The 72,089-nt window shown below is 35.9% G+C and overlaps 1 long non-coding RNA gene across 2 annotated transcripts; it reads left to right on the top strand.

Annotated features, from left to right (window-relative positions):
* Positions 1-34,758: 34,758 nt before the first annotated feature.
* Positions 34,759-54,794, top strand: LOC119865738. Of its 2 annotated transcripts, none has more exons than XR_005369187.1 (3): positions 34,759-34,868; positions 45,235-45,331; positions 54,738-54,794. It is a non-coding gene; the product is annotated as an uncharacterized LOC119865738 (long non-coding RNA). The 2 variants fall into 2 exon arrangements; XR_005369188.1 differs by lacking the exon at positions 54,738-54,794 and adding an exon at positions 46,640-46,701.
* The last annotated feature ends 17,295 nt before the right edge of the window (positions 54,795-72,089 follow it).

Below are 72,089 nucleotides of genomic sequence, written 5' to 3'. Positions count from 1 at the left end.
AGTGACTTATTTGATAAATCATCTATAATCCTTTTCAATGGTGAGTTAAAGCTGGCTTTCAATGATCAACAGCAGTCAAGACTGGTTAATAATAGGCTTCTACCGAGGCCTTTCCAAGTCTAACAGAAGACCCACTGCTGTGGTCAGGAAAATTCAGTATGGCATAAGGTCTAAGTGAATCACATTTTAGGGATGACACGGGAAAAAAAAAAAAGTACATTTTGAACAAGTGAAAGTTAAAACAAGAAAGAGATGAAACAACAAGCTGGAATATTTCAGGAGTCTGGCAAAGGAGAAACAGTGATTTTAAAATAATTTTTGATAAGCAGTTTAGACACATTAAAAAATAACTATAAAAGCTTTTTCTTTCAGTGAAAGGTCACATACCATTTCACAACACACACATACATGGGTAAAATGATAAAGATCATCAGAAACGAAAAATGAGCTGAAAGATCTATGGAGAATGTGAATGTACTATTAATTTACCCAAAATGTGCATTTTTAAAAGTTTGCATGTTATTTACTTATGAGAGATAAATAGAGAAGAGTAATGAGAGTAGTCAGCTAACCTGGCACTTGGTCAGCAAGTAATACATCAGAGTTTTGAGAGAAATCAGTATTTAATATGCCAGTATGTGGACACAGACTCTGAGTTTACTCAACTGTCCTTCCTAGAATAGGGAGAAGCAAAGAAGAGTGGCCAGAGTTGTCATGGCATGCACTCCCAAGCATCCCCTTTCACTCTCCTTTGGTGCATGAAAAATGAAAGGAGAAGAGTAAGGAAGTCTGTATCTTAAGCCTCCTGGGTTCTCCCATTCAAGGCAGAGGCAGAGGAAAGATGTGATACAGTTTTGTTACTCAATAGTTACAACTGTTCAACAGTTCACAGAACTGAAAGCCTGCTTGCATTCCTGACATCCAGAAGCTTCATGCAAATTACAAAGCTTAGTCTTATAGTCAGTGAAGACCAAAGGGACACTCTGGTAACACTTCTAACAAGAAAAACACAGCTACTTGTAATCATCAAGGCAGTATGGTACTAGCACAAAAACAGACACATAGATCAATGGAACAGAATAGAGAACCCAGAAATGGACCCTCAATTCTATGATCAACTACTCTTCAACAAAGCAGGAAAGAATATCCAATGGTAAAAAGTCTCTTCAACAAATGGTGTTGGGAAAACTGGGCAGCCACATACAGAGGATGAAACTGGACAATTTCCTTTTACCATACACAAAAATAAACTCAAAATGGATGAAAGACCTACATGTGAGACAGGAATCCATCAAAATCCTAGAGAACACAGGCAGCCAAGTCTGTGACCTCAACCTCAGCAACTTCTTGCTAGACATATCTTCAAAGACGAGGGAAACGAAGGCAAAAAAATGAACTACTGGGACTTCTTCAAGGTAAAAAGCTTTTACACAGCAAAGGAAATAGTTGACAAAACCAAAGGACAATCGACAGAAGCTATTTGCAAAAACTTATCAGATAAAGGGCTAGTATCCAAAATCTATAAAGAACTCATCAAACTCAACACCCACAGAACAAATAAGTCAATCAAGAAATGAGCAGAAGACATGAGCAGACATTTCTCCAAAGAAGATATAGACAGGGCCAACAGATACACGAAAAAATGCTCAACATCACTTGGCATCAGGGAAATACAAATCCAAACCACAATGAGATACCACCTCATACCAGTCAGAATGGCTAAAATGAACAAGTCAGAAAATGACAGATACTGGCAAGGACATGGAGAAAGAGGAAGCCTCTTACACTGTTAGTGAGAATGCAAGCTGGTGCAGCCATTCTGGAAAACAGTATGAAGGTTCCTCAAAAAGTTGAAAATAGAGCTACTCTATGATTCAGCAATTGCACTGCTGGGCGTTTACCCCAAAGATACAAATGTAGTGATTCAAAGGGGCACTTGCACCCCAATGTTTATAGCAGCAATGTTCACAATGGCCATATATACATATATATACTGGACTACTACTCAGCCATCAAAAAAATGAAATCCTGCCATTTGTAATGACATGGATGGAACTAGAGGGTATTATGCTTAGCAAAATAAGGCAATCAGAGAAAACAATCGTTGTATGATCTCATTCATATGTGGAATTTAAGTAAGAAAACAGATGAGCATATGGGAAGAGAGAAAAAATTAAAACAAGAGGAAATCAGAGAGGGAGACAAAGCACAAGAGACTCCAAACTATAGGAAACAAACTGAGGGTCACTAGAGAGGAGAGGAGGTGGGGATGGGGTAACTCGGTGATGGGCATTAAGGAGGCACATGATGTAATGAGCACTGGGTATTATATAAGACTGATAAATCATTGAAACTAATAATATATGTTAATTAACTGAATTTAAAAAAAATTTTTAAAAAGAGTTATTACCTGGAAACCATAGCCCAGAAGCAAGGCATTGCAGCTAGGTATCAAGGGAACTCAGCCAGCCTACAAGGGAAAAAAAATCATCTCATTTTATTTTTACCAAACTTAAAAGATCATCCCATCATAGCTGCAGGGTTTCTTCACTTAAATATCACCTAGGACAAACTAGTGAAGATTTGGCAAATCAGGTTAATGAGTCTCACCAAATGCTTCAATCTAGCATTCCTGGATTCGCAAATGAATAAGAGTTTCATCTAATATTTAATAAATATCTCAAACTTTTCTTACCTAGAAGCAAAACAAAATTACAAAACAAACAAACGTTTTTGTATGAACATAATTTGGAAGCATATCAAATTCTTAATTTTAGAATTTAGTTTTTTTAAGAGATCAGCTTTCTTGTTATGTTTAATTTTATTGTGTCTGAGAATGCATTTGTGTATAGTTATAAAGTCAAGTACAGAGAGAGAGAGAGAGGGGGGTGGGGGAAGGCTGTCTCCTATGCTGTGTTTCCCAGAGGTTAGTGTAGGTCTGCAGCTTAAAGATCAAAATCATTTTTAAGATTATATGAGAAAATAAGAGGATAGAAAGGGAATAACTATTTATTGACCACATTGGTGCACTTAGCCTCTGACACTGGATTTTGGGGTTTCAAACACTTTTTTATATTTGTTTAATTTTTTGGTGTAAATGAAAATATCATTATGCTTTATGAACATAAGTGGCAATTAATATACATTGTATCTTAATAAACAAAGTAATATGCATTTTAAAAATGCAGCTCTTGGGATCCCTGGGTGGCGCAGCGGTTTGGCGCCTGCCTTTGGCCCAGGGCGCGATCCTGGAGACCGGGGATCGAATCCCACATCGGGCTCCCGGTGCATGGAGCCTGCTTCTCCCTCTGCCTGTGTCTCTGCCTCTCTCTCTCTCTCTCTGTGACTATCATGAATAAATAAATAAAAATCTTTAAAAAAAAAAATAAAAAAAAATAAAAAATAAAAATGCAGCTCTTGTTTCTTACTCAAATTGAAGAAAATATTAGGGATGATGTTTAGAAGGATAATTATTTCTGTTTTGCATTTAAATACATTTGAACCAATAATTACTCCAAACGCTCTCTCTTATTATATATCTAGTATGAGGAACTGGGTACTTTATATTTTTTTCAAGATTTTATCTCTTTATTTTGGACAGAGAAATCATGAGCAGGGGGGAAGGGAGGAGGGAGAAGCAAACTCCCCGCTGATCAGGGAGCCTGATGTGGACTTGATCCCAGGAGCCTGGGATCATGACCTGAGCCAAAAGCAGATACTTAACCAACTGAGCCACTCAGGCACCCACGACCGAGTACTTTAACTATCAAGTAGCATTTTTATAGTGTAGTGCTTTCTTAGACTACATGACTTCATCATTGATACTCAGAAGCTGGGCAGAAAGCACTGCTGCCAAGAATGCCACATATCTACGGCTCAGGGTAAGAGCAGGTACGTGGCCCCCAGCATGGGGTTGCAAAGTACAGCCACAACTTAGATCCAGTCTCAGAAGAGTGCTTTATCTATTAGTGGAATTCACCTCAAAATTCCTATTTCTGGCTTCTCTTGAAAAAATTCTGAAGACCCCACACCACTAAGCCTGCACCCATCCTTGAAGACAATGGACTAGGGCTGCTCAGAGGCTGCCTCTTTAGTGAGGGCTTGTTCACCCATCCTCACCATCCAGCACGACCTCGCCTTTCAGTGCTTCAATCCATCTGGCCTCACAAGAATTTTAATTTGCAAAATGAAACCTTGACAGAAATAATGTAATATCCATCACACTAGATGACATCACAGGTTCTACCTCAGTGGAATCTGTCTCTGAGTGGATATCAAGTCATTCATTCATCAACAAGTATGTGTTGAATGAACATGCCACACTGACTTTTACTTACATGTGTAAACATTCAGGGGTGCTTCCTCTATGACCAAGAAGGTGAAACAATGACACGGTGAACTTGTAAAAGACAGAAAACGAAAACCTTGCCTGAGCTGTCACAGTGATTATAGTACAAGCCACATTAGTTATTTAGCTCTTCATCATAAACTATCTCATAGCTTCTTTTCCTTTTTCATGTATATTTACCTTGTCTCTTCAATGAAACTGCAGCTTATCAAAGGTTAAGTTGTTTGTCTTTTACATCTTTATGATCGCCCATGGTGTTTTGTACACAGTAATAATGCCATAAATGTATACCATTCATATAAAATGTTATCTGAGGCAGAAATTTCCCAGTATCCTTCAACAGTAATGATATTGCAATGTCCAAGACCATTTTCCTCTCCCTTCTCTTCCTTTATAGGAATAACGCAAGGCTGAATCACACAAAGCAATGCCAACTAATTTTTCTAGATGTGTTTTCTATTGGCTTCTTTCCCTCAAATCACAAGCAAGGCTCCTTTGAAGCAGACCCTGCCATAGCTGTGATAATGATCAGGCTGTCATTACAATAAGCATGTAGCCCTGGAACCCAGCACTGGTTACTGGCACTTACATGTTCACACCAGGCCCTGCCAAACCACATGGACTCCAGTCCAAGGAGCTTCCTCTCAATATGGAGCAGGCTGGCAGGCTACTCACATGAGGGGATGAATCAAGAACCCCGAAGGCAAGTAACAAACTGCCTCTTCTTGGCATAGACTGTAGACCAAGATGGGTGCAAGTTGATTCCACAACAACCGGTAATTATCTAAAGTGAATGTACCAGAATCTTCTCATGTAAAAGGAGCCATTACATCAAGGTATATTGTTATACATATGTGGCATATTCTCAGATGCCCAATAACTGTTGTTGGATGAACAATTATATCATTACAGTTAACAAGACTTAAAGGGAGTCCAAAATCCTCATACTAGGAAAAAAAAAAAAAAGAATTATCAGCTTTAGAAAAGGCAAATGGTTGCCGGTGAATAAAATTATAACTGAACTCATGCATAATTTAGAACAAGATGATTATACTTGACATTCTCCTTTACTGCATAAATTTATTGTGTTATTAAGTTTCTCATGGGATGTTAGCAACGATGTTTTAGTATGAGTTAATCACATCAGATTATCACATGAAGTGATAATCAGTTCAGGGGGTTAGAAATTAATAGACTAAAGGAGGAAATGTCTATGTGGGCCTGGTTCTCATCATTCTTTTTTGCCTGCATGACCCACCAGTAGAAATTCTTTTTTCATTCCATAAGGTGTCTCGTGGATAGAAAAATAATAGGAAGAGAGGGCCACACCTCACATACAATTGCATTCACTGAGTGTTAAAGATTGCAGATCAGCATTAATGAATAGTACAAATACTATTTTTTAATCTCTTACAAAACTGATACTTGATCTCAGCCCAAATTCTTCCTCTTTATAAGGAGCCCGGCTCCACAATCTGTTCTAACTCCTCCTCCTCTGCTCAATCCAGTTTTGCTCTTGGTTTACCCTATTTTATTATCTCCATATCACTTAGATTTTGAAGTAACTTTCTGTATTTTTTTTTGTCTACTTGCTTGTTGTCTGTCATTCCAAGTCAGCAAGAACATTTTCTGTTATATTCACCACATAAAAGGTGCTCAATAAATATTTGCTAAAAAATTAATGAACAAATGAACATTCAATGTTCATTTAATTGTCAAATTGTCAAGGCTAACACATTACAATTTAAAAATATGTTTGTGTATGTGTGGTTTTTATAAATTCCCAGCACGTATGCCTGAAATATCTTTGAACATCAGCCCGTTTCTGATTCCATCCATGAACAAACACTGCCCCATTTCTTAGCTTTATTCCATCCCAAGCTATTGATGATGTGGGAGATGGGAACATGAAAGGTTTAGAGATGGGGTAAGTGTCAAGAAAGGGATACAAAGTTGTCTTACACAATTATTATGTTTTTCTTTTTGGTAACAAAAAAGCAGAAGTTTGATGTTTTGTTTTGTAGACCACAGAAAACTAATGACTTCAGCTAAAATAATGGATTTCCCTTGGGAGAAGCAGAAGTCTTTGTGTATTTCTCAGGAATGCCTTTGCAGTAGGTTGATTCAGCTGGGAGAGGAGCACTAAGCTGTTTACCTTCCCCCTCTCTTTTTCAAGAAAATACAGATGCAATGGCTCTAACTTTCATAGATAATGTTAAGGACTAAAGCCATGTAAAGATAACAAAGACGAGATACAGGAGTCTGGCCTACCCATGGCCTTATGGGGCCATCAGACCAGCCCTACATTGCTACTTCTGAAATGTTTTTGAGAGAGAAAAAGAAATAATTTATGCCATTATTATTTAGAGTTATTTTTTTCCAATCTGAATCAGCTAAATCTACCCTTATCAATACACCATTAAAAGGACTACAGCTAAATAATCAAAATTCTCAGTTGAGTCCAAATTGCCATGTTAACATTGCTCTTTCCAAAAACTATACACTTTTTTACAAAGCTTTTAACATGCTTTCCTCATTTGTCATTTTAATCCTTAAAATATATTTCTTAAATTACTTGAAGTAGGTATAAGATGAGAAAATAAGACTACAAAGCTTAAGTCACTCATCCAAGGTTTCCAGCTGGTAAATTAGAGCACAAGTCATCTGAATTTTAGCCAAGTGCTTGAGTATGCTGCCAATTGCTGAAATTTATGTCAAAGTTTCAAGAATATCTACATATTTTTAAATGAGATTCCTGATCTGGTTATAGATTTCCTCTTTGAGAATGAAGTATATAAAGCTTAAAATTGTGTAAGGGGGATGACATCAAAGTAGCTATTACTATCAAATTTTTAAAATATTTTCATAAAATCTGAAAAATCCTCCACAGTGAAAATATATACAAAATAGTACAAAGAACTATTATTTTTTATTTTAGTGATAGGTAGTAGATTAAAGTATTTGATACAACAATATGAGTCCAATAACTCAAATGGTAGATATGGGAAAATATATTTAGACAAGGTCAGGGTTCTAACCAGACTCTGCCACTACTTGGTTCTACAATCAAATTGTGATACTCTATCACCAGCAATAGAGGTATGTGAAGATTTTTTTTTAAGATTTTATTTATTTATTCGCGAGAGACACAGAGAGAGGGAGAGAGGCAGAGACACAGGCAGAGGGAACAGGCTCCATGCAGGGAGCCCGACATGGGACTCGACCCGGGGTCTCCAGGATCACACCCTGGACTGACGGTGGCGCTAAACCGCTGAGCCACCCAAGCTGCCCGTTATGTGAGGATTTATTGAAAAACTATCAAATTGATTGCCTCACAATTGACCCAATAGGGTTATCAGATTATATAATATTTTCAATGTGAATCACCTACTAAATCAAGTTTCATTAATACATATTAATATTACATGTTTATTAGAGAATTTTTTTATATAAAAAGAAGTTTGCCATGGAAAGCTACAGCTATTATATGAAAAGAACCTTTCCTTATGGTATCGTGTTAACATGTTCACTATTGCACAGATCATATATTAAGGGGAGATTTTCTAAAACCTTGGCTAGAGCTAGTTTTTGAAGATACATCCCTAAAGCTTTATATCTCTCACAGAAAAGAAATTCTTCTTTTCTGACTAACTCATAGAGATTTTTTAACATCTTGGCCAGTAACTTCATTTTATGACCATAAACTTGGAGAGGGTCATTATCGTTTTCTGGAGGTAAGATAAGTAGTAGACAGATATGATAGTCAATATTGCACCAATACCAATACTTTTCATCAAAGACAACTTTCATGTTCAGAAATAAGAAAGCCTTCTTTTATAACCTTTTAGATTACCATTATATTAAAATTTCATCCCAGTTTAGGAACATTAACCTACTTAAGAAAAAGAGCATTCTTTAGAGTCCACCTAGTCTGATCAGTAGTGAGACTATAAATTTAAAATGATTTTGTGGATACAGGTCTTTCAGGTTATTTCCAGACTGAAGCATACTGACTGAGTTTAGATAAACTTGGATATACTCTGGGAAAATTAAATTCCTAACTGTTGTGAGATCTGGCCTCTTCTAATCTATAGTCCCTGTGCCTAAGATCTATATTTTTTTTTTATTAAAATGACACACTGAATACTTCTGGCCTATTGGATTCTGTCCTACATCAATGTGCTAATCCCTCTTTGTGTGATTTTGATATTATTTCATTTGGCTTTTTGGGGAATCATATAATAGCACATAACTAAAAACCTAACTTCTTTTGACTATAATATATACTTTGATAACCTAGACATTCAAGTAATATTTACCCAGTGGCTTTTAAGATATAAGGTTGGGGTACCTCATGGCTCAGTTGGTTAAATGTCTGCTTCAGCTCAGGTCACAATCCCAGAGTCCTGGGATAGAGCCTTGTGTGCTCACAGGGAGCCTGCTCTGCACTCCCTTTCCTCCCTGCTTGTGCTCTCTCTCTTGCTCGCTCTCTCCCTCTCTCTAAAATGAATAAATAAAATCTTTAAAAATAAGAGGGAAAAAATAGAAGATTTGTTCTTATGTTTTGAAAGAACTACCAAAGAATGTCAGCTAAACCTCAAGTTATTCTAGTCTCATTCCCACATACTACTCACTCATTGTTCAGATTTAGTATTTTTACATGTTTGTATCACATTCTCAAAGATGGTTAATGTTTAAAATAGAAGGTAGAATTGCATTTAAATGATTAAATTTGCTTCCAGTGGAAAAAGGAAACTGGAGTTTTCGTAGAAAAATATTCATCATTTACCATCGTCATCCTTAAGGTGTATTTTTTTACACAACCGGTTTGGCAGAAACTACTTATATCAGTTAAGCCATTTAGGCTGCAAGCAAGAGAAAATTCAATTTGCGATAGCACCAACAATAAAGTAATTTAGTAGCTCACAAGATGGGAAGTCCAGAAGTGAGTACCTCCACAGTCAGTCTACTGAGCAAATCAGTCCCTTCATTATGGACAAATGTGCTTTAGATCATGTTAGTCTGCCATGGTCAGCTGTTGTTGGCCTTTGTTGTTAGAATAGCAGCTACATAAAATAGTCTGAAAGGAGAAAGCTCTTTCCTTTTTTTTTTTTTCTCAAGAAAATCTCCCAAGCATTCCAGCAGACTACCTGTCATCACCTCACACATTCATTCCTAAAAAAATCACTAAGAAGATGACAGAATTATCATGTTTTACTTAGAAGAATCAAGACTCATGGCTCATGCCTTGATGCTTCCAATAAGCCTTGCCTTCCTTAAAACACAAGATCACCTAATACCTGAAATGCTCAGTTATCTAGAAAAATCAGGGATGATGACCTTTGGCTAGGTGACCAGCAGTCTCCAGACATCATAGGTTCAGATTGGAATGATTTATCATTCCATAGCCTCATTTCTTTCAGTTATTCTTTAATTTATGTTTCTTTAATAAACATGCTAGGGCTCAGCTTGAAATTTGCTATTTACAAAACATCTGACTTTATAATTATAATAACTTAAATATAAGACTTAAGATATTCATTAGATGTATTATCTGGAAATGTTTGGAATTTCTTATGTTAAATCATAAACTGAGGCATATGAAACATTTTAAGAGTTTATGTGAGCAAAACCTATTTGAATCAGAAGCACTCCAAACCCAAAGCACTCCAAAGATAGGACCTCAGGGAAAGACTTTTATACAGAAGAGGTGGAAACAAAGTCAGGAAACTACTTGATTGGTACAGCTTAAGCAGCTGTATTATTTGGGAAAGCATAATAGGTGGTTTTTAATTAGTTGTCCTCAGCGTTTAATTTATTATCCTTGAGGATAAGACATACAGACTTAGGTTTCCATTTGCTTATGTAGGCTCTAAGGCATGAAAGCCACCTCAGTCTAATGGTCTTCTTGTTTAATTAATTTTACACTTATATGTTGGTTATTCAGTAAAGAATACAGTTAAAATGCAATAAAGAATTCGAGCAAACTTTAAACAGATAAGCCCAAATGGATAAAATCCACACCAAGACATATAGTCAAATTTCTGAAAACTAAAGACAAAGGAAAAAAAACAAACTTGAAGGCACCTAGAGAGAAAGTATACTTACCTACAGGGGAAGAACAATTTGTTTTTTTTTTTTAATTTTTTTTTTTTAATTTTTATTTATTTATGATAGTCACAGAGAGAGAGAGAGAGGTGCAGAGACTCAGGCAGAGGGAGAAGCAGGCTCCATGCACCGGGAGCCCGATGTGGGATTCGATCCCGGGTCTCCAGGATCGCGCCCTGGGCCAAAGGCAGGCGCCAAACCGCTGCGCCACCCAGGGATCCCTGGGAAGAACAATTTGAATGGTAAGTTCTCATCAACAACTATGGAGGCCAGCAGGAAGTGGCACAATATTTTTCAAGTCTAAACAAACAAAAAAACCCAAACTGTCAACCAAGAATTCTATATCCAGCAAAAATATTTTTCAGGAATGGAGGGGAAATCAAGACATCCTTAGATGAAAGAAAACTAAATGTTTGTCTTCTACCCAAAATAATGGCTAAGGAAGTTTTCTAAGCAGAAAGCAACTGATAAAAGAAGAAATCTTGGAACATCAAGGTGGAAGAAAAAATATGAATAAATTTAATGCATTCTCCCCTCTTGAATTTTCTAAATTATTTGGAGTAAAAATTACAACATTGTCTAATAGGATTCTAAATATATGTAGAAAAATATTTAAGACCCTTTATATAAATGAGGAAGAAATTAAAAAGTGCTAAGGTTTTTATATTAATAAACACTCTCCCAAAAATAGGAAACAAAAGGAACTTCCTCAACCTGATGAGCATCTAGGAAAAAACTGCTATAGCTAAGATTATATTCAGCAGTGAAAGATTGAATGCTTTTTCCTTTCCAAGAATGTCCTCTCACTACTTTTATTTAGCATACTTCTTGTAGTTCTAATCAGTGCAATAAAGAAAAGGAAATTGAATGCATATAGACATGAAAAGAATAAAACTGGGGATCCCTGGGTGGCGCAGCGGTTTGGCGCCTGCCTTTGGCCCAGGGCGCGATCCTGGAGACCCGGGATCGAATCCCACATCGGGCTCCCGGTGCATGGAGCCTGCTTCTCCCTCTGCCTGTGTCTCTGCCTCTGTCTCTCTCTCTGTAACTATCATAAATAAATAAAAATTAAAAAAAAAAAAAAAAAAAGAATAAAACTGTTCCTACTTGTAGAGGACATGATGGTCTATGTAGAAAATACTAAAAAGTCCTGGAAGAAGTGAATTTAATTTCATAGCAATGGGTTATAATATAAATATAAAAAATTAAACTATTTCTATATAATAGCAACGAATATGTGAACACAAGAAAGCCATTTAAAATTGCTCCAAAAGGTAAAAAGCCATTAGCCTAACAAGCCCTGCATAGGACTTGTATGCTGAAAAATAAAAACAACTCAAAAACACTGTTGAAAAAAAAAAATCAGAAGATCTGAATAAATGGAGAGAGATACTATGTTCATGGATTGGAAGTAAGGATATCAATATTAAAACAGAAAGGAAAAAAAAAAAAGAATTCAAGTATGATTCCTTAATTGAGATAAATGAAATATTTCTCCTTATAAAGGCTTTAAACCTTAAAATAGCACATTGCTCTGAAATATATTGTGTTACCATTAGATACAAGAAATTCAATTCAAAGAAAAACTATGACACAAATAATCATACAAATATTGGGAGAGCCCAAGAAAGGTGTTCTAGTATTATTAGTAACTTCCTCTTAAAGACATAATGACATGCCATATGCAGAACACTTCATGCAAAGACACAGTCAGATTTCTGTCCTTAATAAGTCTTTGAAAACTGTCTTGTTATTAGGAAAATAAAGGGTAAAATTTACTCAACAAAGTTATTATGAAGTGAATAAAATTATATTTCTCTTGATAGGTTTGTGGGTGGATATGTGTGTGTGTGTATACACACACATTTATATACAATATATATAAATATACATGTGTGTAAACATTTACATATACACACATGTTCACACATATACACGTGTATGTATAAATATAGACATATAGAAAGATATACATTCATATACACACATACCTATACTCTGTTTATTCGCAAATATACTATTCATTGCAACTTATAAAATGAAATTGTAAGTTTAATTAAATTTTACACTAAAAAATTATAATTTTTTTTTGTTTAAGTAGGCTCCCCATCCAGCATGGAATCCAGTGTGGAGCCCAACACAGAGCCCAGTGCAGGGCTTGAACTCATGACACTTAAATCAAGACCTCAGCTGAGATCGAGTGGGCTACTTAACTGACTAAGTCACCCAGTTGCTCAAAGATTATACCTTTATATACTATATTGATGGTATAGATGATGATTATTTTGTGAGGATTTTTGCAAAACATGCATAATGTCCTCTATGCTAACCACATTTAAAAAATATCCCTTGAGGGGTGTCTGGGTGGCTCAGTTGGTTAAGCTTCTGCCTTTGGCTCAAGTCATTAACCCCGGGGTCCTGGGATGGAGCTCCACATCAGAGTTTCCCCCTCTCCCTCTGCTGCCCCCTCTGCTTGTGCTCTATTGCTTTCTCTGTCAAATAAATAAATTAAATCTTTTTACAAAATTTGAAAATAAAAATATCCCCTGATTTGAGACTTTGAGGAGTTTGCTTAGTGTTCTTTGCTGCACCTGATTTGGCCTGGGTTGGGGGGAGGGGAGTTATCCCTTAGTTAACTCCTATCTATAAAATTTATCATTTGAATCCTACAATCTAAGGAGGAAAACATTCAGTTGGCTGAGACAGGCTATTTACCTCAGAGCAAAAGTAGAAACAGATCTCTGAGGCCCTTAAAAACAGAAAAGAGTTCTGTTTGTTTTAGAGTTTAAAACTGTTTAAGGGACTCCTGGGTGGCTCAGTGGTTGAGCATCCACCTTCAGCTAAGGTCGTGATCGCGGGGTCCTGGGATCAAGTCCCTCATGAGGCTTCCTGCAGGGAGCCTGCTTCTCCCTCTGCCTATGTCTCTGTCTCTCTTTCTGTGTCTCTCATGAATCAATAAATAAAATCTTTAAAAAAACTGTTTAGAAAGTTATTTTTACCTTATTTGCCATGCAGAATTTCTTCTAACATCACAAATTAAGCAACATTTTCAGTAGTCCTTATGCTTTAAGAATTACCAAAGGAAGAAATGCCATAGATCAAAAAATTATCCCATGTAATTTTTAATGTGTGTTTCTGATGTTTTAATTCAAGTTTAGCTTCTCTTTCAAATTTTAGAGACAGAAAGGCAGGTTATAGGATAATGAAAAGTACTTGAACTCTGGAGAGTTTGGGGGGAAAACAAACAAACCAATTTCTGCTTGTATATTGAATCCCTAAAAAACAAATACATGTGTTTATAAGTGTTTTTTTCTCAAGTTGTTTTAGAAACCAGATATCATTTTTCCAAAAAAAGTTGCTATAAATTATTGTAAATTCATAATTTAGCCCGATAGACCATAGAAATAATACCATTGTGAAAGCTGACCATCAATTTGTTCAATTTTTGGTATGGGAAAATTTATACTGTGCTTTAACACTTGGGAATTCACTCAGCATGGTGGACTAAACTTTGATCTATTCTGGCAGCAGATAAAAGAGCAGAAATTGGTCTGCTTTTTAAAGTTAGCTGCTCCTTGGGCAGTGGCAGACACTACAGTATCTGTTCCTGCAGTGCATGGGAAGGGTAATAAATACAGTTGCTAGACATATGAGCAGAGTACCATCTGACATAGGTGCACAATTGCAGTGTGGGCCACTCCAACATTGGAGATCCATTAATTTGCAATCAGCCATTGATTAAGTCATTCAAAATTTCCTGAATGTCAACCAAAGAGTAAACACAATGCCAGGCTCTGGGAAAACAGTGGTGACCAAAAGCAGAAAGGTCTTTTCTGTCCTGGAGGGATAACCAAACAATCAAATGATCACATATAAATATAAAATTGCAGCTGGGATAAATACCAGGAGAGATACACGTTCATTTGAATAACAGAAGAGGGGAATTCTAATCTGGTAAACTACAGATTTCCCTGATATGTGACTTATCTTACAAGATATATTACAGGTAATCAGTCCGAGTGGAGTGGACTAACCCAGAAGAAAGGGCTGGAAGAAGGCCAGTGGGGCAAGTGATAAGTGAAAGAGCAATAGATGTGAGATGATGTTGGCGAAATAGGCAGCAGACTTAACAGAGCCTTTACAGCATACGTTTACAAAAGGACCTACTGTGATCTTTAGCCTGAGAGCATTTGTGTGCATATGCGTAGTTTAAATATAAATCTGAGCACAGAGTATAGAAAGGAATGGAAGGAGGCAAATTTGGAAGTTTTTGTGATAACAAAGATGAAAGGAGATCTTAGTTTGTTCCAGAGAAGTGCCCCAAATTTTCAGGTCTCAGTAGAAAGTCATTCATCATACCAAGAACCGGGAAGATCTCAAACTGATTGAAAAGCGATCATCAATAGATAGGAGCACTGAAATGACAGCAATATAAGTATCTGACAAAAATTATAAAGATGCTATCATCAAAATTATTCAACAGGCAATTACAAACACATTTGAAACATAAAAAAAAATAGAAAGTGTCAAAAGAAATAGAAAATCTCAGTCAAGAAATAGAAAGTAAAAGAAAAGCCAAATGGAAATTTAAGAGTAAAAAAATACAATAATTAAATATTTTAAAACTCAATGAATGGATTCAACAGCAGAATGAAAGTGATAGGAGAAAGAATTGATGAACAAGAAAATGGAACAATAAAAATTACCTGGCTGGAAACAGCAGAGAAAACATAGACTTATGAAAAAATTAATAAAGGCCCAGAGACCTGTTGGCCTATAACAAAATATTTAACATTCATTCCAGTGGAATCCTTGAAATTAGGAGGAAAAAAAGAGAGAACTGAAAAATAATTGAGGAATACCAAATCAAATAAAGCTGAAAACTTCCCTAATTCGGCAAAAGGCATAAACATACAGAATGAAGCTGAGTGAACTGAAAACAGGGTAAATCCATAAAAATTCATGATGAAACATACCATAGTCAAAATTTGAAAGACTAAAGAACAAACAAACAAACAAAAACTTTAAGGGGGCAAGAGAAAAGTAACACATCACACACAGAGGCAAAATATTTGATAATAACAAATTTCTCATCAGAAACCATGGAGGCCAGAAGAAAGTAGCACTATAGTTTTCAAGTACTGAAAGAAAACATGAAGCTAGATTCCAATATCCAATTAAAAAAATAATGTTTCAGAAATAGAAAGGAAATCAAGATATTCTGAGACAAAGGAATGCTAAAACACTTTGTTCCTGGCAATGGCTATCAGAAATCTTCTAAAGAGAGAGAGAGAGAAAGAGAGAGAGAGAAAACATAAGAAAGAATCCTGGAACATCAGGGACATGGAACATGGTGTACAAAAAAGATAGACAAAATACTAAATTATATTTGATAAACGAAGCAAAATATATCGCCTTCATGTGGCTCTACAGATATGTAGAGGAAATGTTTAAGACAATTATATTATAAACGGAGAATAGTAAAGAAATGTAAAGAAAGTAAGGTTTCAAACTTCAAACTAGTAAAATAACAACACCATTAGCAGGTAATAAGTGTTCTATATATAATGTAATATTAGAGCAATCTTTTTTTTAAAGATTTTGTTTATTTATTCATGAGACACACACACACACACACACACAGAGGCAGAGACACAGGCAGAGGGAGAAGCAGGCTCCATGCAGGCAGCCCCACATAGGACTTGATCCCAGGTCTCCAGGATCAGGCCCCAGACTGAAGGCAGCACTAAACTGCTGAGCCACAGGAGCTGCCCTAGAGCAATCATTTTTAAAGAAACTTACAATGAGGTTACCTTAAAAATATGATGATAAATCAAAATGTAGATATAGAAAATGTTTCAATAACCCACAGGAAAATGGAAACAAAAAAATGAGAACAAATAAAACAAAGAGAAAACCAAAATAACATGACTGACTCAAGCCCTAGCATTTTGAAACTACATTAAACTAAAGTAGTCTAAATACATGCATCAGAAGATAAACCCTAGCAAAATAGATTTACAATCATGACCCAATATGCTTTCTACAAGAAACTTTTCAAATACAATTATATAGGCAGATTGAATGAAAACGTTGGATAAGATATATTAATCAAAAGAAAGTTGCGTGGGTACCTGGTTGGCTCAGTCAGCTAAGCAGCCGACTTGATTTCAGTTTTTGTCATGATATTAGGGTGATGGGATTGAACTTCATGTTGGTCTCTGTGCTCAGTGGGAGTCTGCTAGGGATCCTCTCCGTCTGCCCCTCTCTCCATTTGCATCTCTTTCTAAATAAATAAATAAATAAATAAATAAATCTTAAAAAATAAGAGACTTCAGTAGTTATATTAATATCAGATAAAGTAAATATATATATATATATATATATATATATATATATCAGATAAAGTAGGGTTCAGAGCAAATGACCACAAAGAAAACAAAAAAAATCCTTAATACTTAGTAACTGAACAATATATTTTAAATAAATCATTGGTCGAAGGGAGAAAAGAATAATGTATTTACCTGAATGAAAATGAAAATATATCATATCAAAATTTGGGGGACTAGGTCAGAGGAAAATTATATCACTAAATTTATAGTACTTAGATAAGAAAAGAGGAAATGTTTCAAATTAATAATTCAACTCCCATTTCAAGAACCTAGAAAAAAGAAAAACAAAGATAACCCAAAACAAGTATAAGGAAGAAACTAATAAAGATAAGAGCAGAAAACATTGCAATTGAAAATGGAAAACAATGAAAAAAAATCAATGAAACAAAGAATCACTTCTTTAACAGATCAATAAAATTGATTAACCTTCAGAAAGACTGTAAAGAAAGAAACAGGCAATTCAAATGTCCAGTATCAGGAATGAGATTGACCTTGTGGACATCAAAAGGACAAATTAATATGACAAGCAAGATTGCATAAATCTTGCATAAGCAAGATTGCTTAAATTTGACAACATAGCTAAATTTGACAACTCATGTTTCCTCAAAAACATAAAACTATAATAATTTATCCAATATTAAATAATGTGAACAGACCTATAGTAGTTAAGTAAACTGAATTCATAATTAAAAGCTCTCCAAAAAAAGTAACCTTTGGATCAGTTTCTCTGTAGAATTCTACCAAACTTTCAAAGAAAAATTAACACTAATTTTATACAATCCTTACAGAAAACAGAAAAAGAAAAAACACTTCAGAATTCATTTTATGAAGCTAGTATTATTCTAATACTAAGGACAAAGACAGTACCAAACAACAAAACAAAACCCTCAGACCATGAATATAGATGCAAAACCTTTAATGAATATTAGCAAAGAGAATTCAACAATGTATAAAACAAATTATATACCATGACTAATTGAATTTTAAGCTTGGTTCAATATTTGAAAACCAATGGTTATGATCTACTATACTAACAACCTAAAAAAGAAAAATTACATGATCATATGAATCTATGAAGAAAAAGAATTTGAATAAATTCAACATCCACTCATGATAATATAACTTCTCAAAAAAATAAGAATTACGGGAAACTTCCTCAACTTGATAAGTAGCACATAAAAAAAATGGCAGCTAAAATTATACTTAAGGGTGAAAGACTGAATCAGATTGGGAACACAACAAGAACATCTGCTCTCACCACTCTTATTTAACATAGCGCTAAAAGTTCGAGCAGTACGATAAAGCAAGAAAAGGAAGTAAAATCATAGAGACTGGAAAGAAAGGATTAAAACTGTACCACATGCAAATGATATAATTATTTATACAGACAACCCCAAGGAATATGCAAAAAACAAAAATAAGCAGACAAACAAGAAGCTCCTAGAACTAAAAAGTGAGTTCAGGAAGGTCACAAGATCACCAAATATAAAGTAAACAGAAAAAAACCAATTGCATTTCTAGACACTTGCAATGAACACAGAGAAACAGAAATATACAATATAACATCATTTATAATCAGTTGAGAAAATAAAATAGTTCAGGGTTATTTTATCAAAATATGTACACAACTTCCATGTTGTAAATTACTACCAACTGCTAATGAAAGAAATCAAAGAAACTTACTCAGATAGACCCAATGACTTACCCAACTCAATAGTACCTAAGAACTTACTCTAATGCACTAAACCTTATGACAAAGGTGCAAAAGCAATTGAATGACAGGATAACTTTTCCAAAAAATAGCATTGGAGCTAGCTGGCATACATGAGACTGGCAAATAAATGAACTTTGAACTAAAACCTTAAACTTTATGTAGAAATTAATTTAAAAGGGGTCATAGACTTAAATGTAAAACTGAAAAGTTATGAAAAGTTTAGAAAACACACAGGCAATCTTTGGGATCTAGTCCTAGGGAGTTTTTAGGCTTGAAACCAAAGCATGATCCAGAAAAGAAAAAAAGAAAAAAATTGAACTTCATTGACATTAAAAACTTTCATTTTGCGTAAGATCTTGTTAGGAAAATGAAAAGATCAAGTAGAGGCTGAGGGATAATATTTGCAAACTTTATGTCAACAGGAGGACTAGTATCCTGCATATGTAAAGAACTCTCAAAACAATAAAAGCCCCCCAAAAATCCAATTAAAAAATTGACAAAAGAAATGGATATTTCACCAAAGGGAATGTAGAGATGGCAAGAAATCACATTAAAAAGTGATCAACATCATTAGCCATCAGGCAAGTATAAATTAGAACCACAGTGAGATATCACTATATACCAGCAGAATGAATAAAATTTAAAAATGTACTGACAACATTAAATACTGATGAGGATACAGAGAAACTGGAACACTTACATGTTTCTGGTAGGAATGTAAAATAGTTCAGACATTCTGGAAAACAGTTTCACAGTTTCTTAAAAAATAAATAAATAAATATGCAGCTACCATATGACATAGCCCTTCTGGGCACTTATCCCAGAGAAGCAAAGACCTGTTCACATAGAAACCTGTACACAAATGTCCAGAGTAGCATGCTTTGTAATAGTTCCAAGCTGGAAACAACCCAGATATCCTTCAATGGGTGAATGATTAAACAAACTGTATGAAATGCTACTCATCAGTAATAGGAATAAATTATGAATATACGCAACAACTTGGATAAATCTCCAGAGAATTATGAATGAAAAAATCCAAAAAGTTACATGCTCTATGATTCCATTTTTATAACATTACTGAAATGACAAAATTACAGAAACAGAGAATAGATGGGTGAAATAAAGAACAGTGATTTCAAATGGGAAAAAGAGAAGAAGGAGGAGGAGGAGGAGGAGGAGAAAGAGAAGGAGAAGGAGGAGGAGAAGGAAAAGAAAGGGAGAAAGAAAGAAATCTTGAATAAAGTGATTGGCCAGATGATTGGCTAGAGATTAAAGGAGAGAGAATAGTCAGAACATCGCCCTGAAAGATTGGACAAGAAATTAAGTCCAAATCTAGGAGCAAAACTAGAACATTCTATACCCATTCAAGTGATGTTTCAAAGAAAGAGAGAAAACAGGACTTGAAGACAAGTAGATACAGAAATCTGTTTTTCCTTTTTATTTTTTAAAAGATTTTATTTATTTATTTATTTGAGAGAGCAAGATAGAGAAGGGGGGGAGCGCACAAGCTGGGGGAGGGGCAGAAGCAGAAGGAAAGCAGACTCCCCGCTGAGCAGGGAGCCCAATCCTAGGACCCCAGGATCCTGACTTGAGCAAAAAGCAGTCACTTAACCCACTGAACCACTCAGGCACTCCTTTCCTTTTTTATAACAAAACTTCTAGTTGATATTCTTTTTGCCCTTATATCTATTAGCCTTATCTAATTCAAAAAAGAAGGAAAAGTTATTTTGTCCAAAAATTGGTAACTGTCACCATTTTTTAAATCCTATTTTTTTTGAAACCCTCATAAAAGCATTCAATATAGCCTAACAGCGAAGCACTGGATTTTTAATCCTGACTTTGCCAACCTGACAACTGTTGGACAGATAAAAAAATTTATCTTCATAAAAAACACATTGAATCAGTGTCATCAACTCAAATTTTCTACAATTATGAAAAAAACTAATGTCATCTTCTCTTGGCACCGATGGAATGCCTAATCATGAATATGTATATGGCCTTCTCAGCACTAAACAATATCCTTGGTGAATGAATGACTATGTGAACAAATTCCTTTTTTCTTTTTTAAAGTTCTTTCCATATAGTTTCTAAGCAATTGTTAGACAATGTTCTAGTAAGAACTGGACCTAACAGATACATGCTTGAAACAGATTCACATAAGAGCTGTTAAACATAAATGTGATTTGAAATACACATTTCAAGGTGACAAAACTATTTTTTAAAAAGTGAGCCCAAGTGGAAATCTAAATTGGTCCTCAGGAACTCTGATAGCCTTAACAGATCTCACCAAATATTATTCCTCAGGCATCCCAACCACAGGTGTTCTCTTTTAAACCACATCTTAAAAAACTTTGAAATATAAGGGATAATTCACAATGTTCAGACCTTTCAAACGCATCTGATACAAAGAATGCCACATAGTCATCTGAAGTTTATGAAAAAAAAAATCAAACTTAATTCTTGTACTTATAATTGCTGCCTAACCAGTGAATAGTTATGAAAATTAATTTCCTATTCTCTAGAATTATTTATGTATAGTAGACATAGGGAAATCTTTGGAATCTAAAGTCCTTTAATTAGAATATGCAGTTATGGGGCACCTGGTGGCGCAGTGGTTGAGCAACTGACCTTGGCTCAGGTTGTGATCCTGGAGTCCTGGGATCAAGTCCCACATCAGGCGTCTTGCAGAGAGCCTGCTTCTCCCTTTGTCTCTCATGAATAAATAAATGAAATCTTAAAAAAAAAAAAAAAAAAAAGAATATACCGTTGTGTTTCTCTTTAAAAGAGTTAAAAAGAGTGTATTTTAAGTATTCATCATTGCAAGATGTAGAAGCATCTTCTTTTAGAAATATCTGTTTTTCCTGGAAATGAATAATGCTTTATAGTAACAAGGCGTGGCAAATAATTATAAGAATAAGTCTAAAATTTAACCCTTCCTCTCTCCTTTCCATTCTCTTTTTTCCTCAAGGCAGTAGCATTTCATACAGGACTTAAAATGTCATGCTTTAGAGTCAAGGATAAATTTTTGTCTATATGATAGAAATGTAATGTAATTTAGAAACTGAATACTTTTGAGCTCTGAAAAATAAGCCCCAAAGAACTGAGTTGCTTATTTCTATGAACCAGCAGGATGCATCACTGTTCACAAGAACATCATCAATAGAAGTCAGTGATTCAAACTAAATGAGAGGGGCAGCCCGGGTGGCCCAGCGGTTTAGCGCCGCCTTCAACCCAGGGCGTGATCCTGGGGACTTGGGATTGACTCCCACGTAGGGCTCCCTGCATAGAGCCTGCTTCTCCCTCTGCCTTTGTCTCTGCCTCTCTCTTTCTCTCTGTGTTTCTCATGAATAAATAATAAAATCTTTAAAAAAAAAAGTGAATGAGAGATGACAACTATGCTATTGTTTCTACCAGTAAATTCTGTTTTTACTTCTTAACAAATTGTTCAATCGAAATATACTAAAACCTTTTTAGAAAAGGAAATTTCTTAGCAACAACAGCAAAAAAAAAGGCCAGTAAATAGTCTTTGAGTACATCTGAATAAGTTACTATCCAAATTAAGCTGTCACTTGCTTAATACAATTGGAAGAAGATGATATTTCATTACTGTGTCCAGAAGAGAAAATTATACTGAAGTCCCACATAATGACCTTGGGTTGTTCTTAGAATGCCATAACTTCCTGCTTTCAATGAAAACTTTAAAAAATCATATTCAAGTTATTTGGGCACCTACATAACTATTAACAAAACAAAATAAAAACAAAAATAAACTTTAATCAAGGGGACTGATAGAAATTTCTGTTCAGTTGTAGGCTGCACAATTTATAAGAAAATTAGAGAATATGAAGCAGATTTAGACCACGGCCAAAATAATGATTAAAAGACTGAAAAATGGGATCTAATAATAAGGATAAAAGAAACATTTAGAAAAAAGGAGACAAGTTAGGGTTTAATGAACTTCAAATTACCCAAGATGGCTGAGCAGTTGTTCCCTAATTGCTTTCTACCCAAGTCTTGGGTTACCCTGCTGTGGTTAGGAACAAGAGCAGTAAATCCTGTTCTCTGCATTTTCATAAAAGAAGGCAACAAAAATCACTTAAAAATGACAGACCTTTTAAATAAGGATCTGGTAAGTGCTATGAAATACACAAATGTTATTGTGAGATTCTTAACACTTATTATCCAAAATTTTTTTTTCAAAATTTTCTTCTAAGAGGTTGTCTCTGTGCAATATTGGACTTCAATCCTTCCCTGTAGAGCCCTTACACAGACTGATGCCATGCAACTGTCCTAATTCATGGAATTTTTGAGACTTCTTTGCTTTCTTATTTAATTGACATACAACAGATTCACATTTAATCTTAAATATCTGTTCAAATGAAAACTCACTGTACCACAATCTTTGTGTTTTCCATTGCTGGCTATATAGGTCTAATATCTTTTGTTCTTATTCCCAAGAGACTATACTTTTCATCTTACTAAATACAGGAATTTTATATTGCTGTCTATGGTTTATAATCTTAATTTTATGTGCCACTTTCTGAAGACACGTGTACTGTCCCACCAGAAACATTCTTATAGATGAGACTTAAAGGAATGTTCAATTATTAAGTCAAATCACATTATAGATTTACTGAGAGCATGTAAAAGTACCTCTCTTCCATCTAAATTCTGGTATTGAATCCCACCTTTTATGAAATATCTAGCACAGTAATCCTTTAATTGACAATTTTCTGAAATTTCACATCTGTGAACATTAAATTTATTATACCTTTTGCAATTTGATGTTCAGCATCACTTGTATTTGAAAACTTGGTTTGCCCAGAACTCCAGAGAATGGGGTTTGGGTCACAGCTTAACTACAAATCTAAAAGCCACATTTTATAAAACACACACACATTCCAAATTGTTTGCCAAATTTCACTGCTGTTAGCTTCCCACAATATTCTAAAAAATATCAGACAAACAGGCGTCAGCATGATTAATTCTGATGACTACTTGATTTTTTTCCTATACACAGTGACCCCTAGAAGCTCTAAGTTCAGTTGAATACACAGAGTCACTTCAGTTAACTAAAGTGTTTGTAAATAAATGATATCTTTTCTCCATTAACATGTCTCCATTTTGACCTACAAGAGTGGATTGTATGGGTTGTCTCAGATGACTAATTTGTCTTTTTTTTTAAAAAACCCATTACAAGGGAACAAAAAGGGCAGAGAAAAACAGAAACATTTTTAAATATACACATATTAAGACTCTATTCCAAAAAGTGAATGTCTGCTGAATTTAAGTCAAGCTTTCCTATGAGTTTTTATCTTTTTTTTTGTTATAAGGTCCAATAAATAATAACAACCAATAACATAGGAACTTTTTAAATTTTCAAATAAATGGATACTTCCACTCGTATTATCCTGTTTTACTTTCATAAAAATCCTATAGCCTAGATATTATTGTTCTCATATTACAAAGGGGGAAAAGTAAGACTTCGGGAGGTAAAGTTAATTGCTTAAGTCTCACAGACAGGAAGTGGTTCAACAGACCTCCACCTCTGGATCCTGGCTTCAGGCCACCATGATCAAGAATGTGCACGTAGATGCATGTGACACAAATCTGCACACAGAGATAGGCTGAGATCACTGCTTAAATGTGATAGAGATTTCTCCAAATTCCGGTTTGTTCTGGTTGTGCTGGCCATATGCTGCTTGTACGGTTTGTTTTCTGCAAAGTGATATGGTACTTGTATATGTAATTAGAAAGTTACATGTGTAAATTATATCAGCTATCAGAAGAGTATCCCGGGTGTCCCAGTTGGTTAAGCAAATGACTCTTGATTTTGGCTCAGGTCATGAACTCACAGTTGTGAGCTGAGCCACTCACCAGGCTCCATGCTCAGCACAGTCTGATTCAGATTTTCTCTCTCTCTTTCCCTCTGTGCCCCACCTTTCTCTCTCTCTCTAAAAAAAACAATTTATCCTTGTTATCTATTATTTCCTTAAAAAGTGAGATATCTGTGTAACTAATTACAGAGTTCGTTATAAATTATGTCAGTAAAAAGTAACCTTTTATACATTGTCTTTAAAACAAAAAGGGAAATACGCATTTAGTTTACGCAGAATTTATAGCTTTTTAGATAATTTACTTCTTAAATTTCTTAATTTAAAATATATTTAGAGCTTACTTTTAGCTATCACATAATGATATCAATTCCTTATTAAAATGTATGTTCAATTCTATATTAGGTAGATAACACTAGCTGTTATCATAAACTCCAAAATTTTAGGGACTGCAGCAGAAATTTCTCTCTCAGTTGAACACCTGTCTGACCTGGTTGTACCCAGCAGGTTGCGTTCCTTTACATGATGATTCAGAGACTCAGACGACTTTCAAAAAAGAAAAAGAAAAAAAGACTCAGGCAACTTCTTGTTTATGACTCTTCTATCTCTTGGGCCTCATTTTCCTCTGTCAGAGTTGGCATAGGGGAAGAAAGCTCAGAGAAAACACTTTGACTTTGTTTCCGCTGGCATTCCACTGGCGAGACCTATTTGCACATTCGATGCAAATATAAAGGGAGCTATAAGGCTGTAATGCCTCGCTCAGCAGCTACTTCTCAACTCCTACTCAATACCCTGGCTAGCTGCCATCTCTAGGTAACCATGAAAGGACATATAATCTGCTTGCCTTTGTTCTATTACACATAATTAATCATTTTTATATCATTTTATGTTGTATGTCTGTAGTCAAGAGATTAGGTAAACACATTTACTTGGCATATGAATGCAACCTGAATTGCACTGTTTAATGTTGTGTGCAAAAATGAGAAAATTACTTGTACTCCCTCAGAATTAATTTCATTTCTGTAAAATGAAATTATCGAGTTGAACATTTATTAAACCACCCCTGACCTGGGCTGAAATAATTTTATGAAACAAAAAAAGGTAAACTATACTACAATACAATTGTGAATGTTTGTTCATAGCAAATTATTTTATATCTTATATATATGACACATATATTTATATGTTCATATACGAACATACATATATACATACATATGCATACACTCTTCCCATCTGTGATCTTGAAATAATAGTAGGATGGTGCTCTTTCATTAAATAAGACTAATAAAGCATATGACAAGAAGTTCATAACAACTAACATGATGTACATTAAATGTCATAGATTAATATGTATTAATTTTATTAATATGAAAATATATGTGAACCTCTTTTAAACTTTAAAACTCCTTATGAAGTTTTTATTTTCACCTTTATAACTGTTATGATAGAGGATCCTAGAATTCATGTTACATACTTTATTACATAATTAGAACCTCAGTCTCTAAGGTAGTTTACACAAATGTTAACACCAGGAACTTGAGTAGATTATCTTCAAATAAAAGAAGACAAAATTTATACAAAAATCTCTAGCTTCTGACAGAAGACACCTATTAGGTTGTTTTTACTGCAGACCCGCTCTATGGAGTGGAATTGTCAAGGATAAATTTCTGGAAACTGAGGAGAGCAGGAAATAATGGAAATGCTAAGCAGAGAAGCTCCAGCTATTTTCTGCCTGTCGCTAAGTAGCATAGAAGTAAAAGGCAAAAGGAGGTAGGTTTGCAGTTTTGCTATTAAATCTAGAACATATATTTACTATATGTGTGTTTATATGTGTTTAAGTATATTTTGCAGACTTTTAATCCATAACATGCTTTTTCTCATTTTTGAAATCAGGTTTATGATCTTGACCTCATTTTAGCAAAAGTTTTTACATTTTTACAACAGTGTCTCCCACCCTCAAATCATTTCAAGTATTTCAAGCTATTTAGCTTATTGTTTGGGGGATAAGCATCAGGAAAGAAAAAACTCCTAAGACAGCTAGCTATGAGCTTTTCCACGCAGCACGGATGGAGAAAAGGAACCAACGGGTTTATTTGAATAAGTGGTTTATGTTATGTTGTCTGAGACCACCCACACGAATCATTTGTCTGACAACCCACGTGGTGTGCATATGTATGTGAGCCCTCAAAGACGTACATTCAGCATCATATACAACATGTAATTGGAGACAGGTACTGTGTTTCCTTGGCTTTGTCTTTTTAACAGTAATGTGCTATGGATTTTTAATTCACTCAGATGTAAGCGCTCATAGACTTCAATAACCCTACCGTACAAATTTGTTTTCAATTGGTCACTGAGAAGGAAGTGGAAATATATTCAAATTCTTTCTACTCTTTAAGATCTGTCGTTTAAAAATCTGTCAGTAAATAATCTGTTTTGCATAGGAATTGTACTATCTAATCCAGAGGCCTAGAAGAATAACTATGACTTTGTAAATTGAAAAATGCATTCCAGATTTACAGTTGGAATCAATCAAATCAATGCTTTCTTTCAAATCTGATGTCTTGTTTACCACATGTGACCACTGATCATCCAAAATTGAAGATGAGAACAATTGGTCTTAACAACATGGTCAAGTACTACTCTGCCTGAATTCCAGATCTCTGGGTTGTGGAAATACGTATTTGTTATAGGTATCATTCTATGACACATAAGGTTGAGAATTTCTGGTTCTCATGTTTTTGAAAAAACTAAAGTTTGTTTGTTGGCTTTCTTCTTCTTCACCGGAAGACACTGTGGTATAGTGGAAAGTCTTGAACTTGGATTCAGAAGTCATGAATGTTTCATCTCTGACATTTACTTTCCATATCCTCAGACAAGTTACTCCATCACATTAAGCCTTAACTGACTCATGGAAATAATATTCATTCCTCATGGAGTTGTTGTAAAGATAAAACACAGCAATGTTTGTGGTGTTTCATTTCTAGTATTGTGACATGCTGTGGGGCATCCCAACCTACATCTTAAAGTACCTTCAACTGATCTGGGCATGGCAGGGTGGACCCTCCAGAAGCCTTTTTGCAATAGGACTGGGCAACTCCCAGCAGAGTCATCGTTCTGATGGAAAAGGTACCCCAGAGTGAAGAGCTTAACAGAAAGCCTTGGTAACTTGTGATGAGAGGAGATTCTGAGTAATATAATGCCTCTTCCTTGCACCAGCTTTGCTGCTCTCTCATTTGGGACACGTAGAAGAAGAAAAAAAAAAAAGTCAAAGGAGTATTTTTACTAAGATCCTAGTCAAGACAGAGAAAGAGAAATAGCACTTCCTTGATGGCCACCAAGAAGTGTTTTCTCATTTTAAGCAGAAACCTGAGCAGCTTTAGTACCTCAAGGGCTTTAGTATCCCAACTGCCCTGGGGTACTGAAGGGGTGTGATAGACATTGAGGCACCCTGAAAGTGCTGGGCCAGGGTTGGGAAGCAGACCTGCTTATCACCGTGTGTTGGGCAATCTGGAAAAAGGGAAGTTCCCTGGAAAACCAGAGGACCTGTAAGCAGAGGGCTGAGGTCTTCTACCAGCGAGCAGGAAAAAGGACAAGTAGATTCCATGTATGTGATGTGCCAATGTGGCATGGAGAGAAACTCAGAATATAAAACCATATTGCCTGTCTTGCCTGTCATATGATCAGCCAATTTTTAATTAAAAAAAAAATCATGCTCTGGACTCCTAAAGACCAAAAACTTCTGTGGAAATAGGATGTGAAAATTTTCAAACAATATTGCCACACAGTTTTTCTTCTTTTTCTCAAAAATAAAAAAGGATGTGAGAAACCTTCCCCTAACACATGTTGGGGGAATCATACAAACTTCTTTTTAAAAGCAGAAATACCTATTTGTTTCATTAACTAAATCTGATACGAGGTCCAAGATGCTACATGATTATGACTTTGATTACAAACAAATGAACAAGCTAAAATAAATTGTCCCAAGACTTCTGAAGCAAATTTGAAAAATAAGTTCTTCTATGTTTGTTTCCTCATTCTATTCTTTTCTGACATGGTGTGGTATAAAGGAAAATCATGAACCCTTCGAATCTGATAATTCCTGATCCTTCCACGTAACTGGTTGCAACCCTTAGCACACTGTTTACCCTCATAAAATAAAATGTTGCAAGACAAAATGAGATAAGCTGAGTGTGGTGCCTGGCCCAGTGGCTGGCACATTTGGCAGGCAATGTGAATTCTTTTCCACCTTCTCAATTCCCTGCCTCTCTTTTCTTGCAAACATACATTTCCATTCCAAGTATCCACAGGCAGGATAGCAAAATGATTAAGAAAGCATTGCATGGGTACATATGCTGTTTCTGTAAGTTATGCCAATTTTCAAGACCTGTTTCCTCATCTACAAAATGGGGGTTGTAGCATCTTTCATATGGACTTTTATGGAAATTAAGTGGTTATGTGAAGTGTTTATAGGAGTAGCCACTAGAATATAAGCCCCATGAGAATTTAGTGGTCATGCTTATATCCCCAATACACAGAACAATACCTGGAATATAGTGGATGCAGAATAAATATGTGATAAAGGAATAAATGCAGTATTACATGGTTGCTTCCCTTTGCCCAACCTCAACTATCCCTTTTATAAACTGTGGGACCTGTGTGGGTGTCTGCAGGGATTAGAGATTTTATCCCAAATGTAAATAAGGAAACTCCTCCATGACTTCCCTCCCCACTAACCGTATTTTCCATGACCAATGATCATATCCCTACATAATGAAAATAGCTGCCCCATGCCATACTGGACACAGATCTGTGTTAGATGCTTGAGCACTTATGTATGTGCCAGCACGATTCTCTTCTGCCTTCTGTACAGGTGCAGTGATCAGAGGCTGCTAAAGAGTAGGTGAGCTCCTGGGATCCCTGGGTGGCGCAGCGGTTTGGCGCCTGCCTTTGGCCCAGGGCGCGATCCTGGAGATCCGGGATCGAATCCCACGTCGGGCTCCCGGTGCATGGAGCCTGCTTCTCCCTCTGCCTGTGTCTCTGCCTCTCTCTCTCTCTCTCTCTCTATGACTATCATAAGTAAATAAAAATTAAAAAAATAAATAAATAAATAAGTAAATAATAAAAAAAAAGTAGGTGAGCTCCTACAGCACACAGGTATGTCAGGTATGTGCTCGATAAATGATGCATAGAGTGAATAGTTCACTTTCCATAGTGCCTTATTAATAAATATTTTTATTATAACAATATCTCTTTGACAGACAAATTCTCAATACTCCGTAACTGTAATATTATGAATTCCAGAGTCAGATTAAGTGCTACTAGAGGATGATATGTCTTGATGATTCTCTTTGGTCTTTAGCATGCTAGCAGAGTTTACCATAGGTGACGGGGGGTTATATATTAGGTCATCCTGTCTCAGAGAATTAAACTGTTTTAAAAGTAAAGTATAAATTCAACAAACTGTGATTATACAATTCCTAAGTCTGTCCCATGAAAATTTGTGAGACTTTATGTGATCAAAGCTATATTATTTTTCCCATATACTTTTAAGTGCAAACCCTTAGTGCTTAATTTCAAGCAAACTAAACTATATTAAAGAGTCCTCAGAAATTCTCAACATGCTACGTTTTGAGAAGACTAATACAATGAGGGTAGAATATGAGAATATGTGCTGTTTTAGCCAAACCAAAGGAAACTAGTCCATTTCAGCCTCATGAGTGCTGCTTTGTTTTCTACCTCTCCCTCTGTGATGAGCCAGTAAAAAGTTTAGGCAATGTTTGTTCAATGAAAAAAGCCAGATGAGCAGCCAAGAGGATGTAAAAGCCCAACACACTGTATTGATATTAGGAGTTTTGCATTTAATGTTCCTCTCCCCTAGGCTAACCATGGAAAGACAATCACTGGAGAAAACAACTCCCTGTTTGAGAATATTTATTGTTAGAAAACTGAATTAGCTATATCCATTGCTTTGATTCTCTCCACACTACAAAATGCCTAATGACTTCACAGGACAATACAATCATTTTCTCCTTGAGTCTGAATAAAGGAGATTTTATAGTTCCTCATTTTAGCAATCAAAGAAGTCTATTATGATTCAAGCATGAGTCATGGTCTCTATTCCTGTAATAAATTTGTCCAATAGTTAGTAGATGTTTAAGAAGAGCAAATGCAGCAAACTATTTTATTTACAATTGTGTGTATACATGTTTGTCGAAATGCTATTGCAAGAAAATCATCTTTAATTTGAGAACCAGTGATAGTGGAGGATTGACAACCTAAAAGTAGCCTGACACCTTTTGACATACCTCCTTCAAATAATATTAAAACTACGAACTTAAACTTTCAATTGATTTCTTAAAGAAAAACAAACTCTAGTTCGTAAATGCTTAAGCTTGCATGAACAGGAGTATTTTTCTCCAAAACTGAGAGTTTTAGGACTTCTCTTCTAATTCTGGTTTGTGACACTCCGCCAAAATGTCTGTTGAGAGTGTTATTGCGGTACATACATACACACCCACACCCACACCCACACCAGCCAGGTAGGAAATAATCCAAGAATAATGGATGAAGTACAGAGTTGAATGTAATGAATTATAATAAATGTTTGCATCACTTTCATTTAAAAGATTATATAAAGCGGGAAGACTGAGTGGCTCAGAAGTTGAGCGTCTGCCTTCAGCTCAGGCTGTGATCCCAGTCAGGGGATCACGTCCTGCATTGGGGTCCCTGTGGGGGGCCTGCTTCTTCCTCTGCCTATGTCTCTGCCTCTCTCTCTGTGTATCTCATGAATAAATAAATAAAATCTTAAAAAAAAAAAGAATATGTAAAGCTTGAAATAACACTAGGGATAAATCATCGAAGTTTTTTCCAAATCACCAATCTAGTGCACTGAGTGTGCTAAGGACATACTGAAGGCACCACAGTTCAGCCCTGCCTTGTGGGCTGAGTGCTAAAGCAGGGATTCTTAGCTTCTTCTGGGTAACTGACTGGCAATGAAAATCTCACCAGAGCTCTGGACATCCCAACTTAAAACTGCATAAACACACACCCACAAATTTTCAATACAATTCCCTTGGTCTGGACTATAGTTTAAGAACCCCTGAACAAATATCTGAAGAAGTCCTTTGCCCTAAGTGGCTTTAGGAAGAATCATCATCTGGACTAATAATCTCCAATGTATTGACATGGGAACTATGGTGACATCAGTGACTCTACTTGCTGGCTTGATAAAAATATTTGCATAAAATCTGCATATGTACACACACCAAGTAAAATGTATTGAGAAAAAATACATGTTTTACCTCTAATTATGTGAGGTGCTTTACACATTTTCTGTAGTTCAGAATCTCATATGCCTTCTAAATATATATATATTTCCTTTCCAAATGAAAAAATATATATATTTAAAATATCAAGTTTATTTCTTAATGAGCCAACATTTTATCTGAAAAACTATTGATCCACTGATATACTATTATTTACAATGACAATAAAATGTACTTCCATAATAACATAGAGCTCAAGAACTGAAGCAAAATATTGACCATTTTTAAGAATTTGCAGTAATGGGATGCCTGGGTGGCTCAGTGGTTGACCATCTGACTTTGGCTCAGGGTGTGATCCTGAGATCCTGGGATGGAGTCCCACAGTGGGCTCCCTGTGGGGAGCCTGCTTCTCCCTCTGCCTGTGTCTCTGCCTCTCTCTTTCTGTGTCTCATGAAAAAATAAATAAAATCTTTTAAAAAATTGCAGTAACAGTACTATGAAATATCATTTATGTAGTCAAGACTTTTTTTTTAAAGAATGTGGCCAAATAGTTCTTATCTTAAAAAAGAACTGCAATGCATAAAAAAGATGAAATCTACATAAAGGAAAATACTGACGCAAGTGTACAGCCATACATACTCAGTTTTAGGTCACCTGCCTGATGGGCTAGCATTAACCCAACATCTGACACGTGGGGAGAACTCCACCCATGTGCCAGAGAGGCTCAAGTTTCATAGCCAAAATGTTAACTGGCAAAGTACTACTTAGAGCAGACAGGGCATGAGGGCACTCATGGACAGACAAGTCATGAATATAATAATATGATATTTAATTAGAAATTATTGGGCATATGTATATTTGGAATAATCCCGACTATGTTTCTGTACAAAAATTTCAATCATCAGGCTGCCAGGTATTCAACCAACACTTGACAACTGTATATGACTCCAACCACCTTGTCCAATGGCAGACTTTCTAATGGGACTCAGTCTTGTGAAAAAAGTTCCAGTACCAATGGTAGGCTCATGCACGGGAATGGCTCAGCCCCTACCCTTCCCTTACCTTAGCAGTCATTTTTCCCCTGGTTCCTAGAGAACTCTTTGGGACACTCAGTAAAATTCCCAGATATACTCAAACATATCTATCACTCTTCAATATTTCCCAGAATGTCTATCATGGAATTTAAGTCCTATAAAATTCCCTGCTAAAGAAGGCAAGAGGGCAGCCCGGTGGCTCAGCGGTTTAGCGCCACCTTCAGTCCAGGGCATGATCCCGGAGGGTTGGGATCAAGTCCCATGTCAGGCTCCCTGCATGGAACCTGCTTCTCCTTCTGCCTGTGTCTCTGCCTCTCTCTCTCTCTGTCTCTATGAAAATAAATTTTAAAAAATCTTTAAAAAAAAAAAAGAAGAAGGCAAGAAAGGAGTAATTTCTCCTTGGATAAATAATTTTCGGAAATATAGCATATAACGTTCCCTCATATTTCAAACTTGGTAAGACAAATTGGCAAATTAAAGATCTGTTCCTTTGGGTATTCACAAAATTGTTTTCTTACCTAATATTTTATCTGGTTATTAACCAAAGCCCTATTATCATCCTGTAGACTAACATTTTGCAATACTTTGGAAAATCCTCCACCATACTCTAGAGTTCATCCACACATCCATTCCTAGAACCCCATGAACCAGAATGGAAGCTCCATTCTCCTTACCCTCTCTCCTACCTGAAGTTCTTTCTTATCCTTTCCTTCCTTTCCCCGGAGTCAATATCAGATATAACCTAACCATTGACTCTCTCCTGGATACATTCACTGTGGATGACTATCTTATTCACAAGTTCAAGAATGTAAGTAACTGAAGGTACAGTGTTAATGAAATGTATTCTGCTTCACTGTTTTCCTCTTTATAATAGGTTATAACAAGATACATAGTGCATTTTAATATAATTTACCTGCAAATTAAATCAATATTGGTAGTTCTTCTTAACTATCATTTCACCTAAATTTGTAAGAAAAGAAACTAGTAAGCAATTTTATCATTATATGCTTTTACCATGGGTTCTCATTATTTACATTGACTCTTCAGCCCATTAGAGAACAAATCACTCATTCTCTCATAAGTTCTTTAATACTTATCAATATTCATCTGAAAATAACAATTTTTACCTTATATCTGATTGCTTGGGCTCTGGACTTCAATCCCTTATGGTGAGTCAATCTTCTCCCATTTACTCTGTTACTTTTTGCAAAGTCAAGCTTTTTTGCTCTTGGTTTTTAAAGTGAGAAATTATAATACAAATAGAAATGTCCATTGGACTAGTGAGTAGATTAAAGGAGATAATAAATGCAAAGAATTTAGAGTATTACCCAGAGTATGGCAAGTTCCTAATATATATTGGCTAGATTATTAGCCAATTAGCCAATATTAGGTGAAAGTGGTAGAGATCACATAAAATCACACATTTCAATGTCTACCTCCAAATTCTTTTTTCTCCACCTTACTAGAACCTGAATAGCCAGAAATAGCAAGAAATTGATTCAGAAATAGAGAAAGCAGAGAGTTTGTCTCAGCAGACAATCAGGCAGAGAACACATTCACAGAAGTCATTTAAATTGATCATGATACCAGATTTGAGAAAATGCAAATACATACATTTTGAGAGGCAGGACGTTATGAGTTCTTATAAAACCTGAGTGAAAAAAAAATAACCATGATCTGAATATTAATAGGCATGCTTCTACAAATAACACAGGGAAAAAATCACCAGGGAATTTTATTCTCTCCTATTTCCTTACTATTTTTGCTATAATGCTACCTTCTCACTCTGGCCCTCTCTAATGACTCTGTGTACAACCCACTTAGCATGCCTTATCCCCTTATTGATTTAGTTTCTTCACGGTTACTCATCACCTTTGCTATAGGCCAAATGCCCCCTCAAATTGTCCATCTTGAAACCCTGCCCCCTGATATAATGGTATTATGAGATAAGGCCTCTGAGAAATAATTAAGATTAGATGAGGTCATGAGGGTAGATCCCTTACACATAGTGTTGGTGCCCTTATAAGAGTCAGGAGAGAGCTTGCTTCCTCTCTGCCCTAGGACATATAAAGATACAAGAAGTTGGCAGTCTGTCACCTGAAAGAGGGCTCTCACTGGAATCCAATCATGCTGATACCTTGTACTTGAACTTCCAGCTTCCAAAACTGTAAGAAACAAATTTCTATTGATTATAATAAACTCAGTGTATGGTACTTTTTTATAGCAGCTTGTGCTAAGACAACTTTCTTACACATTTAAGTTACTAAATCATTGTGTTTAATGTCTAGTTTCCCCTACTTGAATGTTAGCTTCATTGCATTGAGATTTTAAATGTTTTTTTCAAAGCTATATCCCCAGCACTTAGAACAATTCCTAGTGCCTAGGAGGCCCTCATGAATGAATATCTGATGAATGAAGGAACAAGTCCAGAAGGGTGTCAGATACAGTCTTGTTTAAGTCAGTAGCTAAAGAATATTATCAAAACACAGGTCTCTTCCATCTCTCTGGTGTGCCATCCTCAATATTGGCTTACTCCCAAAGTAAAAATGTCTTTCCCTTGGTTTTCTATTATCAAAAATTATAACAATATTTTCATGAACTCCCATAATGCTCCTCAGTGGTTTAGAGGAGATAATAAGTGGCCCCTTTTAAAAGCAGGAAAATATTCACAGAAGGCTGTCAGCAGATATCCTCATCGCTCACAGAGCAAACTTGATGACTTTAATGAGTGTTAAGGAAAAAGCAACTATTTCAAATATTTCTTTAAATATTAGAGAACCAGAATTTCTCCCTAAAATGGAGAAAAGGATCACGTTCTCAAGGGGTTAGTATTTGAATCAATGTGGTATTCCACTGGCAAAGAAGAAATTTTGAAAGGGTAGACAGCAGGTGAGCAAATAACTATGTGTGTCACATGGTCAGATCTGTGCTTCCATGCACTACTGATGTGAGTTTTCTTAGACTAAAGGTTTTAAAACAATTTCAAATAATACTGTCCTTAAAGATAAACAAAGAGAAAGGGAAAATAGACCTACATTCAAATAAAGTGAACAGGATCACTTCATGTGTATGCTGATTAAGGAACATCATTCAGCAACTAAAAGTGAACAAGGTGAGTTTTTATATCTACATCCATCTCTCTGGATGCTTTTGGAAAGAGTTTAAGTGGCAATGACCTAAATAAATCCATTTGTGAACTAAATCTATTCCAAGAATGTCCACTTAAATTTCAAAATGTGTGTAATATGTTCATGTTACAAAGATGAGTTGCCTTTTTACTTACATAAACTGTCCATTTTTGTTGGCTTTTCAAGAGTTCGAGTGGCCAAGATAAATTTTAAAAAATTAGTACTCTTATGGATGTGAAAAGTGATGTGTTGAAATATTTTATTGGTTTAAACTCAGTTGGGTAATCTTCTAGCTTTTTTTTAGTTGATAGCAGATGTGAAAATGAGGTTTATAAAAATGTCTTCTAGAAAATAAAACAGCACAATGAAATATTTGCTCAAATACACAAGTAAGAAATTGAATTTGGATTTTAAAAGGCTGAATTTTAAAGAAACTATTAACGTTAAATAATGCAGCTTAGTTGTAAAACTTTCAGTACCTAGTGATGATTATTTACTTCCTTAACCTTCTTCTGTTAATTGATTTCTATATATTTTACCTTACTATTGACCTCTACAAAAGAAGAAAAGTAGTTGCCACAAAAATGATAAAATGAAATTAGATCATTATGCCAAATGTAATATTTCTGATTTAATTCCCATAATGGCTAGAATGAAAGTGATTGATGGCTATGAATTTAAATTTTTAACTTCCATAGATAATTGAAAATTATGTCAAAGTTCTCTTTTAAGGAAATATTGAGTGCTCTCTCAGTCAAGAGTCAAGGCTCTCTCAGTAGCCTTTATATGCTTCTGACTAGAGTCTATAAGTGAAAGAAATTGCATGGAAACACACAATTAGGATTTTATTTGGAGTACTTAGATATTCACTCCTTTTACAATGATGTCTTCCTTTCTTTAGAAGCACCTTCAGACTGTTCCATGATGCCTCTTGAGTGCTATGTCTCTTGTCTATTTGCCTTTTCCCATGGCATCTATCACCTATATAATTTACTGATTTATCCTATTTATTTACTAAAAGCTGCAGTTAGATAGGTGATTTCTCTTTGTTAGGAAGCTATAGATATACCACAAATTTAGCAAACAAAACAATTAAGTGGTAATTAAGAATATTTCCAACATATCAATATAAATATAATTAATATAAAATAAGGAATATTTCCAACATATTAAATTAGCTAGTTTTTTGCAATACAAAGCCAGTAACATTTGTGTTTTATCAGCACTGTGATTTATGTAACAGGCTCCTCAAATAAATCAGATAGTAACAAATTTCTACATGGTATACTGTGTCCTGAGGATTTCCTGCTTGAAACATAGAGTACTTTTCTATTCATTGACTTACATACTGAGGAAATAAGATAAAGGCATATAAGTTAACAAAATATGTAGAAGGCCAAGATTTGAGGACTTTCTTGGGCAAGGAAAATGTGATAGTTGTGTTTTCACAGATGTGCTGACATCACCCCCTAGAACAGAGGAGTCCAGCCTATAGTCAAATTAAAATCTATCTCTGTGTGGGAAACTATCAAACAGCCTCTCCAAAAAGAGTAGTCCTCATTTGTGGCCATAATAACAATCATTAATTGTATACAGGTTTATGTTTGATGTAACTGAAAGATAAAAATCATAAGCTTTCTACCCATGATACAGGATAAATTGCCCTATTACACAAAGGGACATCACAGTCAAAAGCCTGAATCTAGAGATAACATAAAGTATTATTTCTCACAGAGAAAAGTTATTGCAGTAAGGAATGTACAAATCATGAGAACCTTAGAAAAGAATCCACTGGCCTCTTGACTGAGAGCTCAAAGAAAAGTAAAAAATGTGTCACTTTGGCACTTTTTAGTAAAATACATAGAGGCATTGAATGCAGGGACATCCTTAATGCCTTAATGCATGGACTTCACTGATAGTGTCAGGATTGGAGTGTCTATTCAACAGAATCTGAAAGCACATAATGCATTCACGCTTACACTTTTGGCTATACACTTCTATAAGTATAATAGAATTGTCTAGTACTTGCTTGCATTTAGCTATTCTGTTTAAGAAACCATCTAATTCATATCTATTTTTTCAAATACCTGTTATTTACAAATTTATTTACAAGTTATTTACAAGTATATATTACAAGTCTATTTACAAATGATAATTTTATCTGATTTATATTACTTCTATAGCAAAACACTTAAGATTGTAACATGTTTTCTGGGATATTAATTTCTAACTTTATAGAGAAACTCTCTATAACAAAGAAGAAAAAAAAAAGAGAAAGAGGAAGTAATTTTTAAAAGCTCTGTCTGGGCAGCCCAGGTATCTCAGCAGTTTAGCGCTGCCTTCAGCCCAGGGCTTGATCCTGGAGACCTGGGATCTTGTCCCACATCGGGCTCCCTGCATTGAGCCTGCTTCTCCCTCTGCTTGTGTCTCTGCCTCTCTCTCTCTCTCTCATGAATAAATAAATAAAATCTTAAAAAAAAAAAAAAGCTCTGTCTGCTGTGTGATATTTAGATGGGTTTTACTTTAAAAAAAAACACACTTTAATTTTGTCTCTAGGTAACTTCATTTCAGCCTTGAATACAAAAGGGTCCATATGTTTGGGGAGCCAACCATCAAGTAAATTTACCACACTTGGTCATACTGCATTCAGTCATTGAAAATGAAATAGAATTATCTTATGACAGATGGATAAGAATTGTTTTTTGTTTTTGTTTTTTTTATTCAGCTCACCATATAGAGCTTATAGAACTTTGGTACTCAAAATCATGAATTCATGCTAATATCTGAAATATAAGCATGCAACACCACCCTCAGAAAGTACAGCTCCTTATAAGTGTCCCTGGTAAAAATTTAAAAAATGGAAGAGTCAAACATATATATTATGATGTAAAACAAACAAAAGTGATACCATTTGTGGGCGAGCTGTGAAACAATCTCTCCATATAAAGTGACAATGACAATAGTCTTTGAAATGACTCTTGCAACAAGAGAAGGTACTAAGATCTCAGTTCTAATACATATTAGAATGTCACTGGAGATATTCAAGAATATTCTAGATAACTACTCAGCAGATATTTAAAAAAACTTATTCAAACATATTGAATAGGGCAGCCCCAGTGGTGCAGCGGTTCAGCGCCACCTGCAGCCTGGGGTGTGATCCTGGAAACCTGGGATCAAGTCCCACGTCGGGCTCCCTGCGTGGAGCTTGCTTCTCCCTCTGCCTGTGTCTCTGCCTCTCTCTCTCTCTCTCTCTCTGAATAAATAAATAAATAAGAACCTTAATAAAATAAAATTTAAAAAACATATTGAATAGCTGGATGTAGGGAATAAATGAACTTCAAAGTTTCTTTTTTTTTTTTCAAAGTTTCTATCTCTTGAGATACTATCATTTCATGACCATTCAATTTACCGATAATCTCTAATAATTACCACCTAAATTTGAATATACTGTTTTCTTCCAAGCAAATTTGTAAAACAAAACAGCAAAATCGAGGCAACTGAATACATAAGGTCCTAGTCTGTGAAAAATAAGCATGTGTATCTTTATCTCTTTGATGACTGTTGAGTTCCGCCAAGCCAGCTTCTGTTTCTGAATTTCCTCTGTGATGTTTTGGTCACAGAGTCAGTTGGTGACTCATCTCCTCATTCTTCTTGAAAAAGCAAAAGTGGTTTGTTGTGTACCATAAATTTTTCTTCTCTATTTTCTATAGGCCTTTTTATTTTAAACATACTAAGCTTTCATTTAATTAAAAAGTGATTTCTTAACCTGATCAAGAATATCAGGTCTCTTGTTCTTCAAAAATTCTCCCTAATAACCTGTGGATTTTTAATTTTTTTTTTTTTTTTGGACATGACTTGCTGAAGAGATTCTGAACATTTTTCTGGGGTCTTTTTATAATATATTTGAGAAATTCATGGAATATTAGAACTAGACAGCAGAATTCAGCTCAAATACCACACACATGAAGAACTCAATACCTAGAAAATTTAAGTGGCTTAGTTAAGCCAGTATCTAGCACAGGAACAGCTAGAACTCAGACTTCCTTATACCTCATATATACTCTTTGCAGGTCAGAGTATTGCCATGATACAATGCCAGTTGAACTTTTCAGAAGTAAGTACTTGAGGGGTGCCTGAGTGGGTCAGTCAGTTAAGCATCTGCCTTCCACTCAGGTCATGATCCTGGGATCCTGGGATTGAGCCCCGCATTGGGCTTCCCACTGAGCAAGGAGCCTGCTTCTCCCTCCCCCTCACTTTATGCCTCCCTGTGCTCGTGCTCACTTTCTCTCTCTCTCAAATAAATAATTTTTTAAAGTACTTGAATAGGGTATTCCCCTAGATCTATCATCTATAATTTTTTTATTAAATACCAAATATAGAGTTATTATTATTGTAAACAAATAATTGGTATCTTGTATGTGCAAATCATTGCAAGAGGGCTTAAGGATCTAAAATAAAATACTGTTTGAGTCCCTGTAAAGTAGGTGCCTAATACTTCAAGATAACCATTGAAGTGGGCATCCCGGGTTGCCTAGTGGTTTAGTGCCGCCTTCAGCCCAGGGCCTGATCCTGGAGACCTGGGATCAAGTCCCATATCAGGCTCCCTACATGGAGCCTGTTTCTCCCTCTGCCTGTGTCTCTGCCTCTCTCTCTCTCTGTATGTCTCATGAATAAACAAATAAAATCTTAAAAAAAAAATAAGATAGCCATTGAAGCAATGTCATCATGCAATGCCTAATTGACTTATGCCTTTAATGACTCTTCATATTCAGAAGAGAAAAAAAACTCACAAAGTAGGGAGATCAAAATGAATTCCATGGAGAAATAGGACTTGAAATAGGTATAGGATTTTTTTCTTACTGTGAAATAGAATGCAGAAACATAAAAATGCACAGTTAAAAATTATAAAACAAATACCATGTAAACATCATCCTACCCATCTCAGAATTAACTTCTGTTTATTCCTTCAGCCCTTAGAGGAAACTTCTTTATTAAATATGATGGTAACCATATCCTTGCTTTGTTTTATAGTTTTGTTATTTAAGTATGAATCCCTAAACATTATAGTTTAGTTTTGCCTATTTTTGAATTTCATAAAATTGGAAACTGGCAGTATACATTCTTCTAAATCTGACTTCATTTGCTCAACATTGTGGTTTTAATATTCACTCTTGAGATCTATGGAACTTCCTCATTTACTTTCAGTGCTGTATTACATTGTATGATTATTAGTTAATCCATTCTTTCTTTGATGTGCTTTTGAGTGGTTTCCAGATTTCTGGCTTTTATGAACAATGCTACTTTGAACATTTTTGTGTTTGAATCCTGGCCCATATAATCACACTTAAGTATTTAATTGCTAGGTCATCATTTATGTGCATGGTTAACCTTACAAGATAATGCCAATTTTCTTTTTTTTTTTTTTTTTTTTTTTAGCAAGTAGCTCTAATAATGTTCTTTCTTACCTGCTGGGTAAACTTTTCTATGGTTCTACCTCCTTTTTGATGTTCAGTATTGCCAGATTCTTTAATTTTAAACAATCTGGTGAGTATGTAATGGTTTCTCATTGTGGTTTTCGTTTGTATTTCCCTGACTGCTAATAAAATACTTTTTCATATATTTAAAGGGCATTTGGATTCTTTTCTTTGTGAAACAGTTGTTCGGATATTTTGTCTGTATTTGTTTGAGTTGCCCATCATTTTTTTCTTATTTATTTGTAGTTCTTTAATCAACTTAAATTAAACATGTTTTGGATATACATACTGCAGATATGTTTTCAGGACCTATGGATTGCCTTTTCACTCCCTTAATGCAGTCTTTTGATAATGAGATGGTCTTAATTTTAATGTAGTCTTTTTACCAATCATTTCTATTCTGGTTAAAGTTTTTGGAAACATAGATTTCTATAGCCTGCAATGAAGGCATTCAGCTTGGTTAAATGGCATAGACACAATCAGGGAACTAGGAAAGCTCAAGTTATGCTTCCATAGAAAAATAGTGGAAGAAAAATCTGGGACAGGTCCTAAAGTCAAGTTAAAATATCTTAACCCTATATTCTTTGGCTATAGGAGTACTATGGACAAGTTCTAAACTGGGAAGATCTATGATCAAAGGATGCTTTCAAGAGATACACCCTAGAATACTAGAGTCCTAATTAGGAGGAAGAAACATCTGAGACAGGAAAACCAGCACATAGGGTTAGAAAAAGGCAGAAGATGCAGAGGCTGCTGGGATGGAACTGTTAAAGGCTTATTAAATAAGACAAGGCAATTGGAACTTAAATGTTTTAAGTTATTTAAACTTAACAGCAGAATTATTTGATCTATAACTATGAGGTCTGGAAACTTGGGCTCTACTACATTGGCGATATTTAGTCTAGGTAGACATAGGAAAGAAAGAAAAACATAAGCAAACACACAAAGGCATAAACAAATGAAATCACATGTAAAGAAGACAGATGGCATCAAGTCCAATAGCAAAGCAGATTAGATAGCTCCAGTGAAGCTAAAAATGGAGAGAATCCAAGATTTTAAAAAGATAAAGTTATGCTACAGTAAAAAAAGATTCTGAAATTCCAGTGGCTTAACACAACAAAAGTTTTCTTATTGCTCATATAAAATGTGCTGCAGGTGTTGGAGATAGCCCAGGGCAACCCTCTATGCAGTGACTCAGTGGTCTGATCTGCTTTGTACTTGCAGCCCTACCATCCTAACAAGAGGACTCTTCAATAATTCTCTCACCAGAAGAGAGTACTGGAGAGCCCCATCCTGACAATTAAACACTATTGCTCAAAAGTGACACAACCAATGGGTCTTGCTAACTAGAAGAGGACTAATAGTATCGTCCTCTGATGTGCACGAAGAGAAGAATTGTGGGTGAAAACTAGAGGAGAATTTAGATTACATGTGACAGACAAAAGGGAGCCATCCAGAACTTAGCAAGAAGAGTATGAAACCATGTGCAGCCACCATTCCACCAGCGGGCTGTTAAATGCCTCAGACACTAACATCTCCTCTTATTTAACCCTCAGAATAATCCTGTTGATGAGGCACCTGTGTGGCTTACCGGTTTAGCATCTGCCGTTGGCTCAGGTCTTGATCCCAGGGTCCTAGGATCAAGTCCCACATGAGACTCCCCACAAGGAGCCTGCCGTTCTCCCTCTGCCTATGTCTCTGCCTCTCTCTCTGTGTCTCTTAAGAATAAATAAATAAAATATTAAAAATATATATATCCTATTGATGTAGGAAAAGGTGTTATGGTTCGAAGCTGACAGCCAAGAAAGAATTATTGAGATGTCTTGGGTGAAAAAAAAAAAAAAAAAGGTGGTTTTATTAAAGCACTGAGACAGGATCTGTGAGCAAAAATTGCTGCACTAGAGTCATGAGGAGTGGCCCATTATAGACTTTCAAGTTGGGAGGGGGTTAAGGATAGCCTAATCCTCCCAGGTATTTTGGAAACAAGTTTTCCAGGATCCTGATGGGGCTAGCTATTGTTAGGAAAGGTCATCTGTTACTGTTTAGTAAAAACTCAGTCATGAGACCCTTCAGATATGTATCATTGGGTCATTTGCTTGGGGAATGATTGCCAACATGTATCTTGGGGGGTGGGGGGGTGGGGGTTGGAGGGTAGAGATAAAGAAAGTTCCAAAGGAATTTTTGTATGTTAACTTAGACTTACAGGATCCTGGAGGTTGGGCCAAGATTGCCTTTTGCCCTTAGCAACGTGTCAACATTGAGGCAGGTGAGTCTCTAGAGGAAGATTGTTCTGCCTGTTTCAGAATTTGTCAGTGGGCTGTAGATAGTAAAGAAATTTAACAATTTTTCTTCTGCCTTTGTTTCCCACATCACTATGACTGAAACATTAGATCTTAACAAATAAAGGATCAGAAAAGTTGGGGGATATACCTAAGAGATCCCATGGCTAGTAAATGGAAGAACTAAGATTTCACTGGTCTTTCCAATCCTAAGTCTGTATTCTTTCAATAGCAGTATCCTATTACTTCCAAAAACATAAAGATTCAGTGGTAGGAGCATCAGGAAGGATAAAGGATATTTCAGGGAAGGCTGTGGAAGTTCTCTGCATGTGATGTGCTAAAGCTTTAGTAAAATTATGAAGAGCAGACAAAGAATGCTCACATATATGATTATTTATGGAAAACAATTTTTAAGAAAGATTTAGTATCTAAATCAATAGGAAAGGAAAGAGCAATGAAGAAATAGTGATAATATAAAGATTGTTTCTACTTGCTAGCCAATCTTGTTGGTACAGGGATGGCACACTATAAAAAGAAATGGAGGCTAGAAAAAAAAATACATGTTTGTAGAAAAAAATCATAAATTTGGTTTCAGATATTTGAGGGAAATAAAACATTTAAGTAATAAATATCTAAGGATATGAATCTGGATTTTTGGAGATAGATAGTGAAGCCGTTAATTTTAGCTTTTCTTTTTAACAGTATCTACATAAATAATCTTTTTAACAGACATTGTGACAATTTATAAAAATCACTGTAATTACATGCTTATTAAGTAGTTCCTAATTTTGCCAAAATATTCCTTGGGGGGGAAAATACTTTCCTAAGATCTTGAAATGAATCCTATCAATTCTCAATCTCTCCTAGAAAGGCTTCTATAGCTCCCATTATCTACAGAATAAAATCCAAACTTTTTAATATGGCATTTAACCTTCTAAAATCTAGTCATCCTACCTTGCCTTTGTGCACATCACTGCCCTATAAAAACCTGAGCTGGTCACACTGCCTTTCTCTCAGGTTGAATGTGCCATGCAGTAGATGAATGGGTAATCTGAGATTCTTTATTTTTCTCAAAATGATAAAACACAAATTTAGTTATAGTACTAGTTATTTAAGTATTTTGATTTTATCTTCATGGCTATAAACTATTGGCTATAAATGATAAATAGCATATAAGTATTTACAATCAGACAAATCCAGATTTACTGTATGTGAAGACACAGCTTTTAGGTAATGGTGACTCATTCAAACAGAACATTTGCTTATACATGTCAATGGGCATCACCCTTCTCTTCCCCCAGCTCAAAAGCAGAGAGTCAATTACTTTATTATCAGTTAAAACTTTTAATCAGAAGTTTTGGTCAACTGGAAGGTGTTCTGTTATGTGGGAAAACTATGGACTGTTTTACTCAAGACCATATATTTCTTCTATCTGTGCTTATTCTAAAAGCCAATTTTTCAATTTCTTGTAGGCATATGTATGAACCCTTTTGAATCAGCATGCACAGTGATAGGAGTTTTGGACATTTATTTCTTTGCTGTTGAATGATAGAAAGAGTGCCCTCTTTGCCTAAGAATATATTTGGTTCTATAACTGACAGTGAAGTTGAAGGATAAGTGAACAGTTCTCTCTTTTTTGTTAATTTTTCTAGAATATGAATCACTCAGTACTAATGTGTGATCTGCTGAAAGTGGTCATCTTCAGGCGATAATATTTGCTCCTGGGGTTGTACTTATCTGTTTTCTAAGGTAAGTCAACTTGCTAAACTTCCATTCTTTCATTTTAAATATTCACAAAGCCATACTCTTGGATGTCTGATAGAACTTTTAAACTCCACTTAATAGTCACTTAATTTCTGATGTTTTGTCTGAGACCTGCTCCAACTTGCCTAAAGAGTGACAACTCCATCTTTCAGTTGCTCAGGCCAAAAACCTTATGGTTGCCCTGACTCTTGGTTTTCATCAGAGTTTCACATCCAGTCTATCAGGAAATTCTGTGGCCTTTACCTTCAAAATAGGCCCACAATTTGAGCATTCTTAGATCTGGGTCGTTTTTTGGCTCTTACGTGGTCTTGCTTCTATCCTGCTTCCCTCACAGTCTGCTCTGAAATCCATAGCCAGAGTGACCCTTGCCACTCTATAAAACCTAAGTAAGATCTGTTATGCCTCACTCCCTGCGGTGACTCTCCATTTTACTCAAAGCAAAGCCCAAGAACCAAATCATGACCTACACAACTGACCTTTGATTTCCTCTCTCACCACTGTCTCCTCCTTTCTTCCCTTCAGTCACTTTGTTCTGGCTACATGCACCTCCTGGCTATCTGCTGAACATTCTAGGCACAGTATTCCTCAGGACCATTATACTCATTACTCCCTCTGCCTGGAATGTTCTTCCTCTAAATGAATGTATGACTTATGAGGGTGACATTAAGTATATGCAACTACAAATGTTTCATTAACTATGAAGTAACAAATAAAGATTATTATTATTATTTTCATAATAAATATCTATTGGCACTATTCCTAATTTCTTTAGAATGCATTTAATTTAACTGTATATTGGAATCTAACTAAAATAGCACTTATAATAAATAAATAGCTTTAATTATAACACTGGTGAAAGCACAGTCTTTGGGATATTTATCATTTAGATATGTGCTATTACTCTCGATAAGACAATTGCCATTTCTTTAGTATTCACTATAAGCCAGGCCTTGGATTTAAGGTGCATTATCTGATTTAATCCTCACCTCAATGCTGTGAGATAGGAAATATTGTTTCCCAATGTAACATCTGAGGAAAGATTAAGTAACATACTTAAAGCCATGGTCAGGAAATATGCTGGTACTTACATCTAGGACTGACTCCAAAGACTTACATAGTCCTCCTTACAGCTCACATCAGAAATAAAAAAAGCATTACTGTGCATTTGAACACATTTATCTGATTTATAATGCTCTTGAAAGTACTTGAACTATTTTGGATACCAAAGCAGTTTAAAGATGGGACAAAATGATTTCACACTAAAAATGCAATGGTTACCCTGTTTCCATTTAGCAGTCAAGCAAACATGGAACATTCCTGATGCATAGTACAACATCTAAAAACAAAGAGCCAAGGTAAGTTAAAAGTGCAATAGTGTAAAAGACGGAAACATCAAACATGTTTGAGAAGATCAGAAAGAGTTCATTTAAGGGTAAAGAATTCTAAAATGTTATAAACAAAACAAAACAAAACAAAACACAAAAGGGCCAGGTACTTCTTTTTTATTGTAAGAAATGAGCTCTGATAAACTTGGCCCTGTGATGGCAAATCCAACATATGGACCAGCTAAGGGCAGATCCATGCTGAAATGTTTCTAGTTACCAAGCAAACAAATGGCCACATTACAGTTCAGCAGAAGAGCTTTCCTCCATCCTTTCCCTTTGCCTGGCATGTGAAAAGACAAGCAGTAGCTTTAAAGCCAAATGGGAGATAGAAATGTGTAGCAATGCCATCTGTGCTTTTCTATTTTTGGTCAAGAGGAGGCATATGCTGATTGAGAAGATACCAACAGATACAGCTGTAAATAGTTACTCTAATTAGCGTGTGTTAGGACCAAAGAATAGAAATTGTCATCTGGCTCAAGGGCTGAGACCCTTTCAGATGAGGAAATGAGTTGTAAGTCTATTACCTCTTGCTGGGAAATACTGTTGACCACGACCCAATAACAAACATATCTACCCAGTTGTTTGAAGGCTTTTAGGAGTCATTAACTGAAAATGTTTTTGTAATTGATACGCATCTGCAAACCATAAGGTAGCCAAGACATAATGGTTATAAAGAAAGAATGGTCAAGTGCCAAAATGAAAGAGTATACCTTAAGAATCTGGACATTATTAATATAATGCATCTCTTGTCCTTTGGATGGCCAGGGAAAATACACTTCTCTATTCACCAAATATATATGTAAGTCTTAGCTAAAGTGTTTTTCATTTTTAAAAAATCTCTAGTGATAACAGAATATAAAAATTAATTACAGGGTCCTGGGTGATTCAGTCAGTTGAGTGTCTGCCTTTGGCTGGGGTTGTGATCCGGGGGTCCTGGGATCAAGTCCTGCGTCTGGCTCTCTGTTGAGCAAGAAGCCTGCTTCTCCCTCTCCTTCTGTCCCTGCTCTACTCATGCTCCTCTCTCTCAAAAATAAATATTAAAAAAATTGCAATCGTGCTTGTTTTCCTCCACAAAGAGAAAAAAAAAATGTTTATGCTGCTAGGGAAGAAAAAAAAAAAAGACCAAAGGATTAAAGTATTTAAGAGTTCTTACATTTTGATGAAAAGATATTTAACCTCTCTTGGCCATCAGACCTGTGTTTTCTCTCTCTCTCTCTCTCTCTTTTTTAAGTATATCAAAGACTTATTTTGGAATCTGGGAAGAACTCTTTTTAAAAGGAGGAAAGTTCTGTCTAGATGCCACAGGCACAGGTGAAATCTTCTGCTCCTCTCTTTCACTTATTCAAGAAGTATTGAAGAAGGACCTACTATGCACTGGGTGTTATTCTAGTCACTGCGAATAAAACAATGAACCAGACAGACTCTGTTCTCAAGGGGCTAACATTTCAGTGGAGGGAGGAAAGCTCATAAATGAAAAAGATTTTATACCATGATTAGATACAATAAATAAGAGTAAAATAAGAAAATATTAAGATTATGTAAAAGGAGGAAGAACCTATATATTATTCAAGGTGGGCAGGATTTTCTGTACTAATAAACAACCTCAAAGTCTTAATAGTGTGGAAAAAATTCTTTTTCTTTCACAGTACACTTCTACTATGGTTCAGTGAGGGGCTCAGTTCCATGTCCTCTCTCAGGGATGCAGGATGAAGGAAGCTTACTTGACTGCCACCAATAACAGTGACAGGGGTAAGGACACATGTGGCAAATTATATCCCAGCTTCTAGAGGCTGGAGGTAGGGAAGTGCAATCCTACTGCATGCCTGGCAGAAGGAGAACTAGGAATATCAGTTAAAGGCAATAATGCTTATCACAGTCTATTTTAATTAGCCTTATGGAAGAATGCTTCTCTGAAGTAATGGTATTTAAATGAAGATCTAAATGATGAGAAGCGAGTCATAAGTAGATCAGCAAAGAGTAAGTGCAAAGTTTCAGGAGGAAACACATTTGGTGTGCTGAAGGAAAAGAGAACAAGGATGCTGAGGCTGGAGCACAGCTAATCAGCACAATTAAGATTGGAAGAGGGACGCCAGGTGGTTCAATCAGCTGAGCATCTGACTCTTGGTTTTGGCTCAGGTCATAATCTCAGGGTTATGAGATCGAGCCCCACATCAGGCTCCCTGCAGTGGGGAGTCTGCTTGAGATTGTCTCTTCCCTCTCTCTTTACCCCTCCCCTTGCTCATGCATGCTCTCTCTTTCTCTCTCAAATGATAAATAAATCCCCCACCCCCCAAAAAAAGGAAGACTGGAAGATTTTAAGGCTACAATCAGAGAGGCAAGTAGTGACCACATCACATAGAAGCTTATAGGTAATAACAGTAAATGTATAGTTATTTTATGTATAATGATAGACCATTTATAATTTGATAAAACTAAAACTAAAGAGATCAAACAAATTCTTGATCCACAAAAGGACACACGGTTATATACTCTTTGAACTCTTCATATTGTGGTACTACTATTTCTTTACTACAAATTAACCAAAGTCATTGTGCTACATGATAATAATGTATATTCTTCCCACATATGTCACTACTTAGACATTTTCTTGAGAAGATATTCTCAAACGCATGCAGAGATTTACTAATGTGCTGCTTGTCATTAGGTTGCCTCATAAGATGAGACACACTCAGGCCTTTTAAACTATGCCAATGAAATGTTTAATAACATGGGAAAATTTTACACTCTTTATAAGCCAAAGTAATTAACTCTACATTTATTTATCTCATTTAAAGAATATTTCATTTTATGAGAATACACACACATATCCTGTTTTGTCGTTTCAAATTGGTATAATATCCTAGAAAGCAATTTGTTATTCAAAGACATAAAAATATACATAATCTTTGCATGGATTAACTATGCTTCTGAGAATTTGTCTTAAGGAAGTAATTAAGGATTTGTTTGAAAATTAAACTGTTAGAACGTTCATTGAACTATTGCTTATAAAAACAAAAAGGCCAAGTAAGTAATGTCCAACAATGTGGTATTTCTGAAAATCAATCGTGTATATCCACAAGATAATTTTATAAAGCTAGCAACTATGATGGTGCAGAACTATACCTATTGATGTAGGGATTATTATATTATATTATATTATATTATATTATACTCTTTAAAAGTACATAAAAAAATCCTATAAGATACATAATCTATTTTCCAAAAATATTTATTTGCAAATATACAAAAATGTTTTAAAGATCATACAGCAAGATATTAACAATGGTTATTTCTGGGGTACTGAGATTTTGCATATTTTACACTCTTTTTTATTGTATTTCTTATTTTTTGTAAATAAGCATTTATTCTATAATAAGAATCTCTGTTTTTAAGGAAATAAACATCCAGCACGTTAATAAACATTGTGCATAAGAGCACAATTTTGTAACAGTATTTAAAAGTATGTTTGTTATAAATTTCTGGTACTAACAACACAGGTACTACACACACACACACATACATACCACACACAAACACAAGAATATACAAACATGTTTTATTTATTTATTTTTTAAAGATTTTATTTATTCATTCGTTAGACACACAGAGAGAGAGACAGACAGAGAGAGAGAGAGAGAGAGGCAGACACAGGCAGAGGGAGAAGCAGACTCCATGCAGGGAGCCCTGCGTGGGACTCGATCCGGGTCTCCAGGATTAGGCCCTGGGCTGAAGGCGGCGCTAAACCGCTGAGCCACCCAGGGATCCCCACAAACATGTTTTAAATAATTGTGCTAATAGTAGGAAAGATATTTCTTATTTTTTCTTATTTTTTAAGATTTTTTTATTTATTTATGCATGAGAGACAGAGAGAGAGAGAGAGAGAGAGAGAGGCAGAGACACAGGCAGAGGGAGAAGCAGGCTCCATGCAGGGAGCGCGACATGGGACTCGATCCCAGGACTCCAGGATCCATGCCCTTGGCTGAAGGCAAGCTCTAAGCCAGGCGTCCGAGAAAGATTTTTCTTTTGTTTTGCTATACTTTAAAATTTTCCTGTAGTAATCATATATTACTCTCATGATAAGAATTTTTTTAAACAATAAGTCTTACTTCTCTGCTACTCCCATTTACTACCATGATTTTCACTGAAAATCTTTTACACAATGCAAGATTTAATTCTCCCACAAGCTACAACTCTATTTTGACTGTCTATGCTTATAGGGATTAATTTCAATACAGATGCTTTATTTATCTTTAAAAGATAATCTAGCTTTCTCTCATCATTATGTAATCACCTTTTGGCAACTGTACTTAAGTCTGATACCACAATGAAATTCTCACAATTCATTGATTTGGTAAACTCTAACTAGAGCATAAAAAGGAATAAATCTTGAAAACGCATTTGTCAAACTTGAAACTATGAGTTGACATGCATTTGTTAGAAACCTATTATATGATGAGATCTGTGAGATAAACTTTGGTTCAGTTTTCCTAGAGTTTATATTCTCTAATTTGAAAAACAGTTATAGAAAACAAAGGATATCATTGTATCTTCGAATACTAGCTTAGAGTACTATCCAATATCTGTTCTATTTGAGGAGAAACTCCCTTTTTTTCTATGAGTCTTGGCAGGAGGCAACGAGATCAGATCTCTCTCCTTAGACTCTGACAGGCAGCTATACTTGGATACTCATTGGATATTTTCACCCAAAACTTTGACATTGAACATCTGATGTATGTGTGTGCGTGCGTGTGTGTGTGTGTGTGTGTGAGAGAGAGAGAGGGAGACTGAGACAGAATGAGAGAGAGATTATGAGAGATTGAGAATTCACTAATGGTGATAGCATACAGTGTCCAGATACAACAGTGTCCAGCCATGATATTCTAACCCAACTGTCCTATAAGAGCCTGCCTATGAGTCCTACTGTCTAGTATCTTTTGCTTTTAACCTATGTATTTCAGCCTCGCTATCAAGATATGCTGATGATTCTGTGAGCTACCCAATATAGTTCCGCATAAATTAGCTAGAATCTGTTTCTGTTGATTGTAATCAACAACTTTAACTGATAGAACAGTATTAAATTATAGGCTCTTCAATGATACCAGTTAACATTTATTAAAGGCTTGATAGAATGTTTGGTTCTTTGCATTTACTATCATATTTAATCTTCCCCAGAAACCTATGAATAGATATTATTTGTATTTTGTCAAGGAAAATCTGAAGTTAAGATTGATTGTTTAACTTACCAAATATAGCTGACAACTGACGGAAATCGGATTTTAATCTAGGAAGTTCAACTTCAAAGACAAAGCACTTGACCACTACATACGAGCCACCTATCTTCTTATGTGGCTCAGGTCATCCACATTGGTGCCAATCTGAGAAGTGGGTCAAGGAGATCTCGGGTCAAGCACTAAGCAAAGATTCCATTCAGAGGAGAGAAAAATTTCTGAGGCGAGGTCCATGACATGTTCATGGGTCTTGGAGGCAGCCGGTGTCTATTAAAAAGAAGACTAACTTCATGCATAAAACCAGAGCTTGGAGAAATGTGAACAGCATGGTTCGAAAATGGTTGTCTTAATACAATGATAGAAAGCATCTGGAATGTGAAAATGGTATGAAAAAAAGGCCATTTAACTGACTAAAATCTAACTGAGCTCAAAATGTATAAAAGGTGCCATTTTTGGGTTTCGCATTACCATGACTTTGGCAGTAGTAAAAGACAACCAAAGTGCATGGGACTATTGGTCCTGATTATCATCATTGATAGACTTGCAAGTTCAGGGGAGGAGGGCAGGGGGTGGGGGTGACTGGGTGGCGGGCACTGAGGTGGGCACTTGACAGAATGAGCAATTCTGTATGTTGGCAAATTGAACACCAATAAAAAAAATTTATTATTAAAAAAAAAGACTTGCAAGTTCATAACATTACCTGTTCATCAAGTGAGGGCCAATCGACTAATGTTTATTACAGGCATAGAGCACAGAGAGCTAATAAATCCTTGGACCTCACCTACCCAGAAACCTCTGCCCACAAAGTCATTTAAAAGGGCTGGCTGGATGCCTTTAACAACTTTAAGCTTTGTTCTAATTATATTGCAGTTAATTGACTATTCCAGAGAATGTGTAGTTCATGGTCATTATTATCAATATTTACTGAAGTTTTCCCTCTGGACTTTCATTTTTTTTTTTCCCTCTGGACTTTCAAAGGAATAATGATGTACTCTCCAGAACACATTAAGAATAATCATTTTATTTTTTCTTCACATCTTATACACAGCTCTATCTAGATTTCTGTACTACTCCCTATTTTATATCCCTTTTAGAAAAGACATAATTATGGAAAACTATATGCAATTTAAAAAATGTCTTTATCACGTTGTAAGATGGCAATCTGTTCTATGTTTAATCATGTTCAAGGGAAAGCATCCACACAAAGGTCATAAACAAATGCCTAACAAGAAAAGGTTAGTTACGTAAGTAAGCAGAGCAGGCTTAAGGAGGAACTATGGCAAACGAGAGATTGCAAACCCAACAATAAAAAAAGGCAGTCATACACAGTTTTGGCTAATTGTTGTCATGTGGGAAGGTCAGCCTAGTTGTTACTAGTAATCTTCCGATTTTTCAAATGAAGCCAGAAATCCAGATTTTTATGTAAAATATTTGTTCTTTCAAAGATTAGCAGCTGATTAATAGTTTTTAATAATGTAATCTAAACAAAATATTGAGTTCTCTCTGAAAGTATACTATTAGTCATAAAGACATGCAATTGAGGAGGAGCACTAAACCGGAATATCAGGGAGGCAATATAAAATATTCGAGTAACTTTAAGTTTGGAGTCAAGTAGGTTTGTGTTTAAACTTCAGTCTTGACATTTAATTTCTATATTATCTCTGAGTTTGAGTATTCTCATCCATAGCACAAGCTTTGTACCGTCTGTGAAGATTAAGTACAAGAACATAAATATAAAATATCTATAATGTGTAATTTATAGAACATGATGAAAAGCTGTTTCTTGCTTCCTATGAGGAACAGATGAAAAATTTAAGAGTTAGAAATAGATGTAATTTGCCGTTAGCCCTCCTATAAAGTGACAATATTGGTGGGATTATGCATACTACTAATGATTTTTTTAAAAAAACTAATATCACTTAAGGACAGACTTTGAGTCTCCTCTCCTATCAAATGGCCTAAAAGGAGGCAATCTAGCATGCTATAAGAGCTCAGTTTTATGATCTCATCAGGCACCCAGGCTCTTTGCAGCCACCATTCTCCCACAGCTGGGGTATGACAGTTGTCCACAAAGTCCAAGACAGCAGCATCTGGATTCCAGAGAGGAGAGTCAGACAGAAGAGGGGCAAAAGGGGTACATTAGGGGACTCTTAAAGAAGGTTCCACAAAAGAGCCATAGGATAGTCAGCTTACATCTTATTGGCTGAAACCTAGCAAATGCCATTTTGCTGCAAGGAAGCCTGGGGTATGTAGTCTTTAGTTTGAATGGTCATATGCTAGGCTGAAATTTGTCACTATGGCCAAAGGAAAGATGAATTATTGTGGAGGGGAAACTGTAGTTTGTGCTTCAGAGATCCTTTTACCTAAGGAGGGTGAAGGTGTAACTTCACATCTTTCCATTCTTATCTTACAAGTTGTCCCCAATGCAAACAAACTGTTGTCTACTCCACATTTATGTTCTATTACCTTTCCTTCCTTTTGGAAGATGGGAATGGAAGGGACAACTGGACATGGGTGCCCATATTTGAATGCTTTCCCCAACTTGATTGTCCACATTCTGTTGTTTGTGGGAGTGCCTTATTACTTCTAGCAACATATTAAGATGTATAGTTAATGGAAAAAAGACTTCATTTTCTTTTAAAAATTACTTTTTGAATCAGCATCACTAGTTTTATCAGGTTTTATATGTTCTAAAATTCTCAAGTGGGTGAAAGAAATAGAAGCCTGGAGCACTGAGCATTTCTTTCCTCATAATTTACTGTTATTTCTCAATTATAGACTTTTAGATTAAGAAACTGTGGAAGGAGCCTCGGTGTCCAACGAAAGATGAATGGATAAAGAAGATGTGGTTTATGTATACAATGGAATATTACTCAGCTATTAGAAATGACAAATACCCACCATTTGCTTCAATGTGGATGGAACTGGAGGGTATTATGCTGAGTGAAGTAAGTCAGTCGGAGAAGGACAAACATTATATGTTCTCATTCATTTGGGGAATATAAATAATAGTGAAAGGGAATATAAGGGAAGGGGGAAGAAATGTGTGAGAAATATCAGAAAGGGAGACAGAACGTAAAGACTGCTAACTCTGGGAAACGAACTAGGGGTGTTGGAAGGGGAGGAGGGCGGGGGGTGGGAGTGAATGTGTGACGGGCACTGGGGGTTATTCTGTATGTTAGTAAATTGAACACCAATAAAAAAAAAAAAGAAACAAATCATCTGACACAACATAGGAATTCAATACATGTATGATGAACGACTGTGAAGAGGGGAGAAGGGAAATAAGAAGGAAAAAAAGAAAAATAGATGACAGAGAAAACAGAAAAGAAGAAAGACCTCTAGCAATAAAATACTCTCTTCTTTGACTCCCCTAAAATCCAAAGATCAGGAAACCTTCTCCATCATGAAGCAGGAATTCAGCAGCTAGTTATTGCTGAGCTCTTTCTCAGATGGAGCAAAAATCTACATTCATACACTTTGCACTTGCACGTGTCCTATGTGCCCTTTCCAGAACCAGAAGTTTAATTTCCACATCAGGATATATTCATTTTAGGCAAGTACTTTCTGACTAGAGCAAGGATTGCTTCATCAGTATGTATCTGCTTTTTAAGTGGTGATAATGTTTATGCATCTTACAAATAGAGACAGTAATGTGCACAAGTCGCTGAGCAAGGCTCAGAGGACAAAAATGGGTCACAGGAAAGCTCCTCACCTCCTTTGAACTCACGTAGTAGGTGAAGAGTTAGGTTACAAAAACATAGCAATAGGTTAGTGTATGCAAAGATCTAAAAAAGAAAGTAAACGCAAACAACATAATTTTGGTTAAGGGGCTCATAAGGTTGAAATTCTTCACTCCAACATCAGGTCAGTGTTTGTATCTTAATCGCTGTTCTCCAAACCTCTCATGCCTGCAAAATCAGGTCAGAGATTTCTATCATGCCCTCTTCAGCATGCACTCATATTGTCAGCGCAGGATGTAGGAAAGTGCATTTGGAGAAACTATTCCAGGAAGAGGCATGAATGTAATGTACACTCAGGCATTTGTTCTAACAAAAGAAGCCAACATTGGAAACTACGCTTTTTTTACATGCAGGATGGCTAAGAGTAAATCACAATGAAAGTGAACACATACCGTGATAGCAGAGCTATTTACTGCTTTGTCACTATAAGATATTAAAACAGAGTTGCTGTGACTTTCAACAGAGTAGCTAAGGCCAGAATTAATTTGAAAGTACCAATACACTTTTCTAATATGGAGAGTCAAAATGGAGTCAAATAATAAAAATAAACTAGGCTTTGAAATCTCTTTCCCGAAATGTTTCACATCTATAACATTATTTATTATTCTTTCTATATTCAGTAAATATTCATTTCTTTTGGTCAGCGCTCCCCACACATGTGCAATTTTTATTTTAAATAAACTTTTTGGAGTAATGCACTTTCTAGACATGTAAATAAGATTGCAGGGAAAGAAAACAAAGTGTGCCTACCACTCCAGACAGGGGAATAAAAAAACAACTACATGACTAAATATTTTATATAGACAAACTTCACGCCATCAAAAGAAATCATTAGTGTCTGCCAGTAAATCCAAGGTTTGCAAAGAACCAAAATGTTGGCTCCTGTCATTCTGATGTCTTAAGAAAACAGAGCTCACTATCAGTTGAGGTGGAGATGTCTGACTGTGATTCTTTCATTTTTTACAAAAGAAATACCAAATCTGAATATTGTAAGAAACAATATTACACAAATTACAGAAACTATGTATCTGAATTTACAGAGAATCATCAAAAAGACTTTCTTCTTTCTCCCAACATTAACCACACTTTTTTCTTATCAAATATGTTTTTCTGACAACCACGTCTGTATATAATATACAGACACATAAACAGTCACTTATAATAGTCATGTATGTATAAAGAGTCATGTGATTAAAGCTTTCTCTCACCTGTACACACACAGAGAAAAGGAGCAAACATAGTACACACAATCTGTCCTCTCTTCTTCATGGTTAGAAGTAGCTATACTTCCTGAATTTTGTTTTTAAAATGCCAAATATGAGTGAAAACCCCAGAATGTGATTCTCGTCTCACTGCATAGGTCTTAATGGAATGACACAATGCATCTAATATACTCTTTCTTCCTCCAAAACTGTACCTTTAAAATAAAATCCATAGTAAAAATGAGTGGCTCTTTTTGTGTTACAGTTCATTACACAAACTATTTGTCTATCCCAGCTGTCCACATTCTCCAAATTAATCTGCTTTGAGAAGCCCTTGAGAAACTCATATTGACTCAACCTCACAAAATTTTAGAGTTACTGTATCATTGCTTGTTTTGTTTTAACTTTGCTGGGCTGGTATAGAACAAAGGGCTGACTTCTGCTTTCTTCTCAATAAAATAATAATAAAAAAAAAATCAGTCAGGCATCATGTCATTTTGATGTGGACTAGGCAGTTACCCGTTTCTAATCATTAAATTACCTATCTACTCTGGCAGTTCCGTGTTTGTTTGTGGCTTCTCTCCACCCAGTGGTTCACCCTGGAGGGTACTCCCTCATTGGCAAACACATTTTACTTGATGAAACTTACTATATTTTCTGTGCAAAAAAAAAAAAAAAAAATCTATTTGAAACAGAGCCAGTATCTCATTCCAGGAAGAGAAAAAAAAAAAAAATATCAAGAGTTTCCATGGCAATCAGTTGATGGAACTAAATTAGGCAGGAAACCTCTTCAGAATGTAAAATAGTCTGCAAAACAGAGTGGCTTGAAATAGCCAGGAAATGTGTCACAGCAAAACGAAAGAAATGTAGATATGAATACCTCCATAATATAAACTCTCTAACCTTAAAATAAACAATTAAAAACTTGCCTTTGTCCTACAAAAATAAACTCCCAAACAACTGTCATCCCTAATCAAACCCTTTGTTCCCATTCTTTTCAGTTTTTTTAAGTCTTATCTTTTATGATCAACACCATGGAAGAATATAAATCCAATTGTTTATGTAGCTAGGAAAAATAATTTCTTTTAGGTTACTGTTGTTGAGTTTAATTTGCACCTACTTCGTAATGAAATTGTACAAACTTCCTACTTCTTTACCAGGGAGGTCAGAAAGAACAAGCAAAATTTACAAAGAAGAAATAAGTAGATTCCTTAGTTTAGAGAAAGGAGTTGAACTTTTAAAAATAGGACTTTCTGTGGTCATTTAGATTACTGATGGTTTAAAAATATCATTCTACTTCCTGGAGTAGAGTGAAAAGAAATGAGTTTTGAAATTCCAAAAAACAGAGGAGCTAGAATAAACCAGGGATGCCTTACCTCTCTTTCTGGTCAATAGCCAAAGCTTCAAGACAGTGTGCTTGGAAACATGGTAGTTACCTGTAAGAGTATTTATTTTCAGAAGGTTTTCAGACCACCCAAATACATTAACATAAACAAACATTTCTAAAGCAGAAAAGACAATGTGACAAAACAAAACAAAAAACACATTTCTAAACCAGATTTACAATTTAAAAAAATGTTAAGCCATTCCTAAAAGTCCATGAACCACTGGTTAACCTAATTCTTAGGTTAAATTGGTACTTATTTTAGGTGAAACCATAGGGTCTCTTTTGGTAACAAACACATAAAACAAATTTCAGGGCATACATCATAGAAGAGGAAGGTTTTATAGATTTCTGTGTCAAATAGTCTAGCCTAATTTCAATGTGAGCTTTAAAGTATGATCTCAATGATTATTGTGTGTAATAAAAGCATGAGCATTTTTCATTATGAGTTGCTTAATGTAACTTTGCTGGCATCACTGTGCTAAGCTTTCCTCCAAGTTTTTGGTACCCAAACCAGCTTTGTACAAGCACAGCTTTGTACTGATACGGTGCATCATAATAACATGCGCACACACAATTTTACATACAGAGAGAATACAGTCTTAAATACAGCACCAGTAAGCAGAAAGTGCCACAGGAAGGCCCAGTTGAGAGTGTTATCAGAAACTGGACTCTTCTGGTTCATGGCCACCAGCTTCTATTCACCACCATCCTTCCCAAGTCTCTTCCCCAATTCCATTACATTCCTCAAATCACTAATCTCACTGGTGACAAAACATTAATGAGATCTTTTAAAACTCAATCTCTTAAAAATCTACTTTAACTTGGAAGAGATTTTGTGTTTTGGTGGGGTTTGTTTATTTTTTGTTTTTTTTGTTGTTTTTTGTTTTTTGGTTTTTTTTTTTTTTTGGTTTTTTAGGGTTTTTTTGTATGCTAGGTAGAAGAAAAGCAGGTGGTTTTCTAAGTTTGGGTTAGCAGATAGACAAAAGAATCTGAGTGCAAGCGGTTCATTTGGGAAGCACTTCCAGAAAGAACAGTGAAGGAATAGGGAAGTGAAACAAAGAAGGAAAGAAGCCAGTAAAGGGTATGTGAATGAGCAGATTACTGAGATGTGACCCAGGCCAGTCCCAAAAGATCCTCTAAAAAGCTGTGCAAAACATTCCTCAGAACTGTCTCCATAACAAGAAAACTGGATACATATCCACCAGCTCTCTTCCCGTATTAGTTGAGGGTCACTATTACAGTTTTAATACCTTCACATCTCAGGCCTTCACCTCTTGGACCTACCATACTCTCTGGTCAGGGAGTGTCCTCGGACAGAGAGATTCCAGACACCCCACTTATTCTAAACTAAAGTTGAGTGACTCAGAGGCTCATAAGTGTTAATAAGCCAAGTGTTCTCCGGACTTGGCTAGCCCTAGTGGAGTGTCCAGGAAGCTGAGCAAAGCAGACCAGGTCCTCTTCAGGAGCACTGCATAAATAGCATGGCTTTTTACCTGGTCTCTGGGGACAGCTAAACTTTGCCCATAACAATGAAGAGGACCTCCTGACCCAGACATCTGAGAGTGTTTGAAGGGAGTTCTTTAATGTAGAGCCATATATAAAGGCAACAAAATGGCAGGAGACACAACAGAAGATGAGACTTATAGTTTTTCCTCTATTGTTAACTTTGATACAAATATGCGTACAAAAACTAAAATGTGGAAAGTGATTTTAGAGCGCAGTTGTCCTGTTAACACCTAAACTCCCCTCCTTAAAGCAATCAGTGAAACTAGTGTCACTGAGGCAAGTCTCTCATTTGGTCCTTTCTGTTATCTCTGTGTCCTCGCTTTCTAAGTCTGCCCTCACCCTAACTGCCACATTCCATGGGGTTACATTCCTCTGTGCGACCATAGCAGGATGATTGCTTCCTTGATGCTAGCCTCCTGATAATAACTCCAGAGAAATGTTTCCACCTGTTATGCTAAAAAAAAAAAAAAAAAAATTACAGGGTGTTGCTCAACACTATTCCTAAAGAGATTGCTCTTCTTTGATGACATTTAAAAAAAATACTTGCTGCCTATTGTACTTTAAGAATGACAATTTTTTATTCACAGAGCATTGAAAACTCCCAATTCTATCTTTCTGAAATACCTCAAGATGTATCTGTGAGAAAAATATTTTCCTATTTTGGCTGTCATGGGGAAAGGGAAGTTCCCAAAGTATTTCCACACATCATGAATGTATAATATATTTAATAATACCCTTCAAATTTCACTGTTTAATTGCTTTTATGCTCACTAATATATAAGTTAGACTAGCATTTAAGAAAAGAGGTACAAGAAATGGTCTTATTGGGACACCTGGGTGGCTCAGTGGTTGAGCATTTGCCTTCAGCTCAGGGCATGATCCCAGGGTCCCGGATTGAGTCCTGCAACAGGCTCCTCTCAGGGAGCCTGCTTCTCCCTCTGCCTGTGTCTCTGCCTCTCTCTCTCTCTCTGTGTGTCTCTCATGAATAAATAAAGAAAATCTTAAAAAAGAAAAAGAAATGGCCTTATTTTTGGGGGGCCACCTAAAACCAGGACTTAAACTTGACCAAAAGATCCTAAGAATAGCATATAAAAAAATACAATGCAGTACAGGCACAAAAGGTAGAGTCTGAAGTCTAAGTTTGTGACTCACTAGTGATCAACTCAAGGCAAGGTGGTAACTTGGAACTCTCTTGTCGCATCTAATAAGTGGAGGGATATCCCCTATGTCACAAGGCATGCAGCCATTCTAAACGAGACAGCCTAGACCAGTGTCCTATAATAGGCTCTCAGCAAATATTAATTCTTTTCCTTTCCTCCACATTTCTCTTTCCAAAAACCATGCATCAGTGCATCTTTTCTTATTTCTAAGTCAATGAATCTTTATCTCACTGAGAACAGTAATAAGACATGTGACCAACACAAATCCTAAATCTGAGTGGAAGGTTTTGAAGGTATCATAATCAGGTTTGAAATTACTAGAAGGGAAAATAAAGAAAAGTGGAAATAACTGTTCTGAAATAAAATGACTGACCATACACTGCCACTTTTTTACTAATGAATGGTGAATATGACCCAATCTATGCAACCACAACAATCAGCAGTGAATTCTTTATAGAAATACTTAGCTTACAGAAAAGGAGTATGCTGAAATAACAGGCAGAGAAATAGACATGCATGCAATCAATACAGAATGAAAGTGAAAAAAAAATTAAGCCTGAATTTTCATTATTCAGCTTTGCGGCCTCATACTGCCAAAACAACTTATTTAGAAAAAAGCTTACTAAGACAAAAACATTAAAAGAACATGCAACATAGACAAAATTTAATGATGTGCAACATACATAGTAACATGGTTAATTTCAAAGTTATCGTTCCATACTTTGGGTGATTTTAAATCCAAAATCTTGAGGATAAAAATTTGAGTTTCCTATGAAAATCAATATTTCTTCCAGAAATAGTGTAACTATAATTCTATTGCTAACATTAAAAGTATGAATTATGTGTCATTATAGCACCAGCATATTTGTTTGCCACTATATAGGAGAAATGGGATTACGCTGATAGTAAGTAATCAAAATATTCCATTTATCTAGGACCATTTTATTATAAAATTATATGTATGGAAATATTTCCTTCTTGGAAAGCACTATAAGTTTGTGTTAATATATTTTACACTAAAATATATTAGCAAGCAATTTTTCCTCCACTATGTATTTATCATTCTCTTTTCTCCAGAACTTTGGTCATTAAATGAGTTATTAAATCATTCTTTTTATAAGATCATTATCCTAATATAAATTTTAGAATAATAATTGTTTATGCTATGAAATGAGCATACTTTCTGCTAATCTAAGAGTAGCTTGATTAAGTTAAAAAGGACTACAACCCCCTCATTTTATGTATATTGGACTCAAATTTAATTTCCATAATTTTTCTGGATGTTTCTCAGAAGACCAAACCTTATCTTAATGTCTTCTCTACTAGGAGTAAACCAGATTTGAACACTAAAAACAAACAGCTCCCCTCTTGGTAACATCTTAGTGAGTTAAGTTCCTCATATTTTCTATAGCATTTTATTTTCAAAAGCATTTCCTCACATGTGGCTTTTAAAAAAAAATAAGTGTAATATTTCAAATTCTCTCTTTTTCATTTATTTGAGAAGAGAGATAGTGAGGGTGGAGGGAGAGGCAAAGAGAGAGGGAGAAAGAGTCTCAAGCAGACTCTGAGCTCAGTGGGTCTGAGGCTTGATCTCATATCCCTGAGATCACGACCTGAGCCCAAACCAAGAGTCCCATGTTTAACCAACTGTACCACCCAGATGCACCCAAATGGATTCTTGATTATAAGGATGGAGCATAGAACAAGGATAATGAATTCAGGTTTTAAGCTTTGGATAACTTATTTAATTTCTCTAAGACACACTTTGAATCCTATAAAGTTAGGATGGGGGATGAAAATTAAATGTATTTAATGTATGTATTGTACGTAAAGTACTTAGCACAATCACAAACAAAATAAGACCTCAGTGGATTTCAAGTGGTGGATGTGATAGCATTAGAGTGTTAAATAGTAGAATAACAGCGATCATTATGACAGCTCCTTTCTCTTGGGCCCTAATGGAACTAGATGGTTCAACCATCCAGTATTGGTTCAACCATCCATGTATTTACCTGTCCAAACCTGATTCCATAGCTCTTTCTGCAATTTTACAACAGTGCTGGCAGGGTCAGAAGCAACTACAGCAAGTATCTTCCAAACTCTACCATTGTCACTAGTATTTTGAGGCCCTTTAGCCAATTCCTTCTCAGAAAATAGGATTCATTAGGGCTCTTGGGTGGTTCAGTTGGTTAAGCGTCTAACTGTTGATTTCAGCTCAGGTCATGATCTCAGGGTTGTGAGATAGAGCTCGGAGTTGGGCTCTGCACTGAGCATGGAGCCTGCTTAAGATTCTCTCTCTTTTCCCCAGCCCCTGCCAGCTTCTTGAGCACATGCATGTGCTCCCTCTCTTTCTCTAAAAAAAAGTAAGGATACAGGGACACCTGGGTGGCTCAGCAGTTGAGCATCTGCCTTCGGCTCAGGATGTGATCCCAGGATCCGGGATTGAGTCCCACATTGGGCTCCCTGAAATGAGCCTGATTCTCCCTCTGCCTATGCTCTGCTTCTCTCTCTCTCTCTGTGTGTCTATCTTTCATGAATAAGTAATTAAATCTTAAAAAAAATAAGGATACAAGATGACACTAGAATTAATGAATTATTTAGTACATCAAGAGAGTGTGATAGTATGATACAATATGATAGAAAAAAATCAACTTGTACCACAGTTTGGTTATCGTGGCCATTGCTGAATATTACTCAGCTATTAGAACTGACAAATACCCACCATTTGCTTCAACGTGGATGGAACTGGAGGGTATTATGCTGAGTGAAGTAAGTCAGTCGGAGAAGGACAAACATTATATGTTCTCATTCATTTGGGGAATATAAATAATAGTGAAAGGGAATATAAGGGAAGGGAGAAGAAATGTGTGGGAAATATCAGAAAGGGAGACAGAACATGAGAGACTGCTAACTCTGGGAAATGAACTAGGGGTGGTGGAAGGGGAGGAGGGCAGGGGGTGGGAGTGAATGGGTGACGGGCACTGGGGGTTATTCTGCATGTTAGTAAATTGAACACCAATAAAAAATAAATTAAAAAAAATCAACTTGTAAGAGTCATTATCTCTTTGGGAAATAAATATCAACTATCCTATTCTGCAAAATAATTTCCAAGTAATTAAGTAATACAGCATAAAAAAGAAAACTATAGGAAACTAGAAGAAAATATAAGTAAGTATTTGTCTGCTTTTAGTGGGAAAGGCGTTTCCAAACATTTTACATATATATATAATATATGGCCAATGAATAAAATAGTATTCAAATAGTATTTGATAGTATTTGAATAATAATTTGAATAATAATTCAAACTAGTCAAAGAAAAGCCCAATGCTGTATCTTTTATCTTAGCAAATGAGTAAGATTAAAAAAGATAATATTGTCTATCAATAGTGTTTCTAAATAAACTCATGTACCCAAAGTATAAATCCATTAAATAATACCTTTCTGGAGACATTTGGCAATGAAAGCCTTAAAAATATCTACACTCTGATTCAAAAACTCCCCCTTAAGTGAAGTATCCTAAGAAAATTCTCAGAGATTTGTGCAAAATTTTTTTATTTTAAAAACATTCATTACAGCATTATTTATGGCAGCAAAAGATCTTAAAACATCATAATATCCAGAACTATAGGGCTAGTTAAACAAGTAATGAATGAGATTTTCATACAAAGGAAGACCATATAATCATACCAAAAGACACTATAGTTTTTACTTACCTGAGAAACATTTATAACACATTACAGAACATAACATAAAAATTTGAATTTTGCAAACTTAAGTATTTTTTTTAAAGATTTTATTTACTTATTCACAAGAGACACACAGAGAGAGAGAGAGGCAGAGACATAGGCAGAGGGAGAAGCAGGTTCCATGCAGGGAACCCGATATGGGACTCGATCCCGGGACTCCAGGATCATGCCCTGGGCCGAAGGCAGACACTCAACCACTGAGCCACCCAGGTGCCCCAAACTTAAGTATTTATACACACAAACACACAGCAAATATCAATGAAATGTCAAAGATACTTATCTCTGCACAGTAGGATTATGGGTATTCTGCTTTATAGTTTCGGAAATGTATATATATGTGTATATATATAATACATACATATTTATGTATAATATAAAATTTTTATACATATATGTGCATATATATATAACCTTTTAAATTTTAAAATATTGTTCTTAAAATACCTATAAAACCAGTTGCTAAAAAGAGAATATGGAAGAGAAAGGAGGCTAACATAAAGTATGGGATGGGCATCAGACAGTGATGTGAACAGTGAGAATATGGGTAATGTTAGACCAGTAGATCTGAATGGGAAGATGTTTATCTTGAATTGTTCTTCCAATAACCAAGATTCCAACCAATTAACTTGCATATCTGCAAGGCCATTTGATTGAGATTGGGCAGCTGCCACACTGTAAACCTCTTTCAATTTCTGGGTCATTTCCATTGAAAATGGAAGAAAGGGAAGTGGCTGACAAAGTGCTCTTCCCACGGCTAGTCACGTCAGGTAGGGGCCAAGAAGGGAGCGAGGGAAGTTTCCTGATTTTTCCTTAGAAAAAGACTTAGTGCCAGCAGCTATCCCTCTAATTTCATTCTTTTAGCAAATACCTGGTCTCTTTCTGTCCCCTTTGAGATGCAAGGAAACATTTGCAGTCCTTGGCCCAAAACTTTAAATAATTTAGCAACAATGTAAATACTAGATGTTAGTTTTCACAAAATCAATTTAAAGTGATACCTGAGGCCCACTTCTCAAAATTGTAATTCACCTGGCTAATATTAGAGAAGAAAAACAGTGGAAGTAGAAGAGAATGGAAAGAAGATGGGAGAGTGGGACAGAACATAGGTGTGGAGCAAATGTCCTCCAATTTCTAGAAATCCAGAGAAATCCATTAGGTACTCTTGAGCATCTACTATAATGTGATCAATGTCTACTCTCTAAGGAAAAATTCACACGTTTGAAGCCTCATCTATTGGAAAGCCTGGAATCCTTGGAAATCCTGCTACAGGCTGGTACCTGCCTTTGTGCAGGGTCAGAAGTGTGTTCTCATTTCCCTCTTTCTTCAAGTAGCCAAGAGAACTAGGCAGCCAACTTCCCTCATCTGTTACAGGAATGGAATATGTTCTCAGGAGACAAGCCACAGCTGAACACCATGTTGAAAAGAAGAAAATGGGCCCAAAATGTATTTATATATGCTAAGCTCCAAATCAAGATTTAGCTCAATTATAGTTTTGGTTCTCCCAGAAATGGCCTCTTTTTCTTTTTCTTTTTCTTTTCTTTTTCTTTTCTTTTCTTTTCTTTTCTTTTCTTTTCTTTTCTTTTCTTTTCTTTCTTTTCTTTCTTTCTTTCTTTCTTTTCTTTCTTTCTTTCTTTCTTTCTTTCTTTTTTTCTTTCTTTCTTTCTTTCTTTCTTTCTTTCTTTCTTTTCTTTCTTCTTTCTTTTTTTTTTTAGAGAGAGAATACCTGTGAGTGCAGAAATGGGGATCAATCTCATGATCCTGAGATCATGACCTGAGCTGAAATCAAGAGTCTCATGCTGAACTGACTATGCCACCCAGGCACCTCCGAAATGGCATTTTTAAACCAGTGAATCAGGAATTGTCTAATCAGCACGAGTTAGACTGCCTGATAGACCCCTACCATGCCCTAAAGGAAAATGACCTTGTAATAACCAATTGTTTTGCCTAGTATAACTTCCTTATTCCTGCTCCCTTCTGCCTAAAAGTCTTCCATTTTGTATGGCTCCTCAGAGCTCCTTTTCCTCTGCTAGATTGGATGCTGCCTGAATCATTCACAAATCATTTTATAAAGACAACAAGCTCTTTAAAATTTACTCAGTTGAATTTTGTTTCTTAACCACCAGGATCCCAAAATCAGGGCTATCCCTCTCATTGTCTGTCCCAAAGAAAACCTAAAAGGCAGGGGTGGTGTTCTCCCAAACACTACCCAGAGTGATTCCGTAGTACACTGAGGAAAAAACAACTCTATGGTTTGCTTGATTAAGACTTTCCTTCAGTCATATATCAGTCATATTTCCTTTTGGAGACATGGAAGCCTTCAAGATAATACTCTATTTACAATAGAAATCTAATTTTCCTTATTAGCTATTCTGTTTTTCTTGACAAATTAACATTTGATAGACTTGATAATTCTATTTAGAGACTTTGTTATGGGAAAAACAACCCTCTATAAATGACTAAATTCCCTAAGCTTACCTCAGACATAATTATTTGATACAAGGTGCAGATTGCTTTGTATTTTGGTAAAGGGGATTAAGATTTGTAGGATTTACTCCCTCATTAACAAGAAAATAGCTGAAAGCAAAGGGGTTGAATTTGAGGTTCCCGTGAAATACCAAATGTCCAGGAAATAACAAAAAAATAACAACCCTGAATGTATGAAAAGTATGTTTTGGCTTTTCTTTGCAGACCTCAGCTCTACAGAGAAGATATAGTCTGATATTAAAAAAAAAAAAAAAAAAAAGGCACTGTTTTATTATCTTGGACTACATCTTTAAGCAAGGCTAAACAGAAAGAATTCTAATGCCACTTCCTGTCTCCCCGGGCTAGCTCTTATACTTTGGCAATGACCACAAAATAGATGTAGATTATGAAGCACTAGCTAGTATAGGCCTGTGGATCTTGTTTCAGTTTGAAACAGAGAAATGCCACTAATCCAATTAAGAAAGTTCAGCTTCCCAGGTCACTGAAGGAAAATGTCTCTCAGGAGAGATTTGGACATGATAGAATTAAGGTTTGATTCTCTCCAGTACAGTGTTTTGTAGACCTCTAGGTCAGGAAATTAATTAGAGATGAACAGAAATCCATAAATACGTGAAAATGTATTTGCAAGAAATTTGATAGAGCATTGGTTTCTGTACCATCTTATAAACATACTAACAACATTTCCACATATGTATCTTTGTGCATGACTTTCCTACTCTCTTTGCTTTCTGGATAAAACCATATGCTACTGCCTAACTGAGATCTCACCTTTCTTTTGGTAAAAACTTCTCATTCTAAGATTGCTTTATTTATTTTAATTCCCATCATGGCCATTTGCTGCTTAGCTTATCATTTATTATCATGTTATCATTAGCTTATCTTATTATATTTATTCATTCACTCACTAATTCATCCAATTGACAAATACGTATTCAAATTTATAGTATGCTGGGCATTGACATAGTTCATGGGTATGCAATAGTTATCAAAGCAGAGGTAATAATGCCATCATTGGAGCTTAAATTGTGCTAAATTCTAGCAAAAACAAATACACAAAACACAAAAAGCTAGGGAGTTAAAGAGGAATTAACCTGGGAGACATACTTTTTAGTTGAGGGATCAGGTGTTGCTGGTGGCAATGGACATCTGTCACTAGGAGCTGCCCACTATGTTGTCAACATCTTTCTTATATTATGATAGTTTCTACATTGTTAAAAACAGCCTTCTTAAGGTGGAAACCAAAAACCCTATGGTATAGGACAGAAACCTATTATGCATGTAGAGACCACTTGTAGGCAAGAGGCTTGAGCAATAGAAACCCAAGCAAGGCAAAAGGCTCACAGTGTACCACTGAGCTGAATGCAAACAGGCTCAGGAAGCCATAGGTCTTAACCAACATTGGGCTACTTACAACCAGGCACAGTTCCTAAGGTTACTGAGAAAGGGAAAATCCCATACATTCCCCACATTCCCTCACGCCACCCTATATCTATGGCTCCTCTCCACCACTCAAGGTAGACAATCTGTCTTGCCAACCTGCCCACTGCTCCCTTGCAGCATATTCAATGAACTTTTATCTCCCTTATTCTGACATGTGAATTCTTTCAATGACTGTGCTGCTGGCTCCCATCTGATCAGGATGCCCCACAATACAACTTAGATTTTTCTCAACTGCCTCCTACCTTCAAAGATACTGACCATTTCTGGGATGTGTCACTGCCATGAGATGAAACTCCGACCCACATGGTCAACATCACTCAGATGTAAAACTATCCACCCTCAACTTCCCCTCCACTTACTTAGGTGAAATGCCACAGTACCAGGAGGGGAATCTGGCTTCCTGAATGGTCACCAGTGGGCTGAATTATACAATTTAGATGCATGAGGAAACTGGCCCACAGTAAGGCTGACCTTAGCCAATAGGAAATACCTGTAAAAAGCACCAGATAAATTGTTCCTTCTTTTTCTCTTCTGAGAATTACCTTGAATCAATTCCCCTTTTCAGTTGCTCTGCAGAACAGTATGCCAATACACATGCCTAAAAGCAGCCACAGTAACACACTAGAGCAACTTGTTTTGTCACCACTTTTTCCTCACTCTCAGTCCTGAATTTGTACCTCTCAAATACCATGTCAGCATATGAATCCTTGTCTTAGGTTCTATCTTCTGGTGGACGTGGCCTATAAGACCTACATTTCCCATGCTCCTTGCAGCTATGAATGGGCATATGTCCAGGTTCATTAGTCAGGTACACTTGAGATTTGTATGCAGATAAAAGCAATTTGAGTGAGTGGCCACTGGTGGGGACATCTTCTTGCACATGCTTTGAGGGGAGTAATATCATAGATCTTCTAGAATCCAGATCCAAGATCTATGAATGACCACTGCCATCCTGGGACAGTAGAAGCTGTGATGTTTTGGCTAGAAAAATCTCACAGTGTATTGGTATGGTCCTAGCTATAACATTAGTCTTAGTCCTATACCCCTTTTGGATAGTCTGTAATCTTTAAGTATAAATAAATTTCTATGCTTAAATACTACAAATTTGTTGCTTAGAACTAGGAATCCTGACCAATGGAAGGTTGGTTCACTGAGCACCCATTCTGAACCTCCTCTTTTCCTTGCAATCCTCAAAAAAAGACACTAAAGGGAAATATATAAATTTCTACTGTTATTTGCAGCTAGGGGTATCCCTGTTGTGTAGGACTGGCTTAAGAGACAGAAGGGGAGGCTTTCACTTCCTGATTAAAAAGAAAAGGACTTGTCTTCACACTTTCCTCTTGTTCCTACCTTAAAGAGAAATGTTATACCTCCTGCCATGGTAGCCATCTTGCAGCCATGAAATAATAGGCCAACACATTAAAGATGGCACAGTGGAAAGAAGGAAAAAAGCTGGGTCATAGATGGTAGCATGAATGAATATACTCATGAGTTACTGTACTGTCTCTGACATCTCTACACTGATCTTATATGTAGTAGGCTGAATTGCAACCCCCCAAAAGTCCACACTCGAATCCAGAAACTGCCAACATATTGTTTACAAGGAACTCCGCAGGTATGATTATGTTAAGGATTTTGAGATAGAAAGATGAGCTTGGATTACTCAGGTAGGCTCAATATAACCACAGAGGTGACAGGAGGATCAGAGTCAGAAAGAAAAAAATGTAAGGATGGAAACAGAGGGTCAGAGAGGAAACTAGATACTACACTGCTAGCTTTGAAGGTGGAGGAAGGAGCCATGAGCCAAGGAGCATAGGCTGCCTCTAGAAGCTGGAGAATACAGGGAAAAGATTCTACTCCCAGGCTTTGGAATCAACACAGTCCTCCTGACACCTTATTTTTAGCTCCGTGAATCTAATTTCAGTGAAGCTAATTTTCTGACCACTGGAACTGTAAGATACTAAATTTGTTTTAAGCCTCTGAATTTTTGGTAATTTGTTACAGCAGCAATAGAAAACAAATGCAATTTATGACACTCTGTCATTCATTAAACAGATCTTCTGTTACAAAGACATTCCTTATTGATGCAACATACGCTTTTGTTTTATTGTAGAAAGGATTCCTGATTGGAAAACAGAAGACTTTGTTTTTCATCTTAGCTGTGCCACTAACTCACTTTGTGGACTTAAACAACATCAGTTTTTCTTAATCTGCAGTTGGGGTTCAAATATTACAAACTTTACAGGTCTGTTGTACAAGTTAACTGTCTCAGTGTATGTGAACACATTGAACAATCTCTAAAGTGTCATATAGCAATAGAGTCAGTATATAAATGTCTGGAGGTTTTTCCCCCTGTAAATTTAGCATGTTTAACTAGATTAGAGGTGTCAAAACACATAACATACCTGCAGATATTCTCTATGCTGATCAATGCAGACATAAGTAATGACAGAACTCTTTTTTTTTCTTAATCTAAATGCATCCCCAGAATTCTCAAGAAGTGCTCCATGCAACCACTACTATTTCATCAGTATTGGTACAAGACTGTAAAACAACTTACAAGGCTGACATTACATGGTTTCTAAGATCTGATCTATCTACAACATGCCAATTCCAATATTTTATACATATGAGTAAATTACAAATAACTGTGAATCTTATACTATAACAAAAATCCAATATGTAATAGATGACTAACTTAAAGGATGTATCTAATGGAGGATTGTTAGTATAAATTTAAAAATCAACATATGTTATTGATATGCCTATTTTATGAATATGCTATCCCAGTTTATTCAACAAGTTAAAACTCACAATACAATTACTATATACTCTAAATCATTTTTTATTCCTTTAACTTAATTTTTATTTTTTATGATAGTCACACAGAGAGAGAGAGAGAGAGAGAGAGAGGCAGAGACATAGGCAGAGGGAGAAGCAGGCTCCATGCACCGGGAGCCTGACGTGGGATTCGATCCCGCATCTCCAGGATCGCGCCCTGGGCCAAAGGCAGGCGCCAAACCGCTGCGCCACCCAGGGATCCCTAATTTCTTTTCAAGATCATAGCGTTCCATCTTCCTTCTTCCATCCTTTCCTCCCTTCCAGATTATCTTTCTTTCTTTCTTTCTTTCTTTCTTTCTTTCTTTCTTTCTTTCTTTCTTCTTTCTTTCTTTCTTTCTTTCTTCTTTCTTTCTTCTTTCTTTCTTTCTTTCTTTCTTTCTTTCTTTCTTTCTTTCTTTCTTTCTTTCTTTCTTCTCTCTTTTTCTTTCTTCTGTCTTTGCCGTAAGGATATTCATGGACACTCCAAACATACATACATAGACTCAAACATACACACAGTTATTCAAACTTTTCTACACTCTAAACAAATGTATAATGAAGTATTTATTACACATTAATGAGATTACACACACTCACACAGAGAAGATATGGTAATAATTTCTGGACAATGCTCTATGTTGTATT

This window comes from Canis lupus, chromosome 14 (assembly GCF_011100685.1).
Source record: "Canis lupus familiaris isolate Mischka breed German Shepherd chromosome 14, alternate assembly UU_Cfam_GSD_1.0, whole genome shotgun sequence".
NCBI classification, from domain to species: domain Eukaryota; kingdom Metazoa; phylum Chordata; class Mammalia; order Carnivora; family Canidae; genus Canis; species Canis lupus.
The sequence above is the reverse complement of the archived record's forward strand: the minus strand, read 5'-3'. Positions and strand labels throughout refer to the sequence as shown.